The 72089-nt window shown below is 42.4% G+C and overlaps 2 protein-coding genes across 3 annotated transcripts; one reads left to right on the top strand and one right to left on the bottom strand.

Moving 5' to 3' along the window:
• Positions 1 to 19026: 19026 nt before the first annotated feature.
• rai2 (retinoic acid induced 2) lies at positions 19027 to 21377 on the top strand (the record flags this gene model as incomplete). The annotated part of the gene is made up of 1 exon (XM_084308402.1): positions 19027 to 21377. The coding sequence occupies one exon, from the start codon at positions 19027 to 19029 to the stop codon at positions 20644 to 20646; it is 1620 nt and encodes a 539-aa protein (XP_084164528.1). The 3' UTR covers positions 20647 to 21377.
• Positions 21378 to 24543: 3166 nt separating this feature from the next.
• On the bottom strand, positions 24544 to 70623 carry LOC311223089 (sex comb on midleg-like protein 2). 2 transcript variants are annotated; one of them, XM_084307827.1, is made up of 15 exons: positions 70561 to 70623; positions 68575 to 68692; positions 67613 to 67687; positions 66325 to 66395; positions 63372 to 63606; positions 62854 to 62942; positions 61941 to 62184; positions 51010 to 51293; positions 50754 to 50847; positions 50076 to 50279; positions 49301 to 49462; positions 46348 to 46476; positions 43200 to 43421; positions 27229 to 27392; positions 24544 to 26500 (listed from the first exon to the last, which is right to left on the bottom strand). In XM_084307827.1, exons 2-15 carry the CDS (start codon positions 68594 to 68596, stop codon positions 26375 to 26377), a joined length of 2121 nt encoding a protein of 706 aa, XP_084163953.1. In that variant the 5' UTR covers positions 68597 to 68692; positions 70561 to 70623; the 3' UTR covers positions 24544 to 26374. The 2 variants fall into 2 exon arrangements, with proteins under 2 accessions (XP_084163953.1, XP_084163954.1); XM_084307828.1 differs by having other exon boundaries at positions 43200 to 43418.
• Positions 70624 to 72089: the final 1466 nt, after the last annotated feature.

Raw genomic sequence — 72089 nt, 5'->3', positions numbered from 1 at the left:
TTCTAAATGGAAACAGATACCAGTGTCTGATGTTACAGATAAACGCTGGGAATGTGTGTTGGCAGCTGAGAAATCTAGCGTCTGAAGGTCACGTCTGCAGTTGTTTGTTAATGACTTTAATTAACAGAATAGAGGTGAGATCGTTCATCGTAGACCCCCATTCTATCTGAGTGGGATTCTGATCCTACAACATAACAACAACAACATACTGTAGTTCTAGAATTAAATCTAGTTCTAGAAAGGTGCACTCTGTAGACACATTTCTTCTCTCTCTCTCTCTCTCTCTCTCTCTCTCTCTCTCTCTCTCTCTCTCTCTCTCTCTCTCTCTCTCTCTCTCTTACAGAGCAAACAAACACACCTACAGTATTTAACAAATACAGACACCATCAATTTCCATTCATTATAATTATTGGTATCCAAACACAGTCGCACAACATACACAAAGATCAACCACTGTCTGCGGGAAAGAAAAATAGTCCAAATGTCACTATTACGCTGTACACTATGACACTATTACACTTACACTATCACACATTACATACTATTACAGTATTACACACTATTACATTATTATACAATTACACTATTACACAGTATTACACTATTGCACACTTAAGCATGAGGGTGTGGTTAACCTAGACCAATACAAATAGTGGTCTGTACTGAGATCATTGACACCTCCCATAAGTCTCTACGACAAATGGTTCATGAGATATGAAATTGGGCGTGGCTTATTTCAGTGGACAATGATCTAAATTAATTCATAAATGTTTCTAATGTATAGGTATATCAATGACAATAGGTTCACTATGGCATTTCCATGTTGTAAACAGGGGCCAGAGAACTGATTCCCAGATGTTCTGTGTATACCTGTGTAGTATTTTCCTCTTGTGTTCAAAAGGTGTAACTTTATACTGAAAATGTATTTCAATGGACAATGATGGAAATTAATTAAAATACTTGTCGTTGACCAATGTGAAATATTTTCCAGGATTCACGTTCCTGGCCTGCTGTCAGTCTATTTACCAAGTTTCATCCACCACAGCCTTGTAATTAGCAACATTAACTCCGGATACACCCACAGACCAAATGCATAATCCCCCCCAGGCTACCGCCTTGTGGAAATAATAATTAGGAGTCATAGGGGCACCTACCCACAATATAGATTAAAAGAAGGGACTTCTCATTGCTGCTCTGGTCAATGTCAGCCAGGGTTGATATGGACAAAAACGTCTTGTTCTCATTGCATGTTTCTTGCACTGAGATTGTGCGAGTGAAGAGAAAATGCAAACAAAGCCCCACTGTTTAGAATTCCACATATACCCATCAAAGAGCACTGACCATGAATCCCTGCCTTGGTTTAATGTGGCTAGGAAGCCTGCTTGGCCGGTTGTAGCTGCTGTAGATAACAAACATTTCAAGGACAGATTTCAGATACACAACAGAGCCCCGTTTGCCACCAGTATAGGGCTGAGTATCGGCACAGTGTACCGATAACATTCGATTTCGATTCACAAGGCCCTGATTTCAATTTGATACCGATTTGATTAAATTCAATTAAATTCAATATAGATTAAATTGGACTTGATATCACTGGCCGGCATCTGCTGTCCAAAGATGTAACTCATCTCTGTAGTGGTTCAGCAGAAACGTAGATCAAGGCAAACTAGAGGCAGAATGAGAGGTGAGCGGGAATAGTGAAGGTCTTCCACACGTCCACTGAAAAAGAAAAAGGCTTTGATTAAAAGATTAATCTCAGGATTTTAATAAGAATCAGTATAGGATAATTCAAATTAAATGATTTAATATAGATTTCTTTAACATTTCTACCCAGCCTTAGCCACCAATGCTGGTTGGTCATCTAGTGAAGCATTATGGGGTGTTACTGAAGCAGCAGGATAGCCTGGTGGTTGGAGCGGCCGTTCCAAAGCTGGAAGGTAACACAGTTCAATCTGCCCGTCCCTAGCACAGTGGTTCTTAACGTGGGGTCCGGGTGACCCCAGGGGTCCTTAAGGGGGTTTCTGGGGGTCCCTGGACAAATAGGGAACTGTTTCATTTCACTATTTAATTCACTAGAAATTATGCCATTGAGAGAATAAGTGACTATTCTAATCATAGGTGTCACTTTTCTCCACAGCTGTTGTTAGTGACAGCTATGGAATTCTGGACATAATCATATCCAAGACCTTCTTCTCAGACAGAATCTTATCTAATGGGGGTTTGTGGCCTAATTTGTTTGTATAAATGTGGGGGTCCTAAACATGAAAGAGGTTGGGAACCACCGCCAGAATAATCACAATTTCTACAGCTATTATGCTTCAGATGGAGTGGCTTGGTTTTTCAAATTATTTAGGGGGATCCATGCTTTTGAATATGAGCTTATATGTTTATTTACTCTGCTGGCAAGGGATATCTCCAGTAGATATCAACCTGTTTTATACCTACATGTGTAGTGGTGTCATTTTATTATATATATTTATTTTTCATTTTCTTTGCCTAGAATAATGTGTAATTACACAGTGTCAGCATAGCAATACAGTTATCATTTGTCTTCTCATTGAAAATAATAATTGACAACACATGGCCGATCAAAGCTTGCTCACTGCAGATTGATTGATTGATTGATTGATTGATTGATTGATTGATTGAAAACTGTATTAATACAGTATGGCTCAACACTATTATCACTATGAATTGAAAATGGGGGACCGGGACCCTGATGTAAACAAGACAAACGTCTTTCTCTGGTCTACATCCCCTTAACAATTGTGTGTATTGAGCCGTACTGTATTGTACCCATTCTGCAATCTGTTAAATAAAGTTTTCATTCATTCATTCATTCATTCATTCATTCATTCATTCATTCATTCATTCATTCATTCATTCATTCATTCATTCATTCATTCATTCATTCACAAACAATTGTTAAGAGGATGCAGACCAGAGAAAGACTTTAGTCTTGTTTACATCAGGGTCCCCCATTTGTTCAAGTCAAGTCAAGTCAAGAGTTTAGTAGAAACTGCTGATCAGAGAATAAAGTAAACAGATATCTGAGTCCAGTTTTGATGTGAGAGGGGTGGGCGTGAGCACGGGGTGGAGGATAGGGGTGGAGGTGGAGGTTGGGTGTGTTGACCTAAAATCACTAACAGAAGTACCAAATAGCCTACTGATGAAATAACTGCTTTTGTCTATGGGCTGATGATTAATATCAAGAGCTGAATGTAAAATAAAAATTATAGTTATGCAATCAATGTCTATTAGAGAAGTTCTGGGGTAGGGATGGTAACATGAAGAACCCAGGCCACTAGGGTATATTGTGAGGCTCATTAAAGTGCATTAAACAGCCTCCCCGTGTAACAATAAGAGGCCAGGGCCCCGAGGCAGAGCCCTAGGCTGGCTAGAACTGATAGGAAGACCCTTGGGATCCATCCTGCTCACTGAGGCCTGTCACCACCAGTCTCTCCTCCTCATCTATAGCACCCTGTCTGTCTACTCCACTCTCCTCTGCTCTCTTCATCATCCACTAGCGTGCACTACATTGGAGCCAGCACAGCTGCTCATCTGTTAGACAGACATATAAATAAAATAGACATTTGAAACAAAAAAATCTATGATTAAGAGGTTAGTTAAAAAAATAATAATAAAAAATAAGAACTGCCATCATATGAAAGTCATCTGAGGATCTTCAATGTTTGTCATCGTGATTGTTTGACATAGCGCAATAAAATATATAATTTGGATGTAATTTAACATTTAGCGCAATTACAAAAATGCAATATAAAACACATCAGACGATTCAGACGAAATGAAACCACAGCTACGTGTTTATGCTTCGAAAACGAAGACCGGGAAGAGGGAGGACCCGTTATCATTGCTGCGCGCGCAGCTTCACCTTGGGGGTGAACGACTAACCGAGACTCCGAGCGTCGGGATGATGAGGAGGACATAATAAAAGCGTTTCTATTTATCGAAAATATTGCACGCGTGTCGCCTACTATTTTCGCATTATACACAGTGTGGTCGTTTAGAACGCGTTTGATGTGCACATCTGCTTGAGAGGTAAGTAAACATTGGCGTTGCTAGGAAAATCTGGGTTTATATAGGAACGATTACATTGGAGGAAAAGGTCCTTAGATGAACCAAGGTAGTGTTGTAGGCTACTCAGTTTTGCCTTGGTTACCTCTTTAATTGGTTCAGGACAGCGATTTGACGATTCGAATTGTTACTGGATTTGGCATAGTAGCATATTGCTCTATTTTACATGGTCTAACTAAGCCTGTTTTTACCTCCACCAATTTGAACATTTGTGCAATTGCGTGTAATGCCACAATTAGGCTTTATACCTTTATTCATCATGCATGACATGTTTTAGGCTATAATTATACGCATGTTCTTGGTTTTAGCCATTTGATTCATACGCCTTTGGAAGCAGCGTGTACTGTCTATCATTTGTAATAATTTAGCGACACACAGCCATTAACATTAGACCTAGACCGTTCTTCACATGCACTCGAAGATCATCTCTCCGGTAGACTGATCTGTCCATGTGAACAGAAGACTATACACACAGAGGAATTATTATTATGGCGAATTTGGCGATGGCACGGCAGCCTGTCGGGACCAACGCTATCAATGAATAACGGTGTGAGACTGGGGGCCTGTTGCAATGGCCTTGGATTGTGCTAAAGGAATACAGAAATGCTAATGTACTAATATAGACAATGGCCTATATGCCTACTACAACCTATTCAGTAGATGGATGGGATATATTTTGTATTGAGTGTTAATGATGAGCATATAGTTCATATCATCATTATTATCATCACCACCATCTCAGTTGAAATGCTAGTGTTTCTCACATACTTACAAAGTATGTTTGTTTATCATACACAACATTCTCTTTCGCCTTTATTCCAAAACACCGAGAAGGCCTAACTGATTTTAAGCTAATTAAATACTCACTGGTAGCCTTCTAGAAATGAATAGGCATTCATAGGCGGAAGGCAGTGAAGGACTGGGTCTGTCCTCACCATGAGAAGAGTGGATCAATCAATACTAGCATTGTGAGGGTCTGAGGCCTGATGTTCCCTTCACATACTGTATGGGTTGGTCTCCGCTTTTTTCAATTAAATTATTGTTGCTCACACAAATAACATGTAATAATGTATAATTGTATTATTTGAATATGAAAAGATACAATCCCAAACAATAACTTCCCTGTATAGTGTTTTCTTTTTATTATTATTATTTCAGTGAGTCACAACATAACAAACCAGTCAATCTATTGTTATAGCTGTTATGTTAAAATAGCCAAGATCAAATGTAGACCCAGAGAAGTCCAGTCTAATACTGTTCGTAAGTGTGTGAGACATCAGATAAGGCTCCACATGTCTCTCTAATTAAAATTAATTGGCCATTGGAGGGGTGTCAATGGGGATGATTTTAAGATCCCAATAATCTGCCAAGCCCCATCCCTGGTTCTTTGTTCCTTCTGGTTAGAGCTTAACAATAGCCTATACAAATATCTTTTGATATTGGTAATATTCACATTGCGAATTGGGGATTTTAAAATGTATATTTTTTATATAGCCTAACCATTATAAATGGAAGAAAGTTAGATTGAAAAGAGTCAGATGGGCTTCACTCAACACACATCCTAGGTCCATAATACAAGGTGATTGGGAGATGATGTCATAGGTAACACAGCTGGTAAATGTAGGCTATTTCCACAAAATACTACTGAGAGAGGTTTACTACATGAAAATGAAAAGTATTCCCAAACTTAAAGGAACACGCCAACATTATGGGAAATGCATTTACTGTCTTCTCCAGAGCCAGACGAAGATATATAACCATTTCCTCTCTGTGCGTTCAGTAGAAAGCTATACGGCTGCAAGCTAGCCTAGCTTAGCACAAATGAATGGAAGCGGATGAGCTATCTAGCTGATCCATATCAGCTGCCATTCATTTGTGCTAAGCTAGGCTAGCTTGCAGCCGGACAGCTTTCTACTGAACTCAGAGAGGAAATTGGTATCTATCTCCTTGTCTGATTCCGGAGAAGACGGTGAGTGCATTTCCAATAATGTTGGTGTGTTCCTTTAATAGTAGACCATAACCCTCTGAGACCTGCTGGGTCGCCTGTGACATTACTGTTTTCAGAGGCTGTAGCGGGATCAGCTTTTCTTTTTTGAAATTAGATGAAGAATCCATAGGGAATCCATAGGTACCAAGCATGTCATGCTAGCTCATCAGGAAGGAGGCTAAATAATGCTGCAAACAAAGGTATAGGAAACATTTTGTAGAGGGGGAAAATGGCATGGCCCTTTTCAAACAGGTCCTTTGACCTCTCACCTCAATGAAAATGGGTTCTATGGATATACCCACGAGTGTCCCCTTTAGAGACATGCCCACTTTATTCGAACTCCATGCTGGTTTGGGCCAAAAACATGCCGCATGCAATACAAATGTGTTATATTCGCCTATTCTAAAAATGGTGTACTATTTGATTATTTTGGTATACTGGGGTCCCTAAACGGCCTTGGAATTGCATACATTCGGTATGACTGGAAAGCTGAGACCCTGTATTAATGTATGATGATGTTAGTCCCCATAGTAACCATTTCATTGTAGTGAGATTTTTTTTTGAAACGTGACCTCACTGTATAAAATTACCTATTGTGACCTCTAGGATAATCACAGTCTCATGAAACTTTACAACAACAAACTGGAGACAGTTCTGAGCAATTTACAGTACAGAAGTGCTCGCCAATGTGGTATATTGGGTTTTAACCATATTTATCAATTCTCGAGTGGTCAAAAATAGTTACATTTTGTACCAAATATGTGTAACGAATGGTATCAACCCAGAAATTGCTGCAACAACCTATGCGACATAATTGAGCCTGGGAATGGCCATCATGTTCTAAGCCCTTCTACACTGTTAACCTAACCAAAACACAATGTGTATTACAGATTTACGACTAGAAAGAAAAACGTGTTTTCAGATGATGTATACCACTTCAAAACAGATAAATAACAACAAAACAAACAAAATACTATCATATGCATAATACAATAAGAATATTAGGTACATTTGGCCAGTGGTTATCAAAGTGGGGTCTGGGGATTCCCAAGAATCCTTGAGAGGGTTCCAGGAGGTCCCCAAAAAAACTGGGGATAGTTTAACCCTTAGAGACCCACCATATACCCACTTTTGTTAACCAACTTACTCATTTAAGTTTTTCTAGTCATAAATCTGTAATAAACAATGTGTTTTGGTTAGGAGCCTATTCAGATTTAAGAAGAATATAAGGGCTTAGAACATTATGATTGAAGTGTATGATGGCCATTCCCATTCCCATTATGTCTGTCGTTGCAGCAATATTTGGGTTGATACCATTTGTTAGACAGATTTGGTACAAAATGTGACAATTTCTGATCACACTGATAAATATGGTCAGAAATCCATAGAAGAAGAAAAATTGTATCACTACAATATGGGGACTAACATTATCACACATGAATACAATTGGACTTGTTGCATCCACAAGAATCTCAGCTCTCCAGTATGCAGAAATATTAAAATACCAAATTTTTAGATTTGGCGGAAATAACACATTATACTGCATGCAAAAAACGTTTTTATTTTTTGTTCGTTTGTTGTTTTTTGCCCAAAACTACATGGGATTAGCATGAAGTATAACAGGGAGACGGGTTTTCATGCAGATATCTTGCGGTGAGGTTTGAAAATTACCATGCTGGTTTTCCCTCGTCAAAATCTTTCCTAACTTTGGAGCATTGTTAGCATATAACTTGGTACCAATGGAATCCTATGGTCGTCTAGTTTCAGATGATATCTTCGCTTAGCTTTTAAAACTGAGTCCGCTACAGCCTCTGCTGAGGGTTCATTTCACTTTGACAAGAGGTCAATGAGAATATACAAGTGACTATTCGGATCACAGGTTTCACTTTCTCCACTTGTATCTCAGCTATAGAATGCTGAAATTAATCATATCTAACACAACAAAAATCTCATGGAGGTCCCTGAGACAAGATCTGGGGTCCTTATTGACACCAAAAAGGTTGAGAGAGTCACTGTATTAGAAACCTATTACATCCAGCAACTCAGTGCCGATTAACCCTTTCACTACCACACTAGGGGTGGGACGATACATCGATCCAGATCGATACATCGATGTAATTATCAACAATCGAATCGGATCGATGCAATGTAATAAGATCGATTCATATCGATACTCTTATTTTGAAAATCCTGTGGAGAGTCTCATATCCGCCCAAGAACAACAGCAGTAGCTCCGTGTGTGTAGACGTTACAGCATAGCATTCTCCCTTTCTGTGTGTGTGTGTGCGCGCGTCTTTGGAAAGACCAGATGAGGTCAGAGGAGTTTGATGTTTAAATGTTATTTAAACATAAACAATATAATACATAATAAATGTAGGCCTATACATGATCATGCAACATCAACAAATTGTTGTAGGAACGGTTTGGGAGAGGGAGGTAGGGAGGGGTTTTAGGTTGTGAGTTTTGAGTTCCAAAAAAATGGAGCTTAAAGTTTAAAGCTCAATATATCAAAACGTGGCACTTTACAGTGAACAGGAGGTCTATTTGTATTAAAAACAATAGATTGATTTTCCTTTAAATGTCTGGAAGAGCTCAAAAATACAAATGTCAAATGATATTTTCGTTACCTTTTTTTAGTTGATCTAAATGTTACTGATTGTGTTAAATGGGCATATGATATCATCTCATATCGATTGCAGGCACCTGAATCTAATCTAATCGTATTGTATCGTGAGAGACTTTGTGATATCGGCAAATATCGTATCGTTGTCCAAAGAATCGATATCGTATCGTATCATGATGAAACTGGTGATTCCCACCCCTATACCACACTACCAAATGGTTAACCCTTTCACTGCGACAATACAGAAGGTTAACCCTTTCACTGCCACACGACAAAGGGTTAGCCCTTTCACTACCACACTACAGAAGGTTAACCCTTTCACTACCACACTACAGACCGTCTGTAGTGTGGCAGTGGAAGGGTTAACCTTCTGTAGTGTGGTAGTGAAAGGGTTAACCAGTTGACCATTATTCATACGGTGGCACTTTTGCTCTTATGTCATGCTCAGGTTGGGTTCCTTTTTGGAATAGGGTGGGGGGAAAGGAACCCAATCTGAGCATGACATAAGAGCAAAATGGCCGCCGTGTGAATATGGTCAATTGGGACCAGCTGCCTTTTAAGTACTACAGAAGTAGTCACGGGGCATCTGTAGTGGATTCTTGTTTCAGAATAAAGACGGGGGTTAAACAAGCAACAGAAGAAGAGAGAAGTCGTTCTATCCGGTCTCCAACATCTTCGTATCCTCTGCCACGGACAGTACAGTGATTGGAATTATTCCCGAGTTTATTGTTGTTGTTTTCCTCGACCACTATATTGACTTAGTATGGTGCTGCACATTCCAGCTATGAAGCAAAGGGAAAATGTGGAAAACATTACAGTGGAGGGGACAGGGGAGGGATTACATTTGGCTTTTTGTCAGGTCTCGTGTTCTTCTCAGGGTCTGCCTATTTATCCAATTATCTGTAGGCTAGTCACTGGAAGCTTTGCCCGTGATCTCCACTGTTTTGGACTTTATTGTGGTCCTTTTGTTGCTCAGTGGGCACCAACACTGCCAGGGCTAGGGGTTCAAAGTCTCTCTGGGGGCAGCCATACTGAAAAAGGTATGCAGTCGTGCCATTGTAACACGCTTTGTGTCCTAGCGCTATAGGGTAAAGCACTGTAGAAAGAAAGTCATTCATTCTTTCATTCATTGGAACAAAGACCTCTTACAGATTACGTGATATCGTCTTTAACGGTACCGTTAAACAGTCTTGACCTCTCTCTTGTCATCATAATGTTAAAGGGGAATTGCATCCAATTTCAGAATTCATACATGTTGTTTACTGTGGTCTAAGATGGATAGATATTACTGAACATGAACAACTCAAAACTAGAGTGATAAAACTCAAATGTGTGATGTAATGAGATATAAAGTATGAAGCTGCTTCATAGACAATTAATTGGGGAAGGTGTTATAGGTCAGGGGTTCCCAAACTTTTCAGGCCGGGACCCAGAAAATAAGGCGTCAGAGAGCTGCGGCCCAATGCACATCGTGAAGCTTTTTTTTCTTTTTTTTTTGCCAGGCGACCGATTTTTTAAGCCAAATATCACTTCGATCCTATTAAGTTAGTTCAAGTTAGTTATTCATTTAGGCCTATATGTGCTATTTATGAGAGGGCTAACTTGTTGCAAAATAATAATTATAATAATAATAGCCTCAATACTATTGTTGCTTCGGTTGTTTTCAGCGTTTTGAAATGTTCGTTGAAATAAGTAGATTTTTCGTTTTTGTTTATTTATTAAGTTAATATAAAACCATATAGTCACATTTTAGAATACAATAGAATAGAATTTTAGAATACAACTAGAAACACTGCCCTGGCCTGCTTCTAAGTTCAGTGGCCTGAAAAAAAAAAAAAAAAAAAAATGTTTTTTTTTTTAAATCATCTCGTGGCCCTCCCGTGGCTGCTCGCGGCCCACCTTTGGGTCGCGACCCCGACTTTGGGAACCACTGTTATAGGTGACACTGAGAGCACTCAGGAGAATGTTCTGAGTATGTTGATACATTTTCCTTTTCAGAATTGAGACCACTAACGTCACAGTGCCCAAGTCCGTCCACCTTTTTATAGGATTCTATCACATTTGCATAACAATAGCGAATATTACGTACCTTGCGCCGTTTTCATTGGAGTTTTTTACAAAACAACGCTGTTTTATTTGTCCTATATATGCGGATATCATTTAAAAACTTAAATTTTACCATTTTAGTTCCCTTTAGACAACAAACATAATGATGTTTAAATAGATGTTTAAATATAGATGAATACTCATGAAATTTGATATATATACTCTAAAATAAGTATGATTTCATATCACCTACCTTTCGACGTGAAAATCTGGTGGGGCTGTGAGGAAAGATCCAGAATGCCGCGCAAGATGGGGCGTGACCGAAGTTGGGTTTGGGCGTTCCCAGATAAAGAGGGTGACCGGGATTGGTTTACGTTCCGTTACTATAGAATGAAGCCCATTTGGATATAAAAAAGAAAACAAACAGTCTCCCATTCACTGTCAGTGGAGCAGATCCAGACTTTATACCAGATGACATCACAAGTCTGACTTCTCTGGTTTCCGGCTTTTGGAGAGAGTAGCTCGTATTCACAAATATTGATTGAACTTTCCTGGGCCATGAAAATAACATATTGGAATTCTTAATTCGGGTGGTGGTCCCCTTTAAGATAATTAAGCTGTAGTGACAATAGATTTTCATTGAGGGGATCTCGGGTTTACAAGTCTCAAGTTACCCCATGTTTAATTAAAACTCAGTTTCACCAGGGTGTTATTTATAGCCTCTGTGAAAATGGGAAAACTGATGACACAGGGACTTTGGGAAGACCCATCACTAGGCTAGCATAATCACACCCTTAGACAGCCTGTAGGGTCAAAGGTCATTCTCTATTAGTATTCAAGCGATGATGAAAGAGTGGGACGACCAACAATGGTCAGACAGATGTGTGTATCCTTCTTTATCTGTTGAAAGAGGTGCTTGGTGAGAGAAGCTTATGCCACTTCATTTGTAAAAAAAAAAAATTGCCTAATTCATTTTGAGTTCAGGGAACAAAATATAGTAAGTTGAACTGCAGATATACTAATAGTTTGCTGAGTCTCTGTCACGGCACACTTCAGACAAAAAAAGGACAGGACAGTTCAGTCAATATTTATGTATTCTATTTATTTTTGGGGTTCCTGTATTTTTCACCCATCCCAATTTAGTCATTATGCCAATTCCCTTCCTGGTTGTTGCGCGCATTGCCATACTGTCGGCCTGGGGAGGGTGTAGAACTACCACATACCTCCTCCGATACATGTGGAGTCGCCAGCCGCTTCTTCTCACCTGACAGCGAGGAGTTTCACTGGGGGAACGTAACGCGTGCTGAGGTTCACGCTATTTCCCCCAGATCCCCTCCCTGCTGAACAGGTGCCCCCGACCGACCAGTAGGAGTCGCAGTTTATGCCTTCGACGACGGAACTGCATTTCCGCATTCGAGTTTTTCGCTCTGATTGGCCAGGTCATGTGACAAACATGTGCGCCAATCGTGGGACAGCAAGTTCTGCGCCTATTTCCGGGTCTAACAGCCTGAAAACTACCTGGCGTTCTATTGCCATGCTCTAAGACAAACTCTAACCTTAACCAACTTCGAAAGAGTGCCTAAGCTTAACCGTCGGAAACAGGGCAGGCGTTCTATCGCCATGCTCTAAGACAAACTCTAACCTTAACCAACTTCGAATGAGCGCCTAAGCCTAACCAGTGTAGAAACTTGCGGTCCCACGATTGGGCGTACATGTCACATGACCAGAAATTACCTGGCCAATCAGAGACGCGGAAATGCAGTTCTGTTGTAGAAGGCATTCAGGCGACCAGGACACATACCCCACCAGCTTCCCACCCGCTAACACTGCCAATTGTGTTATTAGGGACGACTGACCAAGCCGGAGGTACCGCTGACAGCTGGATTAGATCCCAGAGTCTTTGCGGTGGTAGGCGAATGCTTAGGCGAATGCTTAGTCCACTGCGCTACCCAACCGCACCACAGTCAATATTTACAAACATGCACCATGTTCCAATAAAGCCAGACAGTCAGTGCCGTCACCTGGATGTGACATCTGGGTCTGTCCCAGAGATAGTGAACTGGTTACTGACCTTGGTTTAAATTCCTTCTCAGACCCGCTAGTCGTACAGTCATAACGTAACACTCTCAGCTCTGTGAGCAGCCCAGACTTTACATGTGAATTCTCAAAAAGGGGGGAATTGTGAATTCTCAAAAAGGGGGGAATTCCCCCTTTTTAAATTTTTTTAACCACTGTGTTATAGAATTAGAAAAGGCATTACAGGGGAAAAAACTGAAATAGACAAACTGGTCTGTCAAGACTTCTCTGGTTAAACGTTCCTTTTTTTCTTTTCTTTTTTCTACCGCCTACAAAGTTGGACATTGTGCTCACATGATTGAAGTGAAGGGGAGGTAAAGTGATGAGCCGCTTGAACAGCAGTGCTGCTGGTGGGGCGGAGGCAGGGCCGGTTCTAGGCATAGGCAGTGGGCGCAGCAAATGCTAAGGGAGCCACCACCCAGAGGAGGCAACAAATTTTTTTATATATATATATATATATATATATATATATATATATATATATATATATATATATATATATATATATATATATATATATATATATATATATATATATATATATATATATATTTTTTTTTTTACTAATACTACTAGTTATTTCGAAATACTGAAGTCTTATCTATAGTACAGTTCCAACATTTATAACAATCCCATGGAAAATGAGTGTTTTACAATGGCTCATTCATTTGGACGGCGAGTGAGAAATTCTCCAAACAAACAACTTCTTCGTCTTCTTCTCTCCCTTTACCGTATGGAACAGAATAAACTGTGATGCAAGGGGGCAACAGATAAAATCCTGCCTAGGGCAGCCAATTGGTCAGAGCCAGCCCTGGGCGGAGGCTCCAGAATGTTAACCCTCTCACTGATCATTATCAGACCACATGACATGACTGCAAGCGTCTGTGTCATTTCACTTTTGATTGTTTTTCCTTCTAAGAAGAGAAAAGAGGATAAATGTTTGATGCAGTTCATTCATTGGTTATTTTAGCCTTTCTCCCCCTTAAAAAAAATTAAGGGATGATTGTGATTTTGCATTTGGTCTTGTCGTTAGAAATGTGTTATGCGTGCGTTTATAGGTTAAAACTCAGGTATTTTCTCATTTCAAGCATCAGTAGGCTAATCTGGTCAAATCATTACAATCCACAACAGTAGGGGAGTATTAATTCCTTCTAATTGGTCAGTATGCTTTTTCCAGACTTCCGTCCGACTTGTGTTATCAAAAATATATATATATTTCTTTTTTATTGATATTTTCCCCCCTCCTTTTTCCTCCAATTTTCTCCCATCTCAATGTTAGTCGTTATGCCAATTCCCAATCCCCTTGCTGGTCGCGCGAACACTATAACGCAACGTTATATAATGTTATTTCGCGTTTTTATTCATAACGTTATTTCGCATGACAACACAGCACAGCTGTCAGAAACTGCACATTGAGGGGGTTTGAATCACTGTACATCAGTGGAGGCTGCTGACTGATTAACTAGAAACTGTACATTGTAACGTTATATAATGCAACGTTGTATAATGTTATTTCGCGTTTTTATTCATAACGTCATTTTGTGTGACAACACAGCACAGCTGTCAGAAACTGCACATTGAGGGGGTTTGAATCACTGTACATCAGTGGAGGCTGCTGACCAAATTTTTAGGTGAAGCACAAATTATTATATTATATTATATATTAAATTATATTTTTTAAACATCCCCAACGCTGCAACACCTATTGACGGCGGCGAGCGCCTCTGCCGCTCTGCCGCGCGCTGCAACGCACTGCAACACACAGAGCGGCAGGGCGCGTATAAGGGGGCGTGCTAGCACGGTCACGTGGGCGTGTGGCCAATCAGAGAAACGCTGAACGAAACGCTGAACGCAAGTTAGTTACCTAAAGTGTTCACGCTTCCTGGGTGCTGCGCACTTACCCCCGACAGTCGGTCTGGGAGAGTGGAGGCTATCACGTATCACGTGCTTCCTCCGACACACGTCTAGCCAATCAACGCTTCTTTTCACCTGGCAGCGCGGACTCTCACTGAGAGGGTGTAACGTGTGGAAGGATCACACTACCCCCCTTAGATCCTATCCGCGCTGAGCAGGCGCCCCGACCGAACTGTAGGAGTCGCTGTTTACAACGACCCGGACCCACCCCGCCAACTTTCCCACCCTCTAATACTGCCAATTGTATTAGTGTGAACGGCCAGCCAAGCTGGTGACAACGCCGGGAGCTGGATTCGAACAGGCGAATCCAGCGTCTCCGGCGTTGGTGACGAACGCAATCTCCGCTACGCCACCTGACCGTGTTATCAAAAATCTTTATATTTTGCCTAGACCTTCATGGAACACATGTTGCCCTCTGTGTGTGTGTGTGTGTGTGTGTGTGTGTGTGTGTGTGTGTGTGTGTGTGTTTATGTTTATACTTTTTGGATAATTCTTGTATCTAAAAGACATAATAGGTACAAACACATAATTCTCCATTGACAGATTTAAATTGGAATACACATTTTCAATGTGTATCTTTAAAGAAAATGGAAAATCGAATTGATGACACTTATCCTGAAGCCAGTTTTGGCTCACTTGTTCAATTCCGTGATAGGCTACTAATTTTCCGTGGAAAATCAGCGTGATCAGTCTGTCAATAAATTGTAGACAGTGTGTTGCATTGCTAGACCCCTAATTTCTCACTTTATATGTATATGTTGTGTCTGTCCAGTGTCCACTATGTTTGTTAATTTGTCACCCCCCCCCCTATGTAAAGCGACCTTGGGTCTTCTGAAAGGCGCTATATAAAAGTTATTATTATTATTAGATGAAGTAGTGAAACAGTGAGGGTTCAGCTCAATGAAGGAATAATGATACTTTTCTACTCATACAAAGTGATGTGTGCACTGCTGGTACAAAAGGCCAAGAGACATTTTCTCTTTTTGTTTGTCTATACAGTATGCGTTTGAATTGAGACTTAGGCTATTTTTTTTTGTTTATGTAGTAATAATAATAATAATAATATAATAACTGGACTTTTTGAAGAAGTCTTTAATCATCCGTACTGTATACAGTATGCTTTTGAATTGAGACTTAGGCTATTTATTTTTGTTTATACTGTATACAGTATGCTTTTGAATTGAGACTTTTATTTTTGTTTATTTATACAGTATGCTTTTGAATTGAGACTTTTATTTTGTTTATACAGTATGCTTTTGAATCAAGCCTTTTTTCTTTTTGTAATACAGTATGCTTTTGAATCAAGCCTATTTTCTTTTTGTTTATAAAGTATGCTTTTGAATTCAGACTCTTATTTCTGTTTATACAGTATGATTTTGAATCTAGCGTTTTTCCTTTTTGTTTATACAGTATGCTCTTGAATCAAGACTTTTCTATTTTTGTTTATGTACAGTATGCTTTTGAATTGAGACTTTCCCCCCCCTTTTAATGTATACAGTATGCTTTTTAAAATAGAGTTTTTCTGTATTGTTCTGTTATATGGATGGATTCTCGTGGCAACAATTGTGCTTTGTATTCATTGTCTGTTTTCCAATCATGGGACTTATTACGATGAAGCCACCGCATGTGTGTGTATGTGTGTGTGTGTGTGTGTGTGTGTGTGTGTGTGTGTGTGTGTGTGTGTGTGTGTGCGTGTGTGTGTGTTACATACGCCTATTGCAAGGATATGGACTACGATGATCTCATTGGCCATCATTCACAGTGAACAGACACCTTCCTCTTTGAAACGCTATAAATAAAGGCTGCCTCTAGACTCAGACTGCACTGGGGAAAAGACAGGGGTTTAAGCGCTGAGACTGCTGCAAGCTATAAATAAGCTTTTATTGGATAGGTCTTATAGGGTGTGTTTAAGCGTGTGTTTTTGTGTGTGTGTGTGTTTTTTTTTATTCCCAAGGCACACACTCGACAGACCTGTCCCATGTGTCCAATGGCGACAAGGTGATCAGCCAGCCGTCTGGCTCTATCCTCCCATGTAATCCATCAGTGGCCTGTTACAATGTCTCCGCTATGCTACAGAACAATATAAAACCTGGCCTGGGGGTAAAGCGCTGCTCTGCATTGCTCACTGTGGCAACCAACACCACATGGGAGTCTATTTTAATCAAAGACATTTTAAATAAAAACCCGTTCGTGTTGTGGTTTCACAAGCGAGTTGCAGTTCAGTGTGGCCTGCTGAATTTATCCAGTTCTTTCAATTTGAAGACGCTTGTTTGTTTTTATTGTTGTTCAAAGTGTGCTTCACATTTCCCATGCTTGAACTGTTGCACATTGTCCTTGGTGGGTCCATCTGTATGAATAATTGACCTTGCTGACATTGTAAGCACACAGAACCCTGAGGCCCCCCCAGGGACGTCTGATCATTACGGATGGATGAGGGCTGGCAGCCATTGCAGTGTGACGTGTGTTGTCTGGGGGGTGTCACACAGTGAGGGAAGGCAAGGACACAATAGAGCAGAATGGCCGCTGTAATGTCACACCTCCTGGGTAATATATGACAACACTGTCAGGAGGAGCACTACAAGAGAAGATATAAACGCATAAAAGACATGACGCACCGTTTTAACAACTGAATTGATTATCACCTACTGATTAGTATTTCCTATAAAGCTGAACTGGCACAAAGAGGTCCACTCTGGAGCCAGTGGACTGCTTTGTTGCCTCCACAACTCCTGGCCAGAAATGTTATACTTTTAAAGTATTTATTTGCGATTTGGCAAAATTTAATTTATTTTAGACATAACATTTACTTTTACTCTTTTACCATTACTCTTACTCATAGTATACATTCAGATTTATTGTAACCTATAATATAACTGATATAACACAGACCCTCATCTGCACCTTTGCGTATAAAAAATAAAATAAAAAATGTATTATTATTGTTTACAGTGTTTATTTTTTCTCATATTTTTATATTCAGATCAAATTGTATTGGCTATATTTATGTCTTTCTACTATTACCCTGCCCATATGATGCCCAAATTTCCCCAAGGGGATCAATAAAGGAATATCTTATCTTATCTTATATATGATTTATGTAGAGTATGTGAGTTTGTTTTCCAAAGACACCCATAATCGACCTATCTCAAGCCCCGCCCTTTTGTCTTGATCCTCCAATCACAAAAGCTAGTCCGAGGGAAGCAGCAGCTGTGATTGGAGGATCAAGAAAAGAGGGCAGGGTTTGAGATGGGTCAGTTGTCTGGAAATGGTAAATGGATGTCTGGAAATGGGAAATCTTGTGTCACTTCTAATCCTGGTGTAAAACACATGGTGTGAAAACACGGAAGATGGATTTTAAAACGACATGCGGAGTGAAGCCTTCAATAGAGAATAGGCACCGCTCACTCTTAACCACAATAACCTCAGGTTATAACCTAGAACCAAAATCTGTTTTATACAAATTGGGTCATCTCTCCCAATTCCATGTTTTCTTTGTAACCATTGCTTGGGGCTCCTTTGCTTCTTAAATGAAAAGCTTCCCCCCCATTCAGCTACATATGGCATATTTACCCCAGGCGTAACCTCTTTAACTGGAGCCTTAAACCACAGGAGAAGAGTGGAGGAAGGGAGGAATGGAATGGACGAAAGAAAGAGGGGAAAAAAACCACTACTGTATGTCTGTAATCACGGCAAGGCAACATAATGGGGTGATTGGTCCCACCTCAGCAAGACCATTCACGTTAGTAGATTAAATGTAGGGTTTAGGAAACAGATTATAGTCAAACCTGAACCTCATTTTTGTGTTTGTATACAATTAGTGTTTTAGTCTTGTATTTAGTTCATATAGACTGAACAAATCACTTTATCATAGTTACATTTAGTTATAATTATATTTTACTCATAGAAGTTAATATCTTATGAAAGCTGTTGTTCATTTATTTAACTGAGCAACATCGTTCTATAAAATAAAATAGTTATTTGCATTAATATGGAATTTTATATAATTTATGTTGAAGCTCTATTTACTGTCATATTTTCTCCAGTGAATGGCAGCTACTGCTGAACTGAATCAGTATAGAGAAAGACTGATGCTTGTAAATGCTCTTATTTGATGTTAAATCACTTTAGGGAAAGAGTTGACAATGGTTTAACATACAATCTTCTGTTTCTTTTCTAGGGCTTTACAGAAGAATAATGGATGAGGCCTGTCACTAGCACTTGAGCACGATTTTTTATTGACAATTCAAAGTAGATTATGGAGGACAAAGATAGTGTGTCCATGACTATGGCAAGCCCCCAAGCTGAGGTGGGAGAAGAAGCCATCGGGAAATTGGAGAATGGAGTAAATCCAGTCACCCCTGCTGGTTCCTGGGATACAAGTGCGACAGGACTGACCAAGGTCGAGGATCAGGCACCGTCGGTGGTGAGTCCAACCACTGAATCAACTGGAGGGGTGGCTCTCAAGGTAGCCACAACCATGTTACAGCCCATCTGCTTGGGGGAAAGTCCGGTGATGCTTCCCATCCATCTCCAGATGGCCGGAGCAGCTGGTGCTCAGCTGGGCCAAATGGGGGCGGCGCCGTACTTCATGACCAGCCAAGGCCCAGTTTCACTGCCCCTGGTGTTGGACCAGCAAGTCCTACAACACCTGAATGCTCCTATAATACCTCAGACCACAAACTGCCCAGCCTTGCCACTCCCAAACAATGTCTTGTGTCAAAACGCCTCCTTGGCATTGGGGTTACCCTCAGCTGTGGACCAAAAGTCAACAGGACAGGCCCAGGATGCCAACCTGCTCTCCCTCCTTCAGAACCCTGCCTTCGCGGCCATCTTGCAGGACCTCTTCCCTTCCCCGGCAAATTCCTCATCCTGCCAGTCACCAAGCTCTGTGCCGACAGACCCTTTTACCTCAACCTTCTTTCCCCCTCCTCTCGCACATCCCTACGCCTCCCCTCTAGTCCCTCTGGTGCCCCCGCCCACCCTCCTAGTACCCTATCCGGTCGTCATTCCCCTGCCAGTGCCTCTGCCCATCCCTCTGCCTATTCCCATTCCTGTGCCTCAGACTGAGGACTCGAAGGGGAACACGCCAAAACCAGTTTGCACTGTGAGCAGAAGCACTCAGACTTATACAAAAGATACTACCTCTCCTCCTTGCTCCCTGAGCAGGTTTGTGCCACCATCTCACCCGCAACACATGTCCCCGTCCTCGCTCCCTCCGGTCGAGGGAGAGGTGCTGGATCTATCCATCAAAACATACCCAGTTGTACCAAAACAGGAGTTTCCCAGTCCGCAGGACAACGTGCTTGACTTGTCGATGGCGGGAGGGAGGAGGGTGTGTGTCCAGTCATGTGGCTCCGTCGGGTCACCCGGAGGTGAGAAAGAGTGCGCTTGCAGATCTAGCCGGGAAAGCTCTGGCACCGCCTTGTCGCTGGGTGTGCTGCGGCCGGTCGAGTGCACCCAGAGACTGGATTCCAAACTCCTGAGCAGCCTGGCCTCGCTGGAGTTCAGTCGGCAGCACAAGTGGATGGTGGACAGCAGCTCCGGCGGGTCCGGCTCCCTTGGCCGGGAGGCGGGGAACCTGGAGATAGTCAGCGCCTCGCAGACAGCCAAGGTCATAGTGTCTGTGAAGGATGCGATCCCTGCCATCCTCTGTGGGAAAATCAAAGGCCTCTCGGGGGTTTCCACTAAGAACTTCTCCATCAAACGGGATGGAAGTCAGGGAGCAACTCTACAGCAGCTCTACGGCGCACCGTCCAGGCCCCAGGGGGAGCAGCACGACCCCAATGACCCACTGAAAAAGGTCCCTAAAAACAGAGCCATCAAACTGAAGAAGGTCAGCTCACAAGAGATCCACATTCTTCCCATTAAGAAGCAGCGGCTAGCGGCTTTTCTCCCCAGGAAGTGAAGGTGCTTGTAAGAGGAGGAGTAATTCTTTTGACTGCTCTCTGCCCATAGCTCCGGAGTACATGAGTATAACATAAAACACATGCTGGGAATCATTTATATCAAGGCTTTAAGGCCTATATTGAGGGTATGTGCCATGACAATTGTGGGACCTGAATGTCTGATAGTATCATGGCATGTAGCCACCAGCATTCAGAAATGGTCACCTCTGCATCACGGTGGAAGGTACACTAAATGTTGATCCCCAAACCCTTTGCATTAGGCCTTCTACAAATCTCTGTGCTTTGTCCCTTTGTCATGGATCAGTCTATATTGTCACCCAGAGTTGGCGTTTCTAAGTATGGTATTGAATCAGTTCTCCAGATGAAACTGGTGATTCTCTCTTTTAACCATAAAAAGTTGGAACTACATACTTGACTCTAGCGAGTAAAGACAAGTGGGTTCCATTTTTTACATTTATGGTTCATTTCCATGTGTTTTGAAATACCTTTTTTTAGTGCACTGAAGACCGTGAAACTCGATATTCCAGGTTCCTTGGAGTTACATTATTAGAGCAGAGCTGTATATAATGACAAGGGTTGACTGAGGCCATTTAAACCTGTCCCATCATTGGAAATTGCCATATTCATCAGTTGTTCACTGAAGCGATGCGTCTTCTTTGATGGGGAAGGGGTTCGCGTGGCAGGTTAATAATGACTTGGCAGGGCTCAGGCCACACTTTCATTAACTTTAATGAATGTTGGAAACAGCTGCCATTTGCAACAAAGCACATTTTTCATCATTTTGTTTCATGGCAGGGAACAAAGGGACCCAACTCTTCTACTTCTTAACAACCCGTATCACATAAAAACAGAACGTTCGACAAGGGGCCAGTCCAAAGGAACGGGACGGTACTTACCGGAAGCGTCCGTTTTTCCAATTGCCAGGTCGGAATCAGACCTTTTTTTTATCAAACTATTTTTCTGAATATAAGTCAATATTTCTAAACTTGTATTACCGTATACAGTATCAAACGTTGAGTAAAAACAACACATACAATCTTAATTCAAATAGTTACTCCTCCGAGACCCAACTATCACAAATAAATGCATTGCAGTGAGACATCTATACAGTAACTGTGCAGTGTTTTACTTTATCACTTTGATGCAGTTTATAGAGCCCCCTTAACTCTTTCACTACCACACTACAGAAGGTAAACCCTTTCACTACTACACTACAAAGGGTTAACCCTTTCACTGCCACATTACAGAAGGTTAACACTTTCACTACCACTGTAGTGGGTTAGTGAAAGGTTAACCTGTAGTGTGGTAGTGAAAGGGTTAAAGAGCTCAATCTCCACTCGTATCTAAAATTATGTATGTGTATAAAATCAGTTCCAAGTGGTTTTTATGTCACTTTTATTGTTTTATTAGAAGATAGTATCTTTCCATCTTGTTATTCATCAGAACCGTGAGTGTCAAGAGAGCGTTGTTGTGTGTGTGTGTGAGTATTTATCATATTGAGTGCACTTTGTCATAGACTTTTAGTTGGAAAAACCATACAGGGTACCCTGCCTACCCTAAGGAAATGTATCGTGTTGCCCGGTTGTGATTAAACCATTTATGAAGGCTGTGAAAAAGATGCACAAATATTAGTAAGCTGGTGACATGTTTATTTGTACTAAAATGATTACTCAAAAATGTAACTCACAATCAAACAAAGTGTTTTCTTGAAAAAAGAAAATTGTAAATTGGGGCGATGAAATACCATTTTGTCAGACCTTTGACCAGTTTATGCTAAGCATCTTCTAATTAATATAAACAGCAGTCAGTTCAGTGGGCACTTTGTGCAATTTTCAAAGATTGCAATTGGATTATTATTTAGAAAAAAATTAAAATATTAGGTGGGTTGGCTATTCCTACAGGTGTTTGGATTTACTTGTGAACCAGCTGACCAGCTTCGTTTTACAGTATTTCAACCATATTTATTCTTTAAACATATCTATTTATAATGTGTATATGTGTGGTGAGTTAGGAGACAGTGTAGCTGAAGACGATGCTGTTTGAAGTCACGTTTAGCACCTTCTTCTCCTGAAGACTCCAATAGCAATTGAATTAAGATGTCAGCTAAATAACACAAAATATGTTGCCCCTTGACCGTGTACTTATTATATGTGTGATTACTTTTTATAGGGCAGTGAAATAAAAAAGCCCCAAGCTCTGAGTAAGTTTCCCTGGCTTGCCTTGACAAGACAGTCTGTTTCAATACGTGGCCAGACGTTATCCTGGGAAGGCAGTCGGTAGATTGACTTTATGATATTGCTTTGAAATAGTAGCTGAAATTGATACATTTTCCTCATACTATATTCCCATTTTCCCATCAGCCTTAAAAGAGGGTTATGGATTTCTATGTGTTCACAAAGACTTCTTTCAGGATATCCAAGAGTGTTGCATTTTCCTTTGTTAGCAATGTGAGTGCAAGTCAATGGGAACCAAGCCGTTACTCTTACAATCACAAGTAATTTCAAACAATCCCTTACAGGTAGTTACTTTCTACATGTTACTGAAATAAAAGTAACACGGTCGCATGTGATTTTGAGAAGTGATTTTGGTTCCCCTTTCACTTGCACAAGCTATTACTAACAGTGAGTGTCTGTGTGTGTGTGTGTGGTGTGTGTGTGTGTGAGTAATGCTGAAATCAAGCTATCCTGGAAAAAAGGTTTCAATAACGGCAAATCCATGCTTATGTGTATCAAATGTATTATGTTGAAGTCGTCATGTTCTTCATAGATGTAGAAATGTGTAGGTAGCCTACTTCATTTCTATCAGGAGTACTTCCTCAGGCCGGTGCTGTAAATCAGAATGTTTTGTAGTCATCTTGTGTGGTTAAATAAATAAAAGAGACAAATTTGGATGAAAATTAGTAAGACTTTGTGAATGAAGTGAGTTTGTCAGGGGCCTCTCTCTGGTGACACTGTGGCCCTGGGAGGTGTGGTGCCTTGGATTGTCTCACTCTAAAATGGCAGAATAGATACACAATTATATCTGAATGTAGCCTACTATCTATGCTGCATACTGTAGCATGTATGAAATACCACTGTGCTACATGGCAGTTTCATTTATATATAAATAAACCATAATAAAGCCCAAACACTATTATGGCTAGCGTTCCCATTTTTTTTTGTCTGGTTAATTATTACTATCGTGTCGCACAGCATTATGGGTAGTTTATTACTTTTGTTTTATTAGGTAGTATTTTCTGATGTGTTCTCAAATCCAGAAGACGTTACAACATCCTCACATTTTAAGTATGCTAATGTTGGGAGAAACATTTGCCTTCCAAATTCACCATACTTAATTAAAAGGGTACTGACACGGAATGGCGACATTGGAGGGGCACCAGCAGTGGTGCAATATATACATGATCTTAATTGATGGTATGTATGCTTAATTATTGCAACTATTGGATGTCCTGAAAGAATTATGTTGTCCAAAACCTGTTTAATCATTTCTTATTTCATAAAAGAAAATTGTAAATCATAGAATTGGACCATTCTTAAAGGCTGTCGTCTTGATTCTGTGCTACAGACAGTGCTACAGACGGCAGCATGTTGGATGATACTCGTTTTGTTTCAGGAAGGCCTTCTACATTCTATTCCTCATTAGTCCAAAGCTTACATTTTTATATGAATTGGGTATCTCAGTACCTGGATGATTTTTGTAAACCATGAATGGATTACATGTTTTGTAAATAATACTAGTGAAATTGCTCAAATAAAAAAAAATTTAACAACTGTATTCTTGCTTATTTTTCCATGTTTTGCAAAACTTTGTGTGAAAATACATTCTTGGATATTTTAAACGTGCTCTTATCTGGAAAGTAATATGAACGACAAACACAAGGCTGTCCTTTTGGTAGCTTTATAAAATAGAAAATACACAACATCATGAACACAATACATACCGCTTCAGGTGCGAAATAATGAATGTGACTTTTTGCAACACATTGTTTTTTTAGTTTTTTTTTTCAAGTACTTTAAGAAGATGCAAAAGGGAATCCGACAGCACTATGATCCTGTGTTGCATATCATATGGCACAACAAGTATTTAAAGTCACAGGGGAATAACAAAGGAAAATATTCTGTTAAATTCTTAACACCACAAGAGTACGCTACAAAAGGTTGTACTAACAAAGACCACTTAAACCTGAGAAATGCCAAAAGTAAAGCAAGGCAATGTCTATTATTGGGGGGTATTTCAACTAAAAGCGTTGCATTAAGTATTAAAAGGCAGTATGAAATACAGTCTGAAATATTCACCCCACCCCCACCCGTTATCGTCACATCTCTAACTTTTATATATGATTTCCTTAAAATATTTAGTTTTCTACAAAAATGTACATTCTGTTGCCGATATTCATGGTTAAACCCATAAAACTGCACAGCAGATCTGTTTTTCATTGATAACAGTGATTGTAACGGTCAGAATGACAACATTGAGGTCCTAACTGGACCGTCAGGCTTGGATGTTTATGGTTGGTACAAACATTACATCAAAACTAAACAAAAAGAAGCCCTTATAAGTGTCTAATTTGCACTTCCACGACAATCTGTCTGTTGAAATAAATAAAAAAAACCATCCTAACAATTATCTAAATAACGGAGTCAGAGCTTGGGACACTTCCAGACAGTTTTGACATTGATAAAGACTGGATGGAGAGTCTCGACATGATACATGAATACAAGCTTTAAGGGGGCAATCATACCCAAGGCCCTCTATTGACACAATCATACCGCATGCCATTCCCACCCAGCATGCTAATAGCATACAGAACACAGCATGTGTTGATTCTGCAAGACACTCGTGCAAAGCTTTGAGTTTCCAAAAAAACAAAAAGCCAGTACAATGTGTTAAAACTTCATAGTCGCTAAGCCAGCATCCTGGCAAAATGTTAAATACAATTGAATAAACGTTATGAGCGATGAAAATCAAGCAAAAGGAGAATGATCTCTCAACAAATCTTAATTCACACTATGAACGAAATGGAATGAATTGTCATGGCGACCTTTGGAAAGAAACCCCCGAAGAAATGAAGCAAAATTATTTTTGAATGAACAGGAACTGAAGCTGACGACAAAAAACTATACAACAGTAAAGAAGTGTGGGATTTAGCATTAGAACGGGGAAGAACGTCTGACGTATTCATTTCAGTATACAGAACCTTCCTTATTAACTGGAATCTCCAACAATAATAAAAACTATAGTTATATATATATATATATATAAGAAGAAACATTCTCCATCTTTGGGGATCCAAAAACAGGATCAAAAAGTTTTCATCTCAGTAAAATACCAGTATCCTTGTGTGTGTGTGTTTGTGTGCCATGTGCTATGCAATGTAAACACTACGGGGACTATTTTCCTTTGGGATCTCATGAAGTTCAATGGCGTCTATTAGACTTTTAACAGCTCCCTGTTCACTGATGAGGGGGATGAGGTAATGTGTCAGCGATGCACGGCACACTTCTCCACTCCTCTCCACTCCCGAGAGGCGAAGCCACGGTGAGGCTGGGAGCCTGGAGCCTTAACCCTTCGGAAAAAAGAGACGACACACCTCTCGTCGTGTCCCCCACGTGTCGCTCGATGTGATGTGCCGAGTTGTGTCCAAAGAGTTGGCCGTTTCAGTCAGCAGTTATTGCCCATGTGTTTGCTTGTTTTGTATGTCTGGGATAGGACTGGGGGGTGGGGCTGCTACAGTTTGCCTTGTTTCAGCCTCTCTATGTGGTGGCACAGCTTCAGCGCAGGCCCCAGCTTCAAGCCCATGTACTTCATGACCATGTCGCTCCGCAGCAGCATCAGGGCTTTGCCGTCGATCTCCTGTGGAAACAGAAAGAGCGACTCTGTGACCCTGTCGCTTTCACGCCTTTTGCTCTCAGGTTGAGATTCCTTCTCCACCCTCAAGGTGGGAACTGTGGTAATTTTTATCTATAACACCAAAGATATATATATATATTATATATATATTAACATATTCAGGATGAAATAATGTGTTGTGATTTTATGTTGAGTAAAATGATTATTTACTGCTTTTTGTGGTGAAATGGGAGTTTTAAATATGTTTTAAAATCGATCACAATCTCTGCAAAAGGCTGGGGATCACACAGTGATGTGGCAGAAATAACTGGATGGCGCATGCATAGAAGTGGAAAAAAAGGCATTTTTCGATCATACATTTGTCCTTTTTGACCTAATTAACAATTCTGTGTTTAGTAATTTACCAGTAACTTCCAATATGAAAGAAAAACTATTAAACGCATGACAGATTCTTAGATACAAGATGGGGGCAGAGTGATTGGACTCCTCTTTGGGTAGATTTAGATATTACTTCTCTATATTTCACTTTGTGGATCACCACCATACTTCTCTACTCTTAACCATATTTCACTTTGAGGAAGTCAACAGGTTATCTAACTAGCACTAACTAGGGTTCCCAAACATTCTAAAATACACGTACACACACATGTACAATAAGATACTTTGGTTAAAGGCATTATTAATATCGATGACAATCATCATATTGGTTTCATACGTGTTGGTTTACTTACGTGTTTTCTGAACAGCTCAGCATGTGGTGCTAATGCTGACGGGTCGGCATCCCTCACAAACTGCATCACCTCCTCAATGGACCACGTGGAGGGGCTTTTACTGGGCGCCCTGGGGGTCTCCCGGTCAGCAGCTGGGGCCTCGGGGCCGGTGGTGGAGCTGGCCGCTGGAAGCAGAGGGGCAGACAAATTGAGCTAAAGACTGAGTAATACAGCTATAAAAACAACATTTAACAGAACATTTTGAAAGATACAAATCTGTAACAGAGGACAGATTACAATTTAGTGACATCGCCGGTCACAGAGACGCTGCTTCGCATCTACTGAACCATGTCTATATTGAGTGACATATTCGGACTTAAGATGCTGTTTCGTTGATCATCTACATCCAGCTGTTGACTAGCATGATATCTGTACCATCGCAAACCTTAGAAAATCAAGCACTTTGAAGATGAGCATCCTACATACTAAGCAGGGTTTTACCTGGCTGATAAAGAGGCTTAGGTGGTGATTAACTACGGTCAGTCTGGTGGCAGTGTGGCCAACTTAACACCCATGGCCCCTTCCTGATATTCCCACTTTGCTTTTACATTACATCACAAACATGTATCAAGTCACTCAGTCCAAACATTAGAACCACTGTCAGCCAAAACTGTCACACCGACAATAGGGCAGTACAACGACCAGCAGGGAATTGGCATGACAATTCAATTGGGGGATGGAAGAAAAGGTAAAAAATAAAAAAGGCACACACAAAAATATATATATATTTAGCTAATTAAAGCAGGATAATGCCTTTCGAGGTAGTGATTTTGGGAGAGACTATCAATCTTGCAGTCATCGCTAGAAGCCCCTACGTGACCTGGACATATGTCCCTACTAAAACATCCACGAGTGTCCACAAGTCTGCAGTGCTGTGGGAAGAATATTGGGGTTAATATTTCGAAGCAATTGGCAATTTGTCCATGCGTGGCCTCGATGCCCCAAGGGTCCACAATGCAGGACCCCCCCCCCATTGATCACATTATAATGCCTACACCAGCGCGGCGAAGGGGAAAATTCACTCTACACGCCGGATATTAAATATTTAAACCACACCATTTAAATTAGAGAAAAAAATCACTGACCCAAATGGGCGATATGTTTTGATTTCAGGTTCTATTAACACTTTAATCGCCGTTGACGCTGAAACACGTCTTTCCCCGCCATGCTCATTCTGCCGAAGACGCTGGACAGCGTCTTTGATATCAATATTTCAAAAATCTGTGATCGAAATCATATTTCTCCCCCGGAGACATGAGATGTACTGTTGAGTCCCTCTCAACTCTACACCGGTTCAAGAGCGCCATCTGGTGGCCGATCGGCGGATCGCCCAGGGGAGAAACAGGAAGTGGAAGCTGGTGCTCATTTCAATTCGGTCCGATCACTCGCTAATAGTCCCAGGACTCGAGCTGATCACAACGGATAGTGATCAGTTACCAATAACTCGATAAACAACATGATTTGGACGTATATACTATTATACAACCTGGAAATGGATAGGATATTTCGACATCCCATAATAGAAAAGATTCTGTTCCACGCTCATCTCCCAACGGCGAGAGGAAGCTACGGTGAGTTTCAGCGTTATTTGTTAATGTCTTCGATACTAACTGCTCTGATGATCATATCACCCACACTAGATGAATGATATAACGTTGCCCACGGAATTATAAACGACCCCCCGCCCATCCGGTCAACATCAGATCATACGTAGTAACTCCTAGAACCACTGTTGTGAAGGGCCAGATTAAACCGAATATATATATTTATTATATATATATATTTAATTGTATTTGTATATTCTCTAATATTCCTTGATATCCCTTGTATATTCCTTGTACAATATGCATTGAATATCCATTCTAGCCTACTGAACATCCCATAATAGTCTCCATTCTACTATTGGTCGAGACCTTGGTGCCAGGCTGCCATACCCCCCAGACCCAGTTCAAACGTACCGCTCAACATGTACGAACAAGTCCTAGTTCCGCGTAGGAATCTGGCTACCGCACCACTAATGGGACTATTTGTTCATAGTGCGTATATATACTGCGCTACTAAAGTAGGACTTCCTTTTCAGTCCAGTTTCTTACCCTCCAATAGAGTGACAGACGTAAAGCCTCCCCGCGACGCCACGTGTGGGAGTAAGGCCAAGTTCGGCCTACCATCGGTATTGAGACATCGTGTATATTAATATTTGAATAGTCATATTTGGCACTATATCGTCGAGTTGGACGTAGTCTATTAAGCTAATAATAGTCTGTTAATATATAGTGCTTCGTGCGGTGAGAATACTACCGTAGTCAGCACCCCATCGTTTCGGGCAGAAAACTGGCTGCTTATCCAGGATGATCGACCCCATGTGAGATTGCACCCGAGGAGCCCCAGAGCCGACGAGCGAGTGGACCTGTATACCGGATTATTCTACCGACGACAGCCCGCCTTCCCAGGCACGGATTATGCTTTGTATACGTTGATTATTCCATGGATAAAGACCCCCGACACTGCCGTGTGTTGGAACCCCCCCCCCCTGGAGAGGACGCAAGGTGAGGAGACGCTCTGCAAGACGAGGTCGCTTCACGTCTCTCCTCCGTGGACCGGAGGACGCCGGCCCACAAAGAGTCCATCTGCTTTCATCTGCGGTCCAAGGATCGCCGGCGCATTGAACGGCACTACAGTGGGTTCACCTGGGATACCCTTGGCCGGATGAGGCAGCCGGACTCTACCCCCCCCCCCCCCCTTCCTACTCCTGTCGGCTTACAAGCGACCGGATTAACCCCCCCTAGTGTGTCCAGTCTATAATCATTGAAGTATCATTGCTGTTATTCCTTAACTATTCCAGGTCGTATATGTACCACCTGCGCCTTCAGAGATTGGACATTCTCTATTGATATACCGACGAATACTCTTGCCATAAAAGTGCATACTAATTCCCATTCATAAATGTGATTGATTTGATTAAGTGCTTGCTCTACACACCATCGCTGTGTAGAAATAAAGACCTATTTCTAATCCGTACATTTGTGTTGGATCCGTTTCATCTACGTGACAGTGTTCATCATAATATATTTATGCCGAGTACTGGGTGGCCGAATATTAAGTACAAAGGTAGTGGTAGTAAGTATCATATCTAGTAATACAGTCAGGGAATTGTACCCCTCAGTTACAATTGGTCCTTCGAGCCGGAGGGTAATTAGTGTAATATTAATATAGTGTTATTAATATTGAAATGGCCTATGATGAACACTCCACGAAACGATCCTCCTAACCAACGCCCGCAGCGCGAACGACGGCTCCCTCAGTACTTAGAGGCTTACGCTGTCAGTCAACAACCTAGTCTTCTACTAACAGTAAACGCGGTAAAACTAGAAAGTAAAAGTATGTCTAACCCCAACGCCCAGACTACCCCGACCATAGAGGCCCCTACGGGTTCTAATGTAACTGACCAAGTTCACGGTGGGGACCAGTGGGAACCAGACATGACTTCACACCCCGCCAGTACTGAAGAAGTAGTCCCCGATGAGTCCCGGGAGGAATACAACGCTACCGAGAGAGAACTCGGCACGGAAGAAGACGGGGAGAGCACCGTGGAGATAGAGCTCCAAGGCTCCGCAAGGAGTACCCCGAGGGAAGGCTCCCCTATACAACCGCCTTCTCCCAGCGAGGCAGAGAGGACCCTACAGCAGGCCTTCCTCATCAGCCTGAACGCCGCTGCTGAACGCGACCGACTGCAGATCCAGCAGCGGAGCGAAGAAGAGCATATACGTCTAGAAATAAGACGCATTCAGAGGGAAGAGAATGTGGCCCGAGACCGAGCAGACAGCCAGCAAGCAGCTGCTGGTGCTCTACGGGACGCAGAGCGCGACAGACAGCAAGCGCAACTAATAGAACAGCTGATCAGACGGACAACACCCTCTCCCTCCGCCAGAGGCTCCAGGAACTCGTCTAGACACACCTCCAGGGCGGCATCCCCTAGCCGAGTAAACAACCCTGAACTTGACCAACAGACGAGGTCTATACCCCCCACAGACCACCTCCCCCCACCGGTCCAAGCGAGACCTAGCAACCGGGAAGGAGCAGTATATCCTGTGGAGAGGCTAAACCAGAGACTACAAGCACTGGATGACCTAACTGAAGACGAAGAGGAAGAGGAGGAGAACCACGCCCGACGACAGCACAGTACTCTACCGGACCAGGAGGTCCGGTACAGCCCAGGCTATACTCCCGCGGAGCTGCGCTACAGACCCCCGACTCTATACACGGGTGAGCACGACGCACGACCCGCACCGAGGAACAGCACCTGGACAAGCGGGCCATGGTACACTGCCGGTACCAGCCCATACCAAGGAGCGGGAGGAGACTCGCCTAGGAGGCCTCTCCCCCAACGCTCGCCGATGTATCCACAGTCAGCGTCATACATTGGCACGCCTATGGTACCCGACTTCACCCAAGAGAACCGGGCCCAGTATACAGAACTCCGCATGTGTCTGGAGACCATGTTGGTGGATGTATTGGATGAACGCCACAAATACGCCATCCTACTGAAACACTTAAAGGTACCCGCGCACATAATATAGCGCTCGCCTACGCGACTTCCACCACCCCATACACAGCAGCGCTGGTAGCATTGGACCAGAGGTATGGGCGCATATGGGATTACGTGATCCAGGAGATCCGACACATCGACCGCTTACCCCCAGCAATAGACAATCGAGCACTGGACGACCTGTCCATCAGAGTGCAGTCCCTGGTAGGGATGTTGGGAGCGCAGAGAGAGAAGGGGAGGCATGAACTTTACGCCAACTCAAATGTGGAAAGGATCTTGGAGAAGCTGCCGCCCGCTCGACAGGAGCGTTTTAGGCGGCAGAGAGACCACCGAGACCCGAATGGCCCCGAACCGAACCTCCTCGATCTAGCAGACTTCCTGGCGAGAGAAGTCAGCAGCCTACGGCTAGATACATTCGGACGGAGCACCCCTGGCTCCAGAGAAGGAACCAGACGACTAAATGATGGAAGAAGATCGGTGACTGTGATGCACCAATCGGAGTCAGTACCGAGCAGCAGGAGCCACAGTACCCCCTCCAGAACGGAGAAGTGGAAGATAGTGTGCCCCTACTGTGAGAAAGAACACTGGCTAGCGCAATGTGACTCCTTCCCCAAGCTGAACGCGGAGGAAGCAAGTCAATGGATAAAGTCCAACAAGCGCTGCTTTCGCTGTGCGCGCTCACACATGGCAGCCGAATGCCGCTTAAAGAAAAGGTGCACCAAGTGCGATGGAGCCCATCTGGACATACTTCACGACAGTAACAGACGGCGCCCTTCACCCGCACCATCCAGCAACAAAGCGAGCGTCATGTACATCGATCCCGCCAGCAGCAGTGGAGCCCGAGTACTCCTAAAAGTAGTGCGCGTGACACTAAGCTACCAGAATAAAGTCCTGGACACTTACGCCGTCCTCGATGACGGGTCAGAGAAGACCCTTCTGCTCGCCTCCGCTGCGGCCCAGCTAGGGCTGCGGGGAAGCGAAACCCAAATGACAATTCGGACAATAAGACGAGATTTGAAGACGATAAAGGGCGAGAATGTCTCATTCTCTATCGCAGCAAGCGGCCAGCCTGAGCGACGGTACCAGATTACAGACGCTTTCACCAGCCAAGAAATAGGACTGTCGCGGTACACATACCCCGTCGCCAAGCTGATGGAGAAATATGCACATCTGCGCAAGTTACCGATCCCGCTCATAGACAATGCTATGCCGACCCTGTTGATAGGCTCCGACCATGCAGACCTCATTGTCCCGATAGACCGGGTTCATACCGGACCCCGAGGCTGTCCTGCAGCAGTCGAGACCCGTTTGGGATGGACTCTCCAAGGCCCGCTCGCCAAATCTCTCAACCGAAGTACAGCCACTAGATGTCTCCAACACAGACTCACATCACGGAAAGGAAGACCGTCTACCCTATTGTCCGATCATGGGACAAACTTCAAAGGCGGCGAAAGAGAGCTGAGAGAGAGCTTCCAAGCTATGGGCCCAGAACTTAAGACCCACCTCGCTCCAGCACAGGTTGATTTCCAATTCAACCCCCCAAACGCACCCCACTTCGGTGGCACTTGGGAACGAGAAGTGCGCTCCATAAAGACAGCCCTGTACGCAGTACTTGGGGCCCAGACTGTGGCGGAAGAAGTCCTAATGACAGTCCTCACGGAGATTGAGGGAGTACTTAACTCGAAGCCCCTCGGATATGTCTCCAGTGATGTGGCGGATATCGACCCAGTTACCCCCAACACACTCCTGATGGGGCGGCTAGATCCATCATACCGGACCCCGAGGCTGTCCTGCAGCAGTCGAGACCCGTTTGGGATGGACTCTCCAAGGCCCGCTCGCCAAATCTCTCAACCGAAGTACAGCCACTAGATGTCTCCACTCCCGAGTCACAGAGGGAGAAACCGCACTCCTGCAACACGTAGAGCGGTTATGGACCTTGGAACAAATGCCCTTTAAGAACGGAAAGAAAGACATTCGCTCTAAAGATGACATTTACGCCATTCACCTCCTCGAGACAGGGACCAAGAGAGTCCCGGTCAACGGCGTGTTGAGATACGCCACGCCACTCCTGCGGCGAGAAGGAATGCCTACTTTCCACGCCAAGACAGACGCCACAGAACGGTACCTGCTGAACACGGAGCGGCGCTTAGCCAAGAACCCCGCCCAAGAGAGTGTATACCGCGCTGAGATTGAGAAGCTCATCACAGCGGGACACGTCACAAAGATGGACATTAAAGAGGCGGACCAGACCACTGAATCGTGGTACGTGCCTCACCACAAGGTCCATCACAACGGTAAAGACCGCATAGTATTTAACTGCAGCTACCAGATCGGATCCCAAAATCTGAATAAAGAGTTACTGCCCGGTCCCACACTCGGCCCCTCCCTACTCGGCGTTCTACTCCGCTTCCGCCAGGAAAAGGTGGCCATCAGCGGGGACATTAAAGGAATGTTCCTGCAGGTGAGATTAGTAGAGGAGGACAAGCCCCTGTTACGGTTCCTATGGAGAGAGAAGCCAGGAGATGAGCACCCAGCCATCTACCAATGGGAAGTCCTCCCCTTCGGAACGACGTGCAGCCCCTGCTGTGCTACATTTGCACTACAGAAACATGTAGCAGAGGACCCAGCAGCGGACGAAGAGGTCCGACACAGCGTAAAGAACAGCTTCTACGTAGACAACTGTCTACAAAGCCTTTCAACCCAGGAAGAAGCCGAGGCTCTCCTGATTAAACTCCGCGCCTCATTGATCAAAGGCGGCTTTGATCTCAGGCAGTGGGCCAGCAGCGATCCGCAAGTACTGCGCAGCCTCTCCTCCGAGGACAAGGCAGCCAGCAGCGAGACCTGGATGGCTACAATCCCGGGAGAAGCCCAGGAGATGACCCTGGGATTGGTGTGGCGATTCAAAACAGATTCGCTTCACTACAGACACAAGCCCCTGACTACGGAGCAGGGAAGGCCGGCGGCGGCGCCGACCACCAGACGGAGTGTGTACACAACACTCGCCCGACAATATGACCCGCTAGGATGTATTCTACCGTACACCACCAGGGCAAAAATGATTGTACGAGCATTGTGGGACAAGGACCAGGGCTGGGACGACCCCATTCCCGCACACCTTGCATCCACCTGGAGAGAGTGGGAGATGGAGCTCCACTCACTCCCAGGCGTTAATATGCGCCGAAGCTACTTCCCACCCACGGTGAGGCCAGAGACATGTAAAATGGACTTACACGTCTTCAGTGACGCCTCAGAGGTCGCATACGGATCAGTAGCCTACTTGCGGGCCCAAGAAAAGGGGGGAGAGATCTACACAGCATTTGTCCTCGCCCGCTCGAGAATAGCCCCACGCAAGCAACAATCTATCCCACGTCTAGAGCTCTGCGCAGCCCTAGCCGGAGCGCACCTAGCCACGCTCATCCAACGTGAGCTCACCATACCGGTGTCTAGAACAATCCTGTGGTCAGATTCCACGACAGTACTCGCCTGGATCCAATCGGACTCATGCAAGTACAAAGTCTTCGTGGGAGTCAGAGTCACCGAGATTCAAGACTTAACCGAAGAGTTAACCGGAGAAACAGAGTGGCGCTACGTTGATACAAAACAGAACCCAGCTGACGTCATCACCCGGGGAATGCCCCTAGATGACCTCACCCGTCACAATGCTTACAGTGACGGCCTCGCATTCCTAAGACTCCCGGAAGGACAGTGGCCCATGCCTATCCCGAGGGAAGCAAGTCCAGAGGAGGTGGAAAATAAGAAGTCTGTGTTCTGTGGATTGAGCACCGTAGCCTCCACCGACCCTAACATAGACGATTGCACGTCCATAGAGAGTGCACAACAAAGAACATTCCTGCGGTACCACCCGGAGTGCAAGTCCCCCGCTGATATGTCAGCAGCTAACTACGAGGAGGCAGAATTGCTTCTACTGCAGCGAGCCCAGAGAGACTCGTTCCCCGATGAATTGGCCTGTCTACAGGGAGGAAAGCCCGTCCCATCCGACAGCAGATTAATTCATCTGGCCCCCGAGAGCGACGCTCATACCCTCATCAGAGTGGGTGGTCGCCTACGCAGAGCCCCCAATCTACCGGATGACATTAAATACCCGATCGTATTGAACAGCCGACACAAGGTCACAGAGCTGATTATAAAGAAATACGATGAGGATGTACATCACGCAGGAGCAGAAAGAGTCTTCGCGGAAATCAGACGTCGTTACTGGACCCTACAAGGAAGAGAGGCGGTACGACGCTTCCAGCGAACATGTCTAGACTGCCGCAAGTGGCGCGCGCAGCCCAGCATACCAAGGATGGCTGACCTTCCTCCATGTCGCCTCCGAATCGGTGACAAGCCATTCCACTCAACGGGTATGGACTGCTTTGGCCCGCTGCACATAAAGAAAGGAAGAGGAACCGAGAAGCGGTGGGGTATTGTATTCAAATGCATGACCACCGGAGCGATACACATCGAGCTTCTCCCGACCATGAGCACAGACTCATTCCTTATGGCCTTCCGTAGATTCACATCACGGAAAGGAAGACCGTCTACCCTATTGTCCGATCATGGGACAAACTTCAAAGGCGGCGAAAGAGAGCTGAGAGAGAGCTTCCAAGCTATGGGCCCAGAACTTAAGACCCACCTCGCTCCAGCACAGGTTGATTTCCAATTCAACCCCCCAAACGCACCCCACTTCGGTGGCACTTGGGAACGAGAAGTGCGCTCCATAAAGACAGCCCTGTACGCAGTACTTGGGGCCCAGACTGTGGCGGAAGAAGTCCTAATGACAGTCCTCACGGAGATTGAGGGAGTACTTAACTCGAAGCCCCTCGGATATGTCTCCAGTGATGTGGCGGATATCGACCCAGTTACCCCCAACACACTCCTGATGGGGCGGCTAGATCCTGCATTACCCCAGACAATGTACCGGCCTGAAGAAGCGAACGGCCGACGAATGTGGAGGTACAGCCAAGTATTAGCCGACAAGTTTTGGAGCAGTTTCCTACTGCACTACCTACCGTCTCTACAGACCCGCCAGAAGTGGGTAAAGGAGAGAGACAATTTGACAGAAGGAACAGTCGTCATGATTATTGATCAGTCACTGCCCAGAGCTGTGTGGCCGGCCGGCCGCGTGAGCAAAGTGATCACCGGTGCCGACGGCAAGGTCCGAGCAGCTGAAGTGCTTGTCCAGGGTCGCACTTACACCCGTCCCGTGGCGAGGCTCATAGAACTGCCCCGACTCCCAGACACAATCGATGATGACCATGACCCTATAACCCTATGACTTTGTGAAGTTGACTGACCCCTACAGCAAACCCTTATGTGTAAATAGACAACGCGATTAATCTGTCTCTGCTTAACTGATTAGGTCTGGGACCAATCAGGGGGTGGCTGTTGTGAAGGGCCAGATTAAACCGAATATATATATTTATTATATATATATATTTAATTGTATTTGTATATTCTCTAATATTCCTTGATATCCCTTGTATATTCCTTGTACAATATGCATTGAATATCCATTCTAGCCTACTGAACATCCCATAATAGTCTCCATTCTACTATTGGTCGAGACCTTGGTGCCAGGCTGCCATACCCCCCAGACCCAGTTCAAACGTACCGCTCAACATGTACGAACAAGTCCTAGTTCCGCGTAGGAATCTGGCTACCGCACCACTAATGGGACTATTTGTTCATAGTGCGTATATATACTGCGCTACTAAAGTAGGACTTCCTTTTCAGTCCAGTTTCTTACCCTCCAATAGAGTGACAGACGTAAAGCCTCCCCGCAATGCCACGTGTGGGAGTAAGGCCAAGTTCGGCCTACCATCGGTATTGAGACATCGTGTATATTAATATTTGAATAGTCATATTTGGCACTATATCGTCGAGTTGGACGTAGTCTATTAAGCTAATAATAGTCTGTTAATATATAGTGCTTCGTGCGGTGAGAATACTACCGTAGTCAGCACCCCATCGTTTCGGGCAGAAAACTGGCTGCTTATCCAGGATGATCGACCCCATGTGAGATTGCACCCGAGGAGCCCCAGAGCCGACGAGCGAGTGGACCTGTATACCGGATTATTCTACCGACGACAGCCCGCCTTCCCAGGCACGGATTATGCTTTGTATACGTTGATTATTCCATGGATAAAGACCCCCGACACTGCCGTGTGTTGGAACCCCCCCCCCCGGAGAGGACGCAAGGTGAGGAGACGCTCTGCAAGACGAGGTCGCTTCACGTCTCTCCTCCGTGGACCGGAGGACGCCGGCCCACAAAGAGTCCATCTGCTTTCATCTGCGGTCCAAGGATCGCCGGCGCATTGAACGGCACTACAGTGGGTTCACCTGGGATACCCTTGGCCGGATGAGGCAGCCGGACTCTACCCCCCCCCCCCCCCCCCTTCCTACTCCTGTCGGCTTACAAGCGACCGGATTAACCCCCCCTAGTGTGTCCAGTCTATAATCATTGAAGTATCATTGCTGTTATTCCTTAACTATTCCAGGTCGTATATGTACCACCTGCGCCTTCAGAGATTGGACATTCTCTATTGATATACCGACGAATACTCTTGCCATAAAAGTGCATACTAATTCCCATTCATAAATGTGATTGATTTGATTAAGTGCTTGCTCTACACACCATCGCTGTGTAGAAATAAAGACCTATTTCTAATCCGTACATTTGTGTTGGATCCGTTTCATCTACGTGACAGTGTTCATCATAATATATTTATGCCGAGTACTGGGTGGCCGAATATTAAGTACAAAGGTAGTGGTAGTAAGTATCATATCTAGTAATACAGTCAGGGAATTGTACCCCTCAGTTACAACCACGTCCAATTGAAATTTTTTATCTCGCACAGATTCCTACCAAACTGTATTTGATCATCAATATAATGCATTTAGGGCTATAAATCAAGTTCTGGAGAAAGCTGCAGAAAACGATAAAAACACTTATACTTTAGACCGTATTTTAGTATGAATATGTGAATGAAAAAGTATAACGTTGCTACACCCTGAACAATAGATATAGGACATTGAATGGGCCATAGTAATGTCAATTGAGCAATACAATTTAAAAAGTTATAGCCCTGCAAAGAAGGGGAACTTCTCCATGTTAAATAGGGCTGGCGAGGGATGGTAAATTATGAATTTAACCCCCGGCGATCAAAGTGTTAATGGAATATCTACCACTTTCCTTAATATTTACGCTCCTAACACAGATGACCCTGCATTTATGTCAGATATGGTATTGCTTTTCAACGAAAACTGCAAAGGATTTGGGGTCATAGGTCAGTGCACTTTAACTGTGCACTGAATCAGAAGATGGACAAGACCACACAGTCTAAAAGTAACAAACCAAAGTCCATAAAAGTACTCAAAGGTTTATGCAAAGAAAGTGGCCTAGTTGATGTGTGGCGTGAACTAAATCCAAAGGTTAAAGACTACACTTACTATTCAAACGCCAATGTCTCATATTCTAGGATTGATTACTTTTTGATCTACTCAAGACATCTGCACATGGTAAAAAACTGTTGTATCAATCCAATCACACTATCAGACCATGCGAGAATTGACTTGACCGTTCGTCTGGGTGGAGAAAAGCTCACTCGTAGGCAATGCAGATTCAATACCTCACTGCTGAGGGATGAAACATTTAGATCAAAAATGAAGGTATGGATTAAAAATTACATAGATGAAAACAATGATCCTAGCATGGACCCAAACATAATCTGGGAAGCTGCTAAAGCCACTTTAAGAGGACATATTATCTCATACACATCATTTAGTAAAAGGGAAGAAATCGCACACACAAAAGAACTAGAAAAAGAAATTGAAAGATGCGAAGCCCTCCATAAAGTTGCAGCAACAGAAGACAACTGGAAACATTTAGTAACTGCCAGAGCCAAATTAAATATCAAGACTACAAATATAATCATGCAACAAATGAATCAGGTTAGACAAAAACACTATGAATTTGGCAACAAACCCAGTAAACTATTAGCCCACCAACTAAAGAAAGAACAAGCCGAAAGGACTATAAAAGCAATTCGGTTCAAGGGCAACATCACATATCATCCAAAATAAATCAATCAGGCATTCCAGGAGTATTACAATATACTATACAAATCTCAAAGTAATTACACACAGGATTAACTGGATAGATTCTTAGAAGGTATCAAAATGCCAAAGCTCTCAGAATCAGATCAAGAGAGTCTTAATGCACCCTTTACCAAACAGGAAATACTAGCAACAATTAATTCAATGCCTATAGACAAAAGTCCAGGACCAGATGGCTTCCCGGCACAGGAAGTAAGGAGTACTGGAATGACTTGAAACCCATTTTTATGGGAATGATTAACAACTTTGGACGCAATAAGGCACTTCCTCAAACAATGAGCTTGGCAAACATCAGGGTACTGCATACAGACCCATAAGTCTTTTAGATCATGATTATAAGACTATCACCAAAGCATTAGCGAAAAGACTTGAAACCATCACGCCGAAATTGGTAAACCCAGATCAGGCTGGATTTGTTAAGGGAAGATATGCTACCGATAACATCAGAAGGTTATTAAATATAATCAATCATTTGAATCTAAAACAGAGGCCGTCTCTACTCCTATCTCTGGATGCAGAGAAGGCTTTTGACAGAGTCGAGTGGAACTTTCTTTTCAACGTGTTGCATAAACTTAATATAGGGTAAAATTGTATCCAGTGGATTAAAGCAATTTATCAAACTCCAAAAGCAGCAGTTATTACTAATGGCAATACATCTGATCCGTTTCTCTTAATGAGAGGAACAAGACAGGGGTGCCCAATGTCAAGCTCATTATTTGCAATAATAATAGAAATTATATGCTGACGACATTGTTCTATACATTGAGCAACCAGAAAGCTCCTTATTACATCTGTATAACACAATCGAACAATTTGGAAAGTACTCAGGATACAAGATAAACTATAATAAATCTAATGCATGTCTCCTACATATGAAACCAACAAAAGAAATGCAGAAATCCTACCCATTTCGATGGTCACCAGGAGGCTTCAAATACTTGGGAGTACACTTTACACCTCAATTAAATGATTTATTTGAAAAAAATTACACTCCTCTTACAATTGAAATGAACACAGGTCTAGGTAGATGGGACAAACTACCCCTATCCCTTCTAGGAAGGATAAACGTCATTAGGATGAATATCCTTCCGAGATTGAACTTTCTCTTTCAAACTGTACCCTGCTACCTATCTATAACATATTTTAACATATTGAATAAACATATCTCAACATTTATTTGGTCCAATAAAAAACCAAGGATTAAATTACTGACTCTTATGAAACCTGAGTCCATGGGTGGTCTAGGTCTTCCCAATCTCCAACACTACTACTGGTCAGCCCAACTTCGAACTATAGTATCATGGTCATTGGGAGGACCAGACTCACACTGGATACAGATAGAAGCGGGACAGGTTGATCCTTTACCTCTAAACTCTTATTTTTATAAAGAATTTTGATAAAATAGAAAATATAAAGCAATATTTCACGGTTGTGAATACCCTATCTGCATGGAAAGATTGCTCGAAAAAGTTTGGCATAACTAAATGCATCTCTGTTTATTCACCTATTCATCAAAACCCTGACCTAAAAAAATATTTTCATTCAACTGATATAAACACTTACTAAAGAAAACAAGTTAAGCTTTGAAATGACAGAATTGGAAGAAAAACTAACTACCTCATCCACAATTAAAGGTAAAATCAGTGAACTATATGAAATTCTAACTAATGAATGCCAAACAGTCTTCCCAGCTCTATTAAGATGCTGGGAGACGGACCTGGCAACAACATTTGAAGAAAACAATTGGCAAGATATCTGTGATCGAACTTTCTTTCCCTTTACAAGCAATAAGATCAAAGAAAGTAATTTAAAATGTATTCATAAATTCTACCTTACTCCTGTAAAAATGCACAAAATCTCAAAAGAAAACTCACCAAATTGCCCAAGATGTAAAATTAAAGAAGGAACATTTCTGCATATGTTCTGGCAATGTAGCAAATTGAAGCATTTCTGGAACAAAATTCACTTACTTACTAAATCTGTCATGGAGCTGGAATTTGAGTTATCACCATGTGTCTATCTATTAAATAATATAACAAACTGCCACTTAGACCAAAAGAAATGCAGACTGTTGTATACTTCTATGGAAAAATGAAATTTCACCAACATTCAATATGTTCATAGAACAAATATCTCAGTTTCTTCCCTTAGAAAAGATAACGCTTGAAAAGCACAACCAGGGTCACTTATTTAAAGAACTTTGGAATCCACTCTATACTCAACTGGAAATTCATAATGTAGTCCTATAAATGTGTCATATCTAATATAACAGACAGAGTTTTAGCAGATTAGATTAGCTGATCTGTTGAGGCTCTTTGTCTGCGTGTAAGTGCCTGGTTGCCTGCGCATGGCTGTCAAACCCCGCCCCCACGGGGTCGGGTCTGGGAACGGGAGCTGAACACGCAACGGCCCGGACGGCGTGATTACCAAAACAAGTCGCATTTCTCTGAGACGCTCTCTGATTGGCACTGACTGACGCTCTCTGATTGGCCACTGACGCGTTTGGCCAATCCGTGACAAGCTGTGTCTTTGCCCATTTCCTCGTCAAACAGCCTGCAAACTACCTGGCGTTCTATCGCCATGCTCTAAGACAAACTCTAACCTTGACCAACTTCGAAAGAGTGCCTAAGCTTAACCGTCGAAAGAACTTGCCGTCACGCTCTAAGACAAACTCTAACCTTAACCTATTTCGAAGAGTGCCTAAGCTTAACCAGTGTAGAAACAGGCGTCGGCCAATCAGAGAGCGTCTCAGAGAAATGCGGCTTGTTTTGGTAATCACGCGCCTGGACCCTTCCCTGTCGGAGTGGCCATCGATAAGCGGGTGTGAGCAACTGGGTGCTATAAACTGTCACTGTTTACAATACCGACATTTGCACTTTTATTCCTTATTACTTATGATTTACCTACTGTCCCTTTATTTTATTTTCTTATTATTATTTTAGTTTTTTGTTTATTTGTGTGTGTGTGCCTGTACGTGGGCAAGTGTGCGTGTGTGTGTGTGTGTGTGTGTGTGTGGGCAAGTGTGCGTGTGTGTGTGTGTGTGTGTGTGTGTGTGTATGCCTGTATGCGTGTGTGTGCGCGTATACGTGTGTATGTCCCAGTGAGTGTGAGTGAGAGATGCGAGAATGGATTGAGTGGGGAGCACAAGGAAAACATTTCAAAATTGTTCATGAGTGACACTGAACATTCTGTAGATCTGTCGATTGAATGTGAAACCTCATGAAAAATAAAAAGATTTAAAACAAATATTTAAAGAGAGGTGGTGTACCTTCAACTCGTCTGAGCAGGTGTGCGGAGGTGAGGTCTGCGGGGTTGGAGGCGTGGCGGTGCAGAGGCGTGCCGTGGCTGCTGTAGTAGAGGGCGCTGCCCTGAGAGTGGTACTCTGAGGCGCTCCGCACCATCTGTGGCCGCGGGGTCATGGAGTTGGAGGCCAAGTCCATGAAGCGCTGCTCCTTCGTCAGCCCGGCCTCCTCGTGGGGCAGTGTCTCTGCTGAGGAGAGACTGTCTTATCAACACCTGGCCCTGACTTTAAGGACGGTAAAACCGGGGGAACTGTCCTATATATTAACATGATAAAGTACTGTAAAACGGAGACAGTTTTGGATAGCAAAGGACTTAAAGTTTGACTCCCCTCATGCTGAAATAGTAGTGAAAGGATTCCTCCTTGAGAGGTTGTCCTCCTACAAGTGTTCCGTGTGCGGAAATTTACGATAACTGGGACTTTGTGTGCGAGTTACCGTCAAAGTTGAGCATTAATTTTTCCAGGAAACAAGGAAACAATTATTTCAGTCAACAGTCGGTAAGCAGGCCCACAAACAACGAGTCCCACATTAAAACAACTCTTCTAAGACAGCAGGCAGCAGCCACCGCATTTGTCTCTCTGGGTAAAGCAGGCGAGGGGGCGAATGACAGCAGGAAAAACACACTACTAAGCACTTTCACTGTCCCTTTACTCCAGTGGCATTCAGTCTCTATAACGACCACTCGAGCAAGTGACCGCATGTCCACTACTGTCAGTAGCACTAAAGTGTAATTTATTTGTTTACTTTACTCATAGTATATATTCATTATTACCCATATTTATTGTAACGTATATTATATCTGATAGGGCACCTTTGATTATACTGCTTACTTTATCATTCAGAGTCAATTATATTATTTACCATTATAATAAATTTCCCCTCATATTCAGATCAAATTGTATTGCCTATATGTATGTATTTCTACTATTACCTATTAAAAAATGACCCTGCCCATACCTGTACCTCCCCTCCCCCATTGCTGCTATTTCACCCACATTTCCAAGGGGATCAATAAAGGAATATCTTATCTTATCTTAATTTATACTCCGATGTGAAAGTGGTGACGAGCCTACTGGCGGGGCCTACGTGCAGCTGACCAAAAATATACCTGTGCGTTAAGTCAATGCCAGCTGACGCGGACATCGCAGAACTGTGATTGGCCTTTGCCTTGGTCCTCTGACGTACTTCCGTATTTATCTGTAGGTTTTTATCTCTTCATGGGGTGGGGCTTATGTCTGATGGAAAGGCCTAGTTTTCGTTTGGTGTTGTTGCTGCTATTTTCTTATTTTTCTTTTATGAGGATGAGGTTTCTTACTCAATTTCCCTTTAACACTTTGGTTGCCAACAACGAGATTTCTCGTCCTAACTCGCCATGCGTTGTGTGCCAATAACGAGTTCTCATTATTTAATCGTTATTTCTTTTATTAGCGATATCCATTCATTTTTCATCCATCCATCCAGCCTGACGTTATCATTGGGAATGGCTCTGAGCTCGAAAAGGGCAAATACCGCCCCCTATCGTCTCCCGGATGGTATCACACATCATTGGATTGGAGTCGATGGGATTTATCGCGGAATCTTTTTTTCTTTCTAGAAATCTCAAACTATACTCGTATTCAAAACGGTATAAAACGGAAATGTACTGATGAAAAACTATCCGTTTCGTACATGTTGACTGCAAGCAAGTCATTGATAAGCGACGGGTGTATTAGACACATAGCCATAATTTAAGATATAGTTTAATCGCTCGCAAATGTGCTCATCCTCCCATTGATTAACGTGCTGGCATCCAAGCGATAATTCGTCATATCCGGCCGGCACACAATGTGTTAAGGAATAATAAAGATTAAAAGAATTCTCAACAATAATATATCCCATAATATTTCATTGTCAGATGTGATAACCTTGCTATAACTATTGTAAACAAATGAGACCATCGCCAAGGCAATTGGTAGCATAATAATTAACACGCTAAGACCGCATTTCCCATAAACCCTGTTGCTGTGTGTTCCCGCCCCCATCGACAGCACCCGGAAGCGTGTAACTGTTCCGCAACAGTAAGTGACTTCCGGGGTAGGCCTGATTGGCCCCGACAGGCACGTGACGCGCAACTTTCTCTGCCGCGCGGCACGCTCCGCGGAGCCGAGCGGCAGAGCTTACGGGATTACGTAACCGTCCAAATACGCCATGACTCTCATTCGGCGCTATAGCTCACCTGGCAGAGCAGCGGTCCTGCGATCCTGCGGTCCGTTGTTGGTGAGTTCGAATCCCATCAAATCTTTTTTTTTTTTACGTGATTTTTTTTTTAACGTGTATTCTTTCGCCGGTTAAGGTTAGGCATGGTTAAGGTTAGGCATTGTTTCGGAGTTGGTTAAGGTTAGAACGGTTAAGTTTAGGCGCTGTTAAGGAGCTGGTTAAGGTTAGAGTTTGTCTTAGAGAATGGCAATATTCTTTCTATGGTTAAGGTTAGGCATGGTTAAGGTTAAGGTTAGGCATTGTTTCGGAGTTGGTTAAGGTTAGAACGGTTAAGTTTAGGCGCTGTTAAGGAGCTGGTTAAGGTTAGAGTTTGTGTTAGAGAATGGCAATAGACAGCCTATTTCCGCGCGACAGCTCTCAGCAGCCTCGTTGCGCGTCCTGAGTTTGCCGCGTCACGTGCCTGTCGGGGCCAATCAGGCCTACCCCGGAAGTCACTTACTGTTGCGGAACAGGTACACGCCACCCGGAATGGGTTTGTGTTGAAGGAGAAGCACAACTTCACCAGGAGTTATTTTTAATGTTGCTGGTAACAACCTGGTGGTACAGAGTATAAATACAATACTACCAGCGGTCGCACCGTATTATCATCAACCCTCACCGGTCTCACCATGTTTTTGTGGTAATCCTGCCAAGGTATGGACACTGAACTGACTTAATTGGCTAAATATATACTGTAGATAAATATATGCTCCGATCAAGATCCACAGTCTACTTAACCAAAGCAGAGCATCACATAAGGAACTTTGCACTGAGTGCAGGAAGTAAATTATTTTCATGAATTACATGGAAGAAACTTAACAATGCTGTGATGATGGAGTATATAGACCAGAGGCCATAAAGACACGTGATGAACGGTACCTTCTGAGGGGTGCGCCTCAGTGCGCATGTGTTTAGGAGACAGTGGGGCTATGTACGATGGAGAGACCCCGGAGAGACCCCGTTTACTCCCCCTGCTTAGTGACGGCGCCTCCAAAGATTCCTCTTTCACTGCAACAGAGACAGGAGAGAACTGGTTGGAACAAATGTGACTAGTGTAAAAAATAAACATTTACTATTTTTTTTTTAAATATAAAGTTTGCCAATAGGGATGTATCAGTAGTATTGGCAGTCGTAATAGTAATCCACTATATTTTTTATTTTCTAAAAAATAAACCAGTTCAACATAGGTAACCACTTTTGCTTTGGCCAACCCGCGGCTCGCGAGCCGCATGCGGCTCTTTGCCCGTCAATGTGCGGCTCTTCCATCCATAAAAAAAATAAAAAAAAAGTTTTTTTTTGTTTTTTTACTTTTTTTTTTTTTACTTTTTTTTTTTTTATGTCACTCATTCCATAAGGACGTAGAATAAACATTTACAATTTTTTTTTAAATGGTCCATTTGCATGTTCTTGGTATCTGAATCTAGGGACATATATGGATCAGTGTCAGAAATAGTGTGTCTGTTACTAGGCTTGAGTAAATTGTAATGAACCAAAGGAGAATATCAATTCTATTTAAAAAAAAAAAAAATTCTTTGACTGTAAATAACACCATGCTAAAATTGACCAGACCTGAAAAATCTAAGCAAATGAATAAAGGGAAGATGATTAAACAGAAGGTTTTGTAGATACAGTACTGAATTCTGCCATCTTTTTTATAATGTAAATTTCTCCACCATTCTTCATCATATTGCAACACCGTTTTTTGCAAGACGTTCACAGAAAGGTAGAGAAACTAACTGCGTTCTGTTTTATGGCAATAACGTTCAGGTTTGTGGGAGATAATCCCAAAAAATAAGAGAAATTAAAAAGTAAATCCAGAAGTCAGATGATTGACAGGGGCTGGTGTGAGCTGGGTAGGGTAGTTTTTCGAAATTTGAAAGCCCTGAGTCTCTTCCTTCAAAAGACTACACTCATTTTTGGCTGTGCCACTTCCTCCTGTCAATATGCGCCGGTTTCCAACTCAATGCCCTGAGATTTCTATAATCTTATATTTCACTAATAACAGTTAAAATAATTGGTAAACAAACATAATGCTGAAAATATACACTTTTACTGTATATCTCGGGCTTAAGAGGTTAACCCTGTGAGGCCCAAATTAAAAAGAAATTAGCAACTTCAGAGGCCAGAGGGTGGGACATATAAACACATTTACTATCAAATAGCATTGTGAGGCTGAACAACAGGACCAATTGACTATACATGTGCTTAAAGGGGAACTATCTTATAAATGGCTTTTTTCAGTGTTTACCATTGTTTCTTAGCTATGTGGACTTATATTAATAGGATATATGTCTCTAATTCTCATGTTGGCGAATTCTTCCAATTCTCCTCTCACAATATTCACCCTCACTGAACTGAGTCATCTGAAAATGTGCATATCTGTGATGTCAGAGATTTCTCAGCTGCATAATAATGTGGCAGTTGATGTGGCAGTTGGCACCAGGCCACACAGTGGTTGGAGCCCAGCCTCAAAACGGCTTAAGATATTGAGGTAGAAAAATGCGGTTTTTAGTACTTGATTAGAAATACAAAACAATGCATTTAAAAAAAAAAAAACCTAGGTGTTCCATAGACTCACAGGAATTGTGTAAAAGTGCCCAAATAGTGAAAGAAATTGTAAAATAGTTCCCCTTTAACATTTTTTAAATAAACATTATTTTTTTAAATGGCTAAAAGTGATTTTGTAATTTTGCAACCATGGGTCTCACAGGGTACTTTTAACCCTGTGAGGCCCAAATAAAAAAGACATTAGCAACTTCAGAGGCCAGAGGGTGAGACCTATAAACACATGAAGGGTGCCGTGACTGGAAAAAAAGGTTGAGAAACGCTGGTATATGGTGTGGCTCTTTGTGGTACCACAGTAATTTTTTTGTGGCTCTTAGTCTCTGACTGGTTGGCCACCCCTGCTCTAGTGCCAGTGGTTCCCAAACCTCTCCTCGAGACACCCCAGCCGTTCCATGTATTTGTTAAATTCCACCACAAGCACACCTTGATTCAACTAATAAAGGGCTAGTTAAGTTGAATCAGGTGTGCTGGTGGTGGAATTTAACAAATACATTGAACGGCTGGGGTGCTTCGAGGAGAGGATTGGGAAGCACTAGTCTAGTCGATTTTGTGTTTTGAGCACAAAGTTCATCATAGATCTAGCCACTTTATTTTGCTCTCAAAGTACACCAGATTGATGCATTTAACTTTAAAATGTACACAAAAAATATAGTTCCGGGGGGGCATGCCCCCGGACCCCCCTAGACTGGGTCGGAGGTTCACCCCCCAGGCCATAGTCTCTGAAAATCCTGTGGGAAACACTAAACTATTTGATTTTTTTAAACACTTGAACGACTATTAGAATATTTGAAGATCGATTCCCATCCCTACATTGTAGCGTTGCAACTTGCCGGCTAGCCAACATTGCTTTAGGTTGTGGCCAACACAGTGGGGTGTTTTGTACCACAGTGGAATCAAAACGTGTTATGCTTTAATAAGCGAGGTGATCAAAACAAAATGTTGAAACATCCGTTTATTGTGATGTAATGGAACAACGATGGCTGTATACTACAATGATGACTGCTGTCATACATGTAATAATCACTGTAGACATCAGCGCTATAGACCTTTTCAAACTTGACAACGGAAACACTCTAAAATGGGCTCACATGTATTTCCTGTCTCTGTGTTTGCTAATACAATAGCGGATGTGAAATAAAAGCCTGTGGGCCACGAGCTGTTCCTTAGCAACGCCATTTCTTTTGTAAAAAGGTCTATATCTATTTTGAAAGCCATGCATTTCGAATGCAACAATAACGACAGGTGGCAAAGCAGCAGTCACCGTTACCTGACTTGGTCCTGTCGTAAGCGCTGTACTGGCTGAACGGCTGGCTGCTGAACAGGTTGTCACATTGCAGGTGACGACACATGGTCTCCAGGAAGCGCAGCACGAAGGAGGCGCTGGAGACCGAGGGCAGCTTCACCAGACGAACCCCGCCGTCCGTTCTCACTGGAAACAGAAGGACAACACACCCTTTTCAATTGGACCTGATCTCAAACCCAAAGCCATGCCAGAGAGACGTGGTTCTCACTTCCCAGAAAATTATTTACTCAGTATGATAAATAGTATGCATACATTCTTTTTATTTATTACCGATATGTTTTTTTTAAGTTGACTTAATACTTAAAAGGAACACTCCAACATTTTGGGAAATTAGCTTATCGTCTTCTCCAGAGAGAGACAAGAAGATAGATACCAGTTTCCTCTCTGTGCGTTCAGTAGAAAGCTATCTGGCTGCACGTTAGCCTAGCTTAGCACAATGAATGGAAGGGAACATGACCAGGTAGCCTAGGCATTGTCCAACTAACACCTCTCCCGAAGGCTACCCAGTCATGTCCGCTTCCATTCATTGTGCTAAGCTAGGCTAACGTGCAGCCAGATAGCTTTCTAATTTCTAAGCTAATTTCACAAAATGTTGGAGTGTTCCTTTAAGTTGACTAAGATCCCAACAACCAGATTAGTCAATTACTCTATTTGACTACCAACGGAGCAGCCTTGACTCTAGCTCACATTTGGTGTGTGGAGAATTACTTGTGCAATATGAAGGAAATGTTGTCCTTACCTCTGACCACCTCCCCTCCTCCTGAGTGGGTCTGCAGGGTGCTGAGCAGGACTTTGGGCTGGTAGGCACAGTCTACGCACGTCTGGACCACCTGCTGGAGCACCGAGTTCACTGGCCCGGGGCCAAAGTGGTCTGGCAGACGCTGCATCTGCTTCCTGTCCAGGTGGGGACCACAGTTGCCATGCTTGTTCACATACACACACACTGAGGAAGAAACACACACACACACACACACACATCAAATTTGATACGCGTGTCATATGCTTTCATTCAATCAAGACAATTAAATAGGAAGTTGATGGGGGGGAAGGTTCAATTTAACTTTGGAATTTAATAAGCTTCAATTTTATTAACATGACCATTAGGACTGGCCAATATGGCCAACAATTTACTTTTTGCATCAGTCATAATGATATCGATATATATTTATTATTGTATATATTTTCAATCTGCTTCTGACTGAGGTTTGCAGAACCATTGACAGGGTTCCTGCAAGTTAAATTGAAGACTTTTTAAAGACCCCCAAAAAAATAAATAAAATGAAATACCCATTTCACAGCCATACTGGCAAAAAAGTATGCAGGAAAATTACTATGAAAGAAGAAATTTCATACGAATTGTTGGGGGGGGGGACTGATTATTAATAAAAACAAAAGTTTAATTTTAAATAGGCATTACCCGTTGACACCACAGAGTTCAGATGGGCAGGGCTTTCTTGTGGTACCTGGATATTGGGCAATGGTGGTGTGACTTGGGGAACCTTGGGCTTTCTCTGAAAAATAAATTAAAACCAAAGATCAAAGCAACTTACCGATCACACATTAGAGTTAATAGCACACAAGAAAGGGTCATTGATTGTTTAAAAAAAACACAGAGGGCCATAGAAAGCCACCATCTCAGAAATAATACAGGACAACACAGGAAGGAATCGTACTTTGCTCCCAGGTTTGGGGCCCCTCTTCTTATGGGGCCTCGGCGCCAGCTGTGTGCTCTGAGGCGATGCGCCGCCATTCTGGGACGATGCCGCCGCCACGGCCGCCGCCTCCGCCACGGCTTTGAGCAGGGCGATGGTCTCGCTCTTGGACCGACGCCCCCTCACCCCCTTCCTGACGGGCAGCGGGGGCAAGGGGTTGGGGAGCCTGTAGGGGGACGGCATGGAGCGCCTGCTGGGCTTGGAGGGCGATGCTGTCGCGACCTGCAGGGTCTTTGGCAGGGTGACTATTAACAAAACAACAGAACGTGACAGAGCGATTAGCGTGGAGGGAGGGGGGGAATACAGCCATTCAGACGTAACCTACTCCACAAAAGGACCTTAAAGGCCACCACGCTGGCTGGGAGTCTCGTGTTTGTACTGGGGGAGGCGATTCTTCTTCTGGAAGACGGCTGTATTTACCACAATAGAGAGGCCATACATTGACCATAATTACATGGCAGCCATTTTGCTCTTTTACGTCATGCTCGGGTTGGGATCCCAACCTGAGCATGACATAAAAACAAAAACGGCTGCGATGTAATTATGGTCAATAGAGGGGGGGGGGGGAGGGGGGGTCTCCAAACCACCACATAACAAACCACCGCCAATTCTCAATGATCACAGGGTGGACGGCAATTTAGAAAAACAGAAAAGCGTCTGGGACGGAAACGTATTATTCATTCATTGTGATCCAATTCCAAAATACATTACCCTCTCTTCTGATTTACACCGCCCTCCCCCTCCTGCGCCGCTCAGAGATCTCATATTAAGCCAACCCAAACAATTCACCATCGAGACGTTACAAATTTTCTCTGGAAAAAAAAGCACCCCTCTTCCTTTGTCTGCAAACTCTCTAGTCTATTTGGGCGATTCCACTCATGAGCAGCTGATAAGCATCTTCCATCTAAAGTGAGTCCCCCCAGGCCAAGGGACAAAGGGTGCAGGAGAGGGGCCCTTGACAGGGATTAGAACCGGCCTTTCAGCAGCATAGACTCCGGAGGAACAGCACACAGCACCGGTTGTCTGACAAACGGCTGAAATGACCAGTGTTTATACTTTTAGCGTTCTTTTTGGACAAACAGGACCCAGGACCCGAGTGTTTTGCGAATGAGTTCTTCTCAAGCGACGCCTTTAAAAACCTCAAAACACACGAAAAGAGTCCAAGAAAGCCACATGAAGAGAAGCGAACCTAGCGTACCTAGGTGGGATCCTATTTTCCGCGGTCTCATTCAACGGCACTTGCCGAATTTCACAGGTACAGATCTGCCAAAAAACAAAGTGCAAAGCGGATCATAAAAAGGGAGAGTGGTTTGTAACTCATCCGTTACTATACAATCCCTCCTGGCAAATTAGGCAGGCATATGGGATTTCATTTCCTCTTGACCCGGTGACCTGTGCAAAGAGGTGGCGGCGGCGGCAGCGATGGGGTTTCGCTTGAAGACCCACTAATGCAGGCACTCTAGTGTGTATCTGGGGTGGGGGAGGGGCACAGCAGTATTGAAAACAGCGTGGAAAGTCCTATCCAAGTGGCACCCTTTCCCGTTACCGTGCCTACGGTTTCATATATATCGCATGGTGGTTCTTAGTCACAAATAAGAATACAGACTTTGGCTGCCAGGACGTTCATCAACAGGGGAGAGGTTGGTGAATTGCTCCATAGAGCGACGCCACGTTACAAAGTACAATATACCGTAGCAGTAACTATCCAGCTCCCTAACCTTCCCGATTAAAAACTCACTACTTTGAAGTGAAACCGCAATTGCACGTGTGCTTCCTCACCGACGGAGTGCGTAGCAGTTTTCTTGCAAACTCAAACCACTCCTCGATGCACAGCTGCACTTTATGACCTGCCGTCCTGACAGCCGGCGCCGTGCAGAGAGGAGACTCGCACAGGTAGGCTGCGTGTATCCATCTTCCAAGTGATCAAAGAGTTAAGAGCGCTGCTACTTACGCCCATCAACTTTCTAATATGCAACAGCCAATCCTAACAACTCAAGGTTACCATGGAATATTGACATCGCACAAATCCAAATTAAAAGTAGCACGGACAACACACAAACCAAAATCATATAAGTCTCTTGCTGTATTAGACAAATAAGTTGTTTCAAGAAAACACACACATAAGATTTAAATAGGATTTAAGCCTAACATAATGTAATTTGAACAAAGGGGGGGGGGGGGACAAGACAGGGGGGGGTACCCCATTGCTTTCATCATCTGTCATTGTGGAGACATATTGGTTCCCTCTCCATCTGAGGGAAATACAGAGTCAAAAATAGAAAGGCAGAGAATAAAAGCGAAACTCACCGTGCGGGGGAGAGAGAGAGAGAGGTGGGGGGGGGGGGGGGGGGGGGGGTGATAAAACAAACAGAATAGGTTTTAAAAAGCTCACAGATACACTACAGCAGTCCTTCTCGCCCTCAGCCAGTGCATAGCCCTCTGGTTTATGATATAATCAAGGTCCACTGAACACTACCTATGCACAAGAAGCAGAAAATAGTCCTTCCAAAATCCAGTGCAAGCCCCATAACAAAGCCCACCACTGACAGAGGAGCCGCAGACTCAGACATAGGCTGATTCGCATTAGAGAGAGAGAGAGAGGGGGGAGGAGTGGAAAGATGAGGGAGGAGGGGGACTGGGGCAGGGTAAAGGGGGGGGGGGGGGGGGGGGTGGCGATGGGGGTTACTCCCCTCCTTAAGCCCCTCCCTACATTTTTAGGGTGTGTTTGAGTGTATTGGAGCTCGTACAAGAACAGGTTAAAGAAGTGAGGTAATAGGGGCGGCTAGGTGGTGCAGCGGGCAAGGCGCTCACCACCAATGCAGGAGACGCTGGGTTCGAGCCCAGCTCTCCGCATTGCTATCAGCTTGGCTGGTTGTTCATACTAATAGAATTGGCAGTATTAGGGGGTGGGAAGCTGATGGGTGCGGATCGGATGTTGTGGACAGCGACTCCTACAGGTCGGTTGGTGCGCCTGCGCAGCAGAATCAGGAAGTGACGGGGCGGCGTGCCCTCCAAAAACGCAGACCCCCGACGCTGAGAGATCGCGCTGTGCAGGTGAAAAGATGCGACGGCTGCTTCCTCGAGTACCGGAGGGGACACGTGATGTAAGGCTTCGTCCACATTGCAGCCGGCTTGTGGGAGGCATGGCCTAACAACGTTCGAGACAGGGGAGGGTAGAATTGGACGATACGAAATTGGGATGGGAGAAAAATAGAAAATGGGAGAAAAAGTAGATAAAAAAAAAGAAGTGAGGTAATAGAATTCAAAACTAACTGCACTAGAGAAATAACCATGTGTTGTTATTTTTTTTTATTTATATACAGTATATATATATAATAGCGGACATAATCTTATCCTCTCTGTGAAGTATTCCATACACAGACACAGCTGAGCTCCTGTCCCAGACAGAGACGGTGTTCCCCTTCATGTAAACACCAGCTTTCCATGTAAACAAGTGGGATGTGTGAAGGATGTAAATCCTGCTCCTTCATCAATGTCCCCTCCTCCCCTTCCTCTCCTCCTTGCCTGTTCTCCATCCCTGACCTCTCCTCCAGTTTACTTTCCCGCCTCCTCCCACACCGAACCCCATCGGTGACGAGTCTCTGCACAGAGTGCATCTGCAAAGGCTCTCGATGCTACGCATCAAAAACAGTCAAAACTCCCCCTTGCCTTCCGATTCCATCAATACTATGGGGAAAGCCATGGACGTAATGAAGTAGTTAAAACATTTACAATCAAGTGTGGACAACGCTCACCAGTCAGTGACGCCTGTGAGTTTAGTGAAAACAAAGAAGTTCAGTAGAAGTCAGAGGTCTAGAGGTGAAACGATTCCTCAAAAATCGAATTCAAAATTATTTAACCCACAGCGCACACTGTGTTTCACACGGATGATAATTAATGTTGCACAGCACAAGGCTGGAACGTGTGAAGAGATTTCAGGCGCGGATTGCAAAATGGAAGAAGAGAGAGAAAATAATGATGAGAAAAAAAAGAGACCGGCTCTAGAAAACGCCAGAAATCGTCTGCCAGACATCCAACTACAACTACTAGGAACCTAAAAAGGACAATAACACTACCATATGCATACTGCACCTTATGTGAATACTGTATATTTCAGTGAGTTAGTTAGTTCATTATATTGACTTGTTATATTGTTTACACTGCTTGTTTTTACTACCTGTACCTCCCCTCCCTCATGCTGCTATGATGCCTGAATTTCCCCAAAGGGATCAATAAAGGAATATCTTATCTTATCAGGAAAACTCTGTACACTGTGTCTATTGTAAAGTGTAACTAGCCTACTAGCACTTCATCAATGCTTCAGCATCTCAGCAGAAACCATCCAGTCCACAGAGGACTAGGGATGGGTACCGTTCACATTTGAACCGATACGGTACCGGTACCTGTGAATCGATACCGGTACCGAATTCTGTACTTTTAAAAGGTACTTACCGAAACATGTCGGTACTACCGAGTATCGATTCACGTGAGATACCGTTTACAAAAATAATATTTTTTTTCTTTTTAACACTTTTCTTTCTTTTTTAAACTTTTTTCTTTTCATGTCAACGTTCACACGCACAATATACGCTTACCTAGGATTTGACTTGATTCAACAACAAAGCAGTCGGGGCAATGGCAAGCCTAAAAAAGTCGAAAATGTGGTTATTTGAAGTTTGGATTTTTTTATTGTGCGTGTGAACGTTGACATGAAAATAAAAAAGTTAAATTTTTTTTTAAATAAATGTAAAAACATTTTTTTATTATTATTATTTTTTTTTTACAGTACAGACAACGGTATCTCACATGAATCGATACTCTGTAGTACCGACGTGTTTCGGTAAGTACCTTTAAAAGTACCGAATTCGGTACCCATCCCTACAGAGGACACAAGGTAACGTCGTTAGCATTTAACGTGAATCTATAATGTTATGATTGCTATTTGCTAGTTGAAATTATGGCTACATGTAATAGCTAGTAAACACATTGTGGACGAACCACGGATATATCCGGCTTTCGAATCCATGCGTTGTGGACAGAATCACGGACATATCCGTGGGAAGTTGTTATTGCTTTTATTCCATTTTAATAACCTATTCAAGGTCGCCGAGCGGCACTGCAGATTTTCAATACTTGGCCCTGTGGCTGAAGGATCAGTTTCTTTTTTTTCTTTCAACAGAGATTCCAGTAGCAGGATTCTGGATCTGCAGCCTGTAGCTTGGATTACGTTTCGGATCGCAGATTTCACCATGCAATAAGGGGATTTATCATCAGCCAATGGACATATCGATCTACCAGATGGCGATCGATAACAGGGAAATGCTCGGAGGGGGATCAGCCCCGACCACGGTAAGATCCCCTTCACGTAAATTACAGCCCGATAGGACACCGTTCTGATAGCCATCCAGGCGATCGGCCTATGTGGCTAGTTAGACGAACACGGTTATTGGTAATCAATAATAATAAACGACGTACCCCGCCCCCCCCCCCCCCCTGTATCTCGGCTTCCAGGAAATATACTAGACCAAATCCGCTGTAAAGCTTATATTCACGGCGCTATAAAATGAGAACCTATTGATGCATTTTTTTTTCTTTAAGCCATTTTGAAGGGACGGTTTATGAACTCAATTGACAATGAGAATGGACAGATAGCAATACTATAAAGTATAGATTTAGCTGTACAAAAAGCCACACGTTTGTTTACATTCCCCGGTCCTCTTGCCATTAATTAGACTAAGCCCAATGGCCCCGAATGTGTTAAAAACGTAAATCAATCAATATGGTGGCTAGTTATTATGTTAAGATATCCAAGTTATGTAAGTTGTTCAAGAAAATTACTTTAAAGCTGAAGTTATTTCTTATCCGATTACTTGAATACCGTACTTTTCGGACTATAAGCCGCAGCTTTTTCCCCCATTTTTCGACCCTGCGGCTTATATAACGGTGCGGCTTATATGTGGACAAAACCCGAAAATCGAAATATTGCTTTTTTTACTGCATTGAAATGTTATTTATCTGTTCCCTTATTTGCTAAACTTAATACAAATGAGTTAATTCTTGTTATTTGTCCGACAGTATTGTGTCCCAATGGGAGTCATTCTCTGTAGAGGTGGGAGTCATTCTCTGTAGAGGTGGGAGTCATTCTCTGTAGATGTGGGAGTCATTCTCTGTAGAGGTGGGAACTTAAAGCTCAATATAAGAACGGCCATGCACCACCACCCACAGAATCGAGAAAGAGCAATCAATCTGTCAATCCTTTCCATGTCCGGGCCGGGTGAGGTTAAAAACATTAAAACACATGCAGCTTATAGTCCAGTGCGGCTTATATATGTACACACCATTCAATTTAGCTGCTGCGGCTTATAGTCAGGTGCGGCTTATAGTGCGAAAAGTACGGTAATTGATGGTATAACGGGTAGAATACTCAATTACTAAAATAATTGATAGCTGCAGCCCTAATGTACAGACTTTTGTAAAGAATCCTGTTACTAGGGAAACAGCATGGGCTCCAAGTGCATTTCCTGTCAGCTACTGTACCGGCAAACAGCACAACAGAAAGTCATCTTTGGACCATTTAGAAAGTAAATGAAAATGCAGGTTTTCAGATGCGCTTCCTCCACTGTCGTAAACCACTCACATTATTCCTTGTTACTATAAGAATGAAAATCAGTGAGTTGAATCTGGTGTAGGACTTATTACACGGTAATCCATTCATGCTACTCCACGCAACGCCTAATTAGTTGTTCCCAGACTATTCGCTCCATAAATGGCCCACCTGAGAGCCACTTCAATTAGAAGATGATATAATCAAACCCACACATTCTCATGCTAAAATGTTTTGTGCTTTTCCTTGCCAGCGCTACTGAATCGGTTATTTAGTTTAATAGTGTCTTTTGGCGAGGCACTACCATGAAGATTCTGGAAATGTTTGAGATATTTTTATTGTGCCTCTACAACTACTGTAGTTTCATAAAACAATTATAAAAAGCAACTATAAATAATGTGTTTTTGCATTGCTGTATGAGCTGCAGAATGTAAACCAAGCTACTTTTTCCAAATGCAATGTGTAAAGTTTCATTCAGATAAGATGAACGGAATAAATGTTTCCTATTAAAATGCTTAAAGACCGTCTTCAAAGGATTTTGAATGGTCTTGCGTTTGTTATCAATGTGGTTCCATGATCTTTGGGTAGATTTTTTTTTTATATTTTGTTATCAAGGTAAAAAGCCAACATCATCATTTTCTCAAGAGGTTTAAGGACAGTGACTTTGTGCTTGATTAGATGAAGAAATTGGCAAGGAATCCTCTAGCATTCCTCTACACTTTGAGTCCTCAGTGAAACCCACATCACTTAAGGCTCCCCACGGGCGAAGGAAAACCCTGCTCCGTTTCACACTGCATGTTTACATTAGCCAGAGAGTTTCACAAATACGAACACTATGTCTTCCCTCCTCAACATTAAATATTCCGGCCATAATTCTGCCATGTTTTCCAGGTATAACGGAAAATGTACAGGCCTGGAAAATGCCTGGCAGAATTCCAAATACTTGACCTCACGCCACATGGCAGTATTGCAGTGTGCAGGAGAAATTTAAAGCAGTAGACGAGCCGCTCTGAAGTGCTTTTTGACACACCTACAGTTTTTATGACTCCATATTTTCCTTATGTTTTAAGACTGTTTAAAATACATTCATTGATTGTATGGTTTCTCTTTCCTCCGTTTTATTTGCCATCCATTTCTCACGTTGTTTTATTTTATTTCATTCTTATTACAATTGATCTTCATTGATTTATTGTAAAGCACTGGAGTTTATTTGCAAAAACCTACATCTACACAAATCAAATTAATTGTATTATGCATTCCAGGTCATATCAATCAAACTGCAGTCGGGTTGTTAAGTAACAATAACTTAACTTAGAAATAACAAAATACAGGTAACTTACTAAATCAAATTAGGGGTTACTTTTTCCCCCAAAAGCAGATCACTTCTCTTCTTGGCTAAAGGACATCAACTCATGTCACCCTAAACTCACATCACACACTTTAACACTTTCATGGCTAACCACGTATATGTTATTGGGCTCCATGCTTAACACTTTGGATGCCAACGACGCTATAAGTCGTTAGATCTTGGCGCCAGTTGAGTGCCGCCAACGACATATAGCGTTTGTTTGTCGTATTTTTTTTTATTGGCGATTTGAATTCATATTTCATCAATCGAGCCTCACGCTAGTTTTGCAGAGTCTCTCTGAGCTCAATTGGGAAGATACCGCCCCCTATCGTCTCTCCCTGTGTAACTGCACCCCATTAGTTTAGACTGATGAAGGGGGGGGGGGGGGGCAGTTTCCTCATTTTACTTTTCCGTCAAGCCAACTGAAGAGACCCAAGTTGATCGCCGGCCCGGAAAACGCATGGAATATATATTTACAGTATCCAACTCTGAATCAATAAACGCGATCGATATTTGGAATGGCGATCAGGAATTGGAATCATCTTTTTGGATAACATCTGATCTGAGGTAAGGAATCTATTTTACCAGTCTTGGGGTAATCAGAGCTTTTTTCACAGATATATCAACGTGTCCCATATGTGTGTGTGTCTGTGTGTGCGCGCTGATCAGGAAATGAGAGAATCGATATTTCAGCCTGCTTCTATAGCGTGCATAAGTACACATACTATCGATAATCTAGCGTTTATTTGAAAACAATTCATAAATAGGCCGAAAAATGACAACGTTTTTGTATATGCCAGAATATTCCAGTAAAGGGCGTTTATCACGGAATCTATATATTTTCCTGAAAAACGAGGGCTTTTCAAAATGGTATAAAACGGAAATGAACCGATTAAAAAATAATCCGTTTCGACAATGTTGACTGCAAACAAGTCATTGATAAACGACGGGCAGATTAGACACATATCCATAATTTAAGACAGAGATTATGCGTTCACAACGCTATCATTGAAGTGGGTGGTGGCATTTAACCACGTTTTACCATGTTCACCAGTGGTAATCAAAGTGTTAAAGGGCCAACAACGTATATATACGTTATTGACTCGCTTTTATTCCATTTTAATATGCTACTCAATGTCACAGAGCTGTATGTTGGCTGGAAAATGCCTTTGGGATTCGGAAAAGTGCATTACCGACCAGATCCTGGTAGTGGCGCTGTCTCGAGAATGGAGTAATGCTTGTTTCAGACCTGGTGTAACTTTTTTTTCATTCCGGGTACATTTTTCTGTTAGCCTGAAGCTAACCGCTTCAACCGATCGCCTGGAATACTTATTGCGACGCCGAATTCAGTATGCAGTAAAGGAATATAGCATTAGCCAATGGACATATTGATCTACCAGATGGCGATCAATAACTGGGAAATTCTTTTTGGAATCCAACCGGCCACAGGTAAGAGCGATTTGACGTCAATTTCAGCCTGATCGGGCCTTGTTATCATAGCCCCCGATCAGCGCATGTTGTTGTAATAACGAATGCCGTTATTGGTAATCAATAATCAGAAACGACTTCCCCGGCCCCCCTTTCATGCATTCATGGTGGACCATGATACCGATCATATGCATTTTGATTTCTAACTGTAGCTTGTGTAGGGCCGAAACGCCAATCGATTTAACGTTATTAGCTTAGCGCCCTATAACTAGCTTTGCAGGAATTACCCTAGACCAATCTGGTATATAGTTCATATTCACAATGCTATAAAATGGGAATGTATTGATGAAAAAAATTTCTCTTTATGGCATATTGAAGGGAAGGTTTATACTGACAATTGACAATGACAATGGACACATAGCCATAATATAAAATATAGATTTAGCTCTACAAACAACCTCACGCACAGTGAAACGTTGTTATGAGAAGCTGGCCTCATAGAGTGAGATTAGACGGATCCCAATGGCCGGGAATGTGTTAAAGACGACTTTGAGCCAAAGTTACACTACAATTCGCTTTCAGACAGCCAACAGCCATATTGCGTCACCTGACCTGAATACTGTGCGTGTATTCGTTGTGAACGGATTTATCAGGCTCTGTAAAGGAACAGCACTGGCGTTTGGCGGTTTCGGCTGCAATGCATTTTCGACAGACAATAGCCGCTTTTGTGACAAAACTCGCTCAGGGGTCAAAGCGGGGCTATATCTTTACAGTAACTCACGACAGTTGGTTCATTTCTTTCAATGATGGCATTTTTTTTGTTTTGCAAATTAACTCTTCACTTTGTAATGACCCTGGTGTTATTGCAAAAGTGCTTTATAAAGAAGACTTCACTTGACTTGTTGTTGGAGGATGCAGCCTCTTCTAATCACACAGCCTCATATTCATACAGCCTTTCTTTTCAACAGAGATGAGATTCATTAACACAAAAGTTGAGCTCGTGAAAAATTACGACTTGCTAAATGAGAGCCGTTTCCTCGGGATCTAGCACCAGTATCAGCAATCGAACCTTTTAAGTATCTATTGAAACATTCAAATCCATTACTTTTAATGAACAGAGTAGACTCACACCATGAGTTTGTAGTCATTGGGATAAAATGATTAAGATATAATCCATGTTCCTCCAGAGGAATTTAAAATGCTTCCATGTGGGGGAAGAAAATGCAGACAATGGAGTTGCTTTGGATTTCTAACTTGTCCCACACAGCTATTGCTATTGGATTTTAGTGTTAGGAAAATTGTCTGAGACGAGGACACCCTGTTTTAGCCTGGTACATCTCTCTCAGATAGCAGCGGTCTAGAACATTAACTGTTATAGCCTGGTACATCTCTCTCAGATAGCAGCGGTCTAGAACATTAAGGGACAATTTGACAATGCTTGAACGTAACTGAGATGATCCTTTAAAAAATGCAGAAGCAGAACTCTGCTGCCCCCTAGAGGACGACACTCACCACTGTTGCCCGGTGGTTGCAGACTGTGCTTAGTGATGGAACACCATCCGACAGGAAAGATGTCCCGGGAGTCGTATTTACACCAGTAATCAAAGGCGCCCCTCCACCCATCGAACATGACAAAGACCTCGTCGCCCTTCACTTCTCCGATGGTGGCGGGGCAGATGAGGTATGGGTTCTTCTTGTCTACAGCTTCCAGCTTCATGCCAGGCTTATAGTTGTTCTGGGAAGGCCTGGGAGGCTCCTGAAGATGGACACCACACAGGTACAGTGAAACAAATAAGTATATTAATCAGAATAATTTTTTTTATTTGTATAGCACCTTTCATACGATTGCAAGGTACAGCGCAGAAGCACCACTTTCGGTCAGAATGTATTGTCAGTTCAGGGAAGTATGTTGTGGAACAGTTTACCTACCACCATTCAAGAATGTCCAACTTTTAAACTCAATGTAAAAAATAAATGGTTTCTAGAACACCAAGCATGTGACCATATACTTGGACCTTTATGGTCTTGGTCCTTATAGCTTTGTAGCCATGTATTTGTAAATTAAAACTTTCGTTTTAATATTGCTCTGTTTTTGTATTTTATTTGTTTTATGTTTGGGGACAGAGGATGAAAATGTGCATCCCTTGCTAAATCCTGTGTATTTACAGTGCATTATATGTATTGTCCATTAATACATGCGGTCCCTTCCAAATAAACGAATAAATGAGAAATAAATAATTGCAGCCCAAACTGCTTCACAGCAGTAAAACTAAATAGGCATAAAAATCTCTCTCATTTACAGTACAATAATCAGTGTGTACGTAATGAGTCTAAGTGGCAGAATGTACTAAAAAGGTGAAAGGGTACGTTTTTAGCTTAGTTTTGAAAATACTTAGTGAGCTAGTCAGTGTGTAGGTGCACATACTTTTTTAAAGGCTGTTCCTGGAGCCATCTCTGCTCCATTCAAGGTTCTCAATAGGAACATGGGCCATGATGAGGCATTCATCCGAAATCCTAAAAAAAAGATATAAACTAAAATTAAATCTTACAAGTACATATTTTCAATTCCGAATTAAACAGAAATTGTGGTTTGTTAGTTAATGATCGTACTCCTTGTTTATATATAAGAAACTGTGTATCACAATAAAAAGGAAATACTGTTATTAAGATAACAAATAAACTAAAATCTAACCTTGAAAAAGAACCCACTGAAGAACTGAAATGTTTTGCCCACGTATTTGCAGTTGTGAAGTTAATCTAAATCACTTGGGAGTGTGAATGTGATATATCCTTGACTGTCTTTAAATATGAGTGAACACAACACTCTAACTTAACATCTTTAGATAATAAAGTTTGAAAACATTGATTGTTCCTCTGAAAACTTAAAACTGACTTATATGGTTCTTCGTCTGAGGTACTGGGATAAATATTGTTTTTGCATACCCAATGGTGGCTGTAACATGTCTCCATTCTTCTCACAGGTGCCAATGGGCTGGATGTCAGAGGAGTCTACCAGTCTCCAGAAGTCATTGGTATTGTCACTGCCATCCAGGCGGAGACGCAGACGGACACCCGTCATGCCCATCACCGTGGCGATACAAACGGAGGTGGAATTGCGTGGGTCATGGGCCTCAAGCTTCATGCCCACCTTGAAGTCATTGGAGGGCGGGACTCTGGACTGCAGAGGGGAAACACGATACCATTAAAGGGATAGACACTTTTTTCATCAATGCCATCAAAAGCAAAACTCTCATAACATTAAATAGGCACGTGATGTAGTGGTGTGTCTACACAGCTCTCATTCTCTGCTGCATTGTTTGTGCATTAGGGATGAGTGAGGATCTTTGGTGTTTAATGCCCTTCTATACCTGATTAGACAAGTATGTGACAAACAGGTTGCATTCAGAATGTCCCTGGAATCTTCCTTTGCCAAATTGACCAATCTCAAGCCCTGCCATCTTTTTTGGATCCTCCAATCCCATCTGTTGCTTCCCTCAGAAGTTCCCCCACAGTTGCAATTGGAGTATCGGAAAAGAGGGTGGGGTTTGAGTTCAATTGCGCGCCTCCCAAAAAAGTCATGGTTGTTTATAAACGTCTATACTCGTCTCAAGCTTGAGCTTAGGTTATGTGAATTAACACCCTAATATACTGTCGCCATGTGCATCAAACCATGGTGAGTGACGCAACAAATTAAAAAAATATATATATATCACGGCCACACAAATGGAAACAAAACAAACAAAAGACCCAAACCAACTTCTCTGTGATTATGGTGTGTGTGTGTGTGTTTGTTTACAGTAAATTACTTCCTTCTAAGTACAAAAGGCTACAGTTTCAAATCTAGTTTTAAAAATGTGTGAAAAGAGCATCAGCTAGCTAAAAGTAGGAAGTACAATGACAATTCAAATAGAAAATGCATGTAGTCCATCATCATTTGCCAGCACCAATAGGTTTTCTGGAAGAATCTTTTTTTATATGCCTATATATTCTCCTGCAAATGAGGGGTACATATTATAGACATGGTTTTGACATGTCTTAAATGTTATTTAGGTACTGTGGGGAAATTGCATCGATAGTCCATACGGTTTGGCCAGGGTTTTGAAGTATTCAGATTAACAATCTGTTCAGAATGACTACCCTTTGTGACATTCACAAGCACTAAATTAGCCAACACTGCCTACCTAATGCACTGCTCAGTTTGTAAACGTTTTCTTTACTCTCGGTAGTAGCCAAGCAGGGAAATAAACGATCCATTTAAAATGTGGTGTGTTGCCACACCCGCCAAAAACAGCATATTCAATACAAGGGGCAAAAGTTTAGTTTCGCCCGTAGTGTTTCTTTAGTCTAGTTTCTTTGCAAAGAAAAACTAAACATACATGTTCAACAGATTCAAGGAAGTCTAAACTGATCATTAGATTAGTCCTCCTCAACATTCTTTCCATCAAGTTCTCCATTTTAATCAGTCACGCATCAGAAACATGATTTTGCACACATTCAAATCCTAACCATAAAGGGACACACCAAAAAACAATGCCGATTTATTTGACACATAATCTCACATACATGCTAAAACTCAGTTTTGCACACATTCATTTAGTTTGACAGTTATTGAGAGTAAATACGTTTGAATATGGACACCAGTGACAACATTGGGGACACTGGATCCTTGCGTTGTGTTAATTACAGCTCCATGAAATTATGTAGAAGAAAAAATAGCAATACCTTTGGCTTATAGGGACATTCATTATCATTTCATTGAGCTGTAATTAAAACAACACCAGGATTCAATGTCCCAGATGACATCACCGGTGGCCAGGGGTGCAGTGGTCATGCCACGCCCACGCCGTCCCTGCACTTTTCTGAGCAGAAGTACACGCACGGATGTGCACGCGCGTGCACACAAATGCGTTCACAACTTTCACTTGACTCGTCACGCCGTGCGCCAATTACTGGTACTCACCTATCACCTATAGTCTTTGCATAACAATAGCATAACAAAGAACGAGAAGTGCAAAACCAAAATACAAGCCCTGTACCAATTGGTGGGGGGTTGCTTGAGCTGTGGAACCTGCCACTACAAATGGTCCCGACTGGAAGGACAGTGGTGCAGTCGTGGTCACACGCCGTGTTACTAGATGATCAGTACGCGCGCACAAAGATGCGCTCTATCCATTCGTTGTGCGCTAAGTACGTGCGTGCGTGGCGTGTTACCAGTTCCCATATTACGACTGCACCACTGTGGAAGGATGAGACATTTCTTAAATTGTGCTTCAGAAGGAAACTGTCCTTCTGTAAACTGTAAGTTACATTGTTAATTTAGTTTGTATTTACTTTTCTAGTTTAAGTTAATTCAATTAAAGAAATTGTAACTACAATATTGTATCTACAATTACATTTAAAACATTGTTTGTTTTTCAACCATATCTGTTGACAATATAATTTCTTTATATATTGAAGGCTACATCCTGCTACCTTTTTCAGCTTCTCTATTTCAAGGCAATATTTACAAAAACTAAACTAAAACTAGTAATTTCCTATACAAACATGTTTCCTACTATTTATGCATAATCATCTGTTCTGTGCGCACGCGAGGGAACATGTATGCGCACGCGCGGGAGTGCGCGTGCACGTGTCATTTAAACAGAGTACAGGCACTTCTGAAATTACGACTGCACCCCTGCCGGTGGCCATATTCAAACTAATTCACTCTCAATAACTGTCAAACTAAAGTAATGTGTGCAAAACTGTTTTGGGATGTGTGTTTACATGCTAAATAAAACAAAAAATGTTTTGATGTAATTGCCAAAAAAAAACACTTAATGGAGCTCCCCCCCCAAAACTATGTAAGAACTTGGAATCATTTTATGTGTCAAAAGGCTTGAGGGAACATACATACCTGACGAAAAAAGCTAGGGGCCGCCGGTGTAGAGGAGGTATCTTTTAGATATTCCTCCCAACTAAATGTATCTGAGGAAGAGAAACCATGAAAAAGTGATTAGTTATTATTAAAGTGTGAAGTTATTTGATTGTAGCATAATCATGTCATAGTTAATAATAGAAAAGAGCTTGATATAACAGTGTGGTGTAACTGTAGGAAACCACCACAGGGCTCTCTTGATAAAGGAACTAATACAGGGGCGGCCGGGTAGTGCAGCGGACTAAGCGTCTGCCTACCACCACAGAGACAGTGAGATCGAATCCAGCTGTGGTGCTTCCGGGTTGGTCGACCGTCCATACTAACATAATTGGCCGTGTTAGAGGGTGGGTCCTGGTCATTGTAAACAGCGACTCCTACAGTTCGGTCGGGGCACCTGCACAGCGAGGGAAGGATCTAAGAGAGGTAGTGTGACCTTCCACACGTTACACTCTCCCAGTGAGAGTCCGTGCTGCCAGGTGAAAAGAAGCGGTGGGCTGTAAGGAAGCATGTGATAGTCTCCGCCCCCTCCCGAACCGATGGTAGGGGGTAGAGTGCGCAAGCGCAACAACTAGGAAGGGGATTGGGAATTGGCATAACGACTAACATTGGGATGGGAGAAAAACGGAAAAAAGAAGGAGGAAAAAGATTTAAATAAAAAAAGATAAAGGAACTAATACAATTACAGAACGCCACTTGTTCCACTAATGATATCTAATGGAACAGATGCCCACAAAGCAAACACTACCGCTGATGTCCCAAACCAACCAACCCGGACAGAGATTACATTTAGTGTAGCTTCATATAAAGTACAATATCTCTCATTGATCCATATTAGTTTGCATGCCCTTCACTTTTTACACATTTTCTTCAGTTACATTCTCCCTCTCCCTGTGAAAAGGAATGGAATGGCCATTAGGTTGACATGAACGTCAATTCTCACGCACCATGAACTTCGTGGAAGGAATGTCTTATCACAGTAACAAGCATTGCACGCACCATGTAGTTATCACAGTAACGTCATAGCAAAGCGAATGCTAACCATTTCAAAGCTCAGGGAAAGATGCTAACCCAATCTATCTGAGAATGCTTTGCATCCATGACACTGTGTCCTTGTTTTAATACAGGTTTCTGGACTTAACACGTTGATTGAATAGAGTATCCTGCAAAGATTGTAGACAGAAACATTCCAAAGAAATTCATTTTTAAATAAATGTAGCATAACAATTTTGCAACAAGGAGAATACTTTAAGGTAAAAATAAAAACTACCTTTAGCTGTTGCAGGTGTCGGACCTGGAGGTGGAATATTCCTTCCTGTTTTTTCTTTTTTGCCATCTTTCTGATCTGAAAATAAAAATATTCCCATAATGATAACAACAAATATGATTTAAGCCCTTTACATTTTCCAACAGACTAATTTTAGTAAAACATAAACTTTTTACCACAAACAAGGTTTCTGCATAGTTAGATTTAAGACTTTAAGACCACTTAATACCACTGAATAGAATAACTATTTCACTGCCATACTGCAAAAAGGTATGAAGAAAAATTACTATGAAAGAAGTAATTCCATACGAATTGTTGTGGGGGGGGGGGGTAACTATTACCACACTGCTTACTTTGCAGCCTGCACATATTCCCCAAACACATTTAAAAGTGATACAAAGTAGTTATCGCAATATAGAAATAACTTAACCTAATCAAATGCATTTTGAGACATAACAAAATCATATTCAAGACCTTTTTAAGACCCTGTGGGAACCCTGCACACATGCACGCGCGCACACACACACATCAATTTATCTGTGAACAGTGAGTGAACCCTTGTTTTTCTGAAAGCACAAGTTCACAAAACAAAAAACATAATCAGTTGACAAGAGATCATCATTAACATTGTAAGAGCAACATTTTAACCAACTTAATGGGTAGATAAATAATGCATTAGGTTAGCTCACCAATACAATCAAAACAACACAACTAATGTTGTTCTGTTACCACTATCTCTCACAAAGAAATATGAGAAATTTGATTTGAATTATTTTACAGCAGAGTTGAACACAATGTCTCCAAAATGTAAAAGAAAATAATAATAAACACGAATGTGACAGTGACAGTGATGTTTGTTGTGTTGAAACTTGAAACAAATGACTCTGTTTTTCTGAGCAATTTCTTTGCCTCTTAAATCTGAAAACGACTGTACATTTGATCAAAGTAAAATGTAGTCACCTTACCTTTTAGTGATGTTTTGACCATGTTGACCAATAGTAAATGTGATTCTTCTATGATGTAGAAGATGAAAGGTGCAGGTTAATTATCCAGTATTCCGTCTATCGCCCCTGAAGTATTTTGCTGAAAAATATCAAATATGAAAATATCTCATATCAAATGTAGCAAACACAGAAGAAAGACGCCAAAGGTCCAGGTAATTTGTAATAACATAATGCCTTTTATTTTGACAACTGCTACCAGAAGTGATGAGCTGGTTATTTTACCATTTTATTTAAACCATATATATGTCTCTCAACTCTTAAGTATAAGGATCTAAGGAAAAAGTTTGAAAGTCCTACATGGCAGTCAGTGAATTCAGGGACCTTCATTATTTTGTACAATTCTCCTATGCAGAGAGTTGGACAACATTCCACTTGCTTTCCACTGTCAAACATCTCTGCCCAAACAGGAAGTAAACTAACCAGTGCTGCTGTGACTGTCTGGTTATACTTATTATACACCCAATTCAAAGTTTAAGCTGCATTTTTTTTTCAAACTAATTTGGTCATGGATATCCAGATACGGTACAAATGTTTCTCTCTTGCTCTCATGACTGCAGACAAATGTCTTTTTAGATAATAAAAAAAAATGTCCCTCACACCTGAGGCAAAAATGTGAGGCTGTTGTTTTTGTCATACACCATTAATATATGCACAATCTAAAGGGTGAACATGTGGGATGATCAATAGAATTAAGCAGGCCATTCCATATCTTTGTGGGTAGCCTAGACAATGTTGAAACATGTCAAGTAACTTGGGATTATGTAATTATCCAAATGACCAGTACTATTTGGACTAAAAGTATGTGAATGTAAATAAATACCCTAGATAGTTGGTGGCAGGACAAAGGGTCTACAGGGAAGGGGGAAAACCTGTCCTGCATTTGCGGCCAAAGCTCAATGACGATGTTACCACTCCCAACAGATTTAGTGAAAGGGATTATTGTGTCACAAAAGATAAGCGATTATTCAACAACATCTTCACTACATCCTCTGCTGTTATGTAAGATCAAGGAGGAGCAGTATTCAGGACAAACTGTCACTCACACTGACATGCTGCTGTTGGTGTGGTCAACTGAACATGAATACTACTTTGCTTTTAGCATTCCACTAATGGACACTCCTACATAGACAGGAAGCCTGTAGGAAGGAGGTGGGGTCGGTGGGCTTTAGGAGCTAGGAGGTGCAAGATTGTAAAGTTAGGCCTACAACTAGGCAACCGATGTAATGTTAGCTAACTTAACAGTGTTATATCCACCTTCTACTTTACATTTCCCATGTCCCGACCGACTGACTTTCACAAATTACACACCCAGAAACAAGAGGAATTCAAATGTGAACATCTAATAATGAAATACAGTAACGTTATGTTACAAGTTTATTTCAGACTTCAAACTGCATGATCTCAAGTTGTCAACTTGTTCACAACATTAAACTCACGAGGTTGGCTATGATTATGCTGTGGTAACGCTAGCATTATAGAAAAGACATTTGGACGTACTATTCTGGACATGTTTAACGTTAGCTAGCTTCTTTTCATAACTAGCTAGCTAACATTAGTGTTTTTAGCTTGGATATTATTCAGTGACTCATCTAACATTAACTGTTTATACGCAAATAACATGGCTTGATCGTCCCATTGTTATTAACGTTACCCGTCTACTATACATATATATATATAATATGCTAGCTAAGTAAATACGGTTCTGTCTGGAACGTCCAATCTAACTGCCTACGTGCACCCTTCCAGGTAATAGCCGTATCCCAATGTTTACAACTGGCTAGCTTGATTCGCAAGCTACCAAATGGCTAGCTGTCTAACGTTAACGTTACCTAATCAAAACAATATATTTTTTTTTACCATGAAGAATTGCATATAGACCACACTGATTTAATCTTTTAATTTTTTTTTTATCTCTAAACTCTGCGTTATTCCGAAGAACGAACTTACATGCGTCGTTTTTCTTCAAGAGAATCCCCACACTTTCTCTATTCGTCAGCTGCCATATTTTTTTTCACCGAATGTAACGTGACGTTAGTGTTTGCGCCCCGCCTACACACGCACGTCACTCTCCGTACACAGTCAGGTGGGGGCGGGGGATGCTAGAGGCGGGTGTTGCGGGTTTGTTGTGGTATTCTGCGGGCCAATAAGCTGTTGACCTACTTATTTGATTGATTGATTGATTGATTGATTGATTGATTGATTGATTGATTGATTGATTGATTGATTGATTGATTGATTGAAAAATGTATTAACAGATTGCAGAATGGGTACAGTACAGTACAGCTCAATACATACAATTGATTGATTGATTGATTGATTGATTGATTGAACACTTTATTAACAGATTGCAGAATGGGTACAAATTGTACCGTACAATACAGTACAGCTCAATACACACAATTGTTAAGGGAATGCAGACCAGAGAAAGACTTTCGTCTTGTTTACATCAGGGTCCCCCATTTTCAATTCATCAGGACATATATGACATACATGACATACAGATAGACAGTACTGCTACATCTATACATTTATGACATACCAGATTTGCAAATACAGTACTATTTGTGATACAAAAAGAGTCCAGAAAAGGGAGTATATACATTTGACGTAAAAACTGTACATTGGAGGAGGTTGGGTGGGGGGGGAGTTGGGTAGGAGGGGTTGGGGGGGGAACACTGTACAACTGTACAAGCAAGACTGTACATTGGAATATTGACAACCATACTAGGTAATTTACTGTACATTGTTAAGGGGATGCAGACCAGAGAAAGACTTTCGTCTTGTTTACATCAGGGTCCCCCATTTTCAATTCATCATAACATATATGACACACACGACCAGCAACTGGTAATGGGCCTGGTCTACAAGATACACTACACCACTAAGGTACCTATGTACATGTCGAAATACTTCCCAAAGGTCAATGAATACCATGACCACAATTGATTGATTGATTGATTGAAAAGTTTATTAACAGATTGCAGAATGGGTACAGTACAGTACAGCTCAATACATACAATTGTTAAGGGGATGCAGACCAGAGAAAGACTTTCGTCTTGTTTACATCAGGGTCCCCCATTTTCAATTCATCATATGACACACACGACATACAGATAGACAGTACTGCTACATCTATACATTTCTGACATACCAGATTTGCAAATACAGTATACTGTTTGTGATACAAAAAGTGTCCAGAAAAAGCGTTATATACATTTGACGTAGAAACTGTACATTGGAGGAGGTTGGGTAGGTGGGGTGGGGTTGGGTGGGTTTTGATTGATTGACACCGGAACACCAGAGGGAGTTCCACAAATCATGTTCAACCCAGATTTGGCACAAACAAGGGTCTAAACCCGTTTCGCAATTATGCCACATCAATGTGGAACGCAATGTGGAATCCCTATATACCCACCTTCAAAACCGCTCTCAAAGAGCACCATACGGGAGGCTGCAATTCTAAACTGGCCCCCGTA

The sequence above is a fragment of the Notolepis coatsorum genome, assembly GCF_963971535.1.
Source record: "Notolepis coatsorum genome assembly, chromosome: 2".
In the NCBI taxonomy this organism is placed as follows: domain Eukaryota; kingdom Metazoa; phylum Chordata; class Actinopteri; order Aulopiformes; family Paralepididae; genus Notolepis; species Notolepis coatsorum.
This window is presented reverse-complemented; position numbering and strand designations above follow the sequence as displayed.

Coding starts and splice junctions, on each gene's coding strand:
- LOC311223089 (XM_084307827.1), bottom strand. CDS start 68,596: ATGGTCAAAACATCACTAAAAG. Junction 67,688..68,574: donor GGTCAAAACATCACTAAAAG/GTAAGGTGACTA, acceptor TTTTATTTTCAG/ATCAGAAAGATGGCAAAAAA. Junction 49,463..50,075: donor AGGAGGGGAGGTGGTCAGAG/GTAAGGACAACA, acceptor TTCTGTTTCCAG/TGAGAACGGACGGCGGGGTT.